Source organism: Schistocerca cancellata, chromosome 8 (assembly GCF_023864275.1).
Source record: "Schistocerca cancellata isolate TAMUIC-IGC-003103 chromosome 8, iqSchCanc2.1, whole genome shotgun sequence".
Classification (NCBI taxonomy): domain Eukaryota; kingdom Metazoa; phylum Arthropoda; class Insecta; order Orthoptera; family Acrididae; genus Schistocerca; species Schistocerca cancellata.
In genome coordinates, this window is record NC_064633.1 from 508,917,759 (window position 1) to 508,989,847 (window position 72,089).

General features: G+C 40.2%; 1 protein-coding gene across 1 annotated transcript; it reads left to right on the top strand.

The window, feature by feature from the left end:
- The first annotated feature begins 8,041 nt into the window (after positions 1 to 8,041).
- LOC126095659 (uncharacterized) lies at positions 8,042 to 54,963 on the top strand. The gene is made up of 4 exons (XM_049910416.1): positions 8,042 to 8,247; positions 36,886 to 37,066; positions 42,636 to 42,840; positions 54,614 to 54,963. Exons 1-4 carry the CDS (start codon positions 8,087 to 8,089, stop codon positions 54,961 to 54,963), a joined length of 897 nt encoding a protein of 298 aa, XP_049766373.1. The 5' UTR covers positions 8,042 to 8,086.
- The last annotated feature ends 17,126 nt before the right edge of the window (positions 54,964 to 72,089 follow it).

Consider the following 72,089-nt stretch of genomic DNA (forward strand, 5'->3'; position numbering starts at 1 on the left):
TGTGGCGTAACTTCGTTTCCCGATCTCCCATCTCACTGGTTCATTCCGCCAGATGCCGGTCTTTCAAATCTATGTTCTTGGTCTTGGTCCCTGTCACGAAAGTATTCGTTCCCATTAACCCTTTCAAATTTATCATTGGCTGTTTTCCTGTTACCATTTCCCTTACCAAAACTGCTGTTTGCATTGCATTGATAACTTTGTGGATGTCTTTCATAGTAGTTACTCAGACTGTAGTTATGATTTTCACTCTGAAAACTATTTGACTGCTTACTTTGAGGTTTAAATTTCAACATCCAAAAATTCATCTATTAAGTTGCTAGGACTGTGCACTAGATCCTACTGCAAATTTTCTCATAATCGCCTTTTCAACGTCGTAATTTCAGTAATCACTCCCAATGGACGTTTCACATGCATTAATCTCGCAAGTTCACGTTTACAAAAGTCTCGCAACGACCCGTTCCTGTATTTAAATGTTGGCCCTTTCAGAAACTCATTTTGGAGCCGTGTTTCCTTCGCTTCACTCCTGAACTTGTTCACGAAACTGCTTTCAAATATTTCATAGGTAGTGAATGTATCACTGTGTATATTTGCCCTCGACTGCGGCTCAACTTCTAAATGTCTTTTCACGAATTTTATCTTCGCCTCGCCAGACATTCCCCTTATGAAACCATCCCTACATGCTGCTAGAAAATTTACTGGGTGATATTTCCCGTCGTCTGCAAAACATTTGACCGTTCCCGAGTTCATACACGAAACAATGATCACTCTAGGGGTTTGATGTGCATCTAAAGAATTCAACTCGCTTTTTATTTAATTGATTTGCTTTTTAACTTCATCATTTTCAATTTTAATGCCAGATTCGACTTGTTCCTTTATTTTATTTACTTCTTTCTTCCCTTTACCTGTTCGAACAAATAAGTTGGTAATAGCCTCTGTCGTCACAGCCATTAGAGTATCTTGCATACTCATACGATTTCTTACGTTGCCTCCCAGATCTGCCTGCAACTTCTCCACCTTATCACTGAAATTTTTCTCCACTTCATCTACCTTTGAGTCAAGTATCCCAATTTCATCAGAAATTTTACCCATTTCATCCCAGATGGTTTTTAATTTTCCATCTATCAATTAACGCTTCCCCTAGCAATTTTACTTACTTCATCTTTCACAACCGAAACTATTTCGGATTGAACCGATACAATATTTAAATTTACTTCACCCATATCGGTTTTAACAGAATCAGTTTTGGATCCCAATCCTCTTATCATTTGCATTAATTGTGACATCACTTCTCCCGCAAACTGCCTGATTTAGGACTATTCACCCTACTCAATTCACCACAGATCTTGCTCTCCTGCTCCGACTTTGGGCTAAGTGGCTCGCTAGTATTTTCGGACCCACACAAACTGGCTGACTGCTTAATATTAGCGTCGTCTATTACTGGCGATTGAACTACAAAATCATACATAATCTCGCTATCAGAGCAGGTACTTAGCTTTGTCGTGCTGGATACTTCTGCCATGGTATTACTGTAGCCTCTGCCATCGTACTGCAGCCGCCACTGCATGATGAATCTCCATTGAAGGTGCTACTGCTGGCTGGAACCACGTGCTTTCGAAGACGACTCTTCTTCTGCATTACTTTTTTATCACTCCTAAACACTGCTAAAACTCGGTGCACACAACTGTTGAAAAATCCGTAGCTCAGAGCCCCCACGCAAACAGCCTAAACTGCCATAGACTTGAAACCGAGATCACAGAATGTCGTTCACTGTGAGAATTACAATTGTAATTTCACAACTATTAAAGAAACCTTATTTTCAGCCCTGAACCGATCTCACATTTAACTTTTGCGAGAGGTTCAGCCTATCGTAGTTCAGACAATACTTTTGGAAAGACTTTGCAGAATTCAAATGCAATTCAAAACTTTCCAGAGTTCATATTCCGCAACTAACACTTTCCAAAATCCAGTCCTGTTCCAACACTTTGCAAGATTCTTGTCCCTCAACTAACAGTTTTGAAGTTCCTATCCCAGATGAGCCCCCAATTGTGAGCAAACATCCCAAAGATGTTCAGGCTCACATGGGCTTCCTCTTTGTCGAAATGTCTTGGTTCACTCATCTGGGGTCGCATTACACGCCCTAAATTAGACACTTGTGACCCTTTGGTTAAATTATCTGGCTGACGGTAAGTTTGCAAAATTATATGAAACATACAGTGTTAATATAACAAATAGCAACAGTAATAATAATATCAGGAGCTAAATTAACAACCCATAAATGATGTAGGCCACACAGTTGCCTTTTGGTTAGAATAATGATTATTCAAAAAGCAAACCAACAGCGAAAGTGGTTGTATTTAGAATTACTATTACACTCGAGCGCATATCCATTTGACACAGTTCAATAATTCACAATCTAATCGAGATTTACAGGCTCGATACACCACCTTGTTAACTATGCGGAAAGATAGAGTTCATACCAGGTGCGTGGCTGCTCACCATTCAGAGACTAAGTCCCGTGATACCACACAATGCGAAATTTTCTACGTCGTTTCACTTCCTACCTACCTAAAGTCTGGCCATCCGCTTTCACGTCTCCACCAGCACTGTACCTCTGCCCGTCCCCAGCCACGTTTCCTGCACCCTGAACATCCTCGCTGAACTGGCTAGGGCAGTTCTCTTTCCTGGAGCCATCCAAGTGCCTACAACTTATTCTACATTATTTTACATTTTAACATGTTTAAACAAACAAAGCTCGACCACTTTCATGTTCTAAATGAAGTGACAATAATATCCATTATATAATAAATGATAAATTCTTTTGCATAACGCCAATACAATTCCCTTCTTACCTTTTAATGTCATGGCCAGTAGCCTTGCACCAATGTGCTTTCTGATAAATAAATAAAGAACGAAAAATAACTTTTATGCACTAAGTTTTACAACAAATATTCTATAACCTAATGATTCAGTAAAGTGTCATGCTGTCATCGTTCACTGTGTTTTGTGTGGAGGAAATGATGATCTGATGCTTAACTGAAAATACTGATAATTTATGTAACTTGAAACAAATAAAGTTACAGAGTTGATATTTACAACTTTTGTCATTTTAATGATACGCTTCTATGTGAAATGTCGATTGTTAAGATCGACCAAAACATTCAGATTTTAGCATTCAGGTCTTTGTTACAAAAGTTGTTAATTTCACTTTAACAGTAAATCCTAAAATATTATAGATATGAGCAATATTCAAGTTTTATTGGGATCACCATGAAAATTTATTAAGGATGACAGATTAAAATTACTGTGGCTACAGAATTAAATAGTTTCCATAAATGTTTCCCTTTAATGCCGATCTTAGGTCCGCCATATTTAACACTGCTACGTCTGACTGACCACAAACAGCTTCCACTGGGTTTCCCTATTATGTAGGTTCTTGTCTGTTTCTTTCACACACTACAGTGCTTAGGTCTCATTCAGCACACTAAGCGCCTATGAATTTTCCCATCTTGTGGCAAAGCTGCGCTCTTTGTGGCACATGGTGCTGGACGACAGGGTTCGTTTTGCAATTCCTGAATGCTTACTCTTTCGGCCACATACTTAAACGAGAGTGAAATGCTCGCTAACCCATGTGGGGACAAGCTAAATATAATAGTAAAAGAAACACATGACAATTCCAAAAAAAAAACAAGAAATGGCAAACAAAAAAAAAATACATTATTCCGCTACAACAACAAAATCAACAGGAATCGGATTTTCCCTTTACCTATATAGGTCAACCACAGCTGGCAATATCAAAACACCAACTCCTACAACTAAAACTACGAACATTCGAATCTGACATTTCCCTTGACCTATATAGCTCAATCACAGGTGATGACACTGAAACACCAACACCCACAACTAAAAGTATGAAACTGGCATCGGTCATTTCTCTTGACATATATTGGTCAACAACAACTATTGATACCAAAAAACCAACACCCACAACTACAAAAAATTAAATGAAAACCACAACACCTCAATAATTCAAAAATCAAACACCCTTGTATAAATCAAAGGACGTTCAGTACAGCATAAATACACAAAAATCTCAACTCAAGAAAAAGAAAACAGTTACTTATTACCAAATAATTCTGGCACTGCGCAAACACCATTTCCACATAAGTGTACACCATAACTATATATATATATATATATATATATATATATATATATATATATATATATATATATGTGTGTGTGTGTGTGTGTGTATAGACACACACACACACACACACACCAGTCCCCAGTCCGAGACATCAGAACTCTGGTCAATCTCATATTCTTGTGACAAATACTACACTTCACAGTTGCAGCACTCAGTAAAAATAACTGGAGGAGTTTAATAACGGAGAACAAGTCCTCCCCCATCTGCGGCCACAACATAGCACTGTTACATTTCATTGTCATATCCATACCTAACAACAGAAGCCCACAATAAATTAAACATCTTACCACAACAGAAACAGCAAACCAATAACACCTAACGAAAACGCCAAACTCATAAACAAAAAAAATTAGTTGATAACTCACTGAAAAAACTTCCAAACCTTAAGTTTGGAACTACAAACACTGCCAGCAACTTCAGATATCCAACACTCAGGCTCAAATGAGCTCGCCCGGCTAGCTGCGTGGTCTAACACACTGCTTCCCGTGCAGGAAGGCATGCTGGTCCCTGGCACGAATCCGCGCTGTGGATTAGTGTCGATGTCGGGCGTGCCAGCCAGCCTGCGGGTGGTTTTAAAGGGGGTTTTCCATCTACCTCGGCGAATGCAGGCTGGTTCCCCTTATTCCACCTCAGTTACACTGTGTTGACGATTCAGCGATTGCTGCGCAAACACCATTTCCACATAAGTGTACACCATAACTATTCTACCACACAAAACTCATCTGGTATGAGATGTTCCTGGAGTTGGGGGTAGGGGGGGGGGGCCTAACCACACAGTAATACTGGGTTCGATGTGGGGCATCAGTGCGGTGGATGGACTGCTGTGGCCTGTTGTGGAGTTGTGAACCACTGAGGGCTATGGTGGGATGAAGCCTCTCTGTCGTTTCTATGTTCCCAGTTTAATACATACATACAAGGCTCAAATGGATCCAGTACAACACATCATATTCAGCACATTCATACACACCACTAGAGGGCACCATCAAACACAACAAGATGTCATCTATGATCACAACCAACTCATAAACGCCCTTACATCACAGTTCAAAGCAGATGAGTGAAATCAGACGCTTCCATTGATCCAAAATGTTACATATTGTGATTTGTATAGTCACGTATTGATCGTGTCCTTTTGGAACAGAGTTTTGTATGGTAAAATTTGCATATCTGATTACACACTTCGCACTCACACATTGTTTTTGGTTCATGATATGATGTGTTGTTGCAAATAAGGTGGTGGAAACCATGGTCTGCCAGTCTGGTGATCACATGCCTCATTTAGAAGTTTTCCAATGCCCATGCCCAGTCAATCATGGAGCCTGTACTGTAAAATTCTGGAGGTATATCTTCCCTTTTTTCCTTCAATGTTTTAAGTAGACTTTCCGAAGCCCTGCTGTTGTGTAAATGAAACACTCGTAAGAAATGGGAATAAACTGATGTAACTATGCTACCATTAGCGTTTTGACGTAATGGTCAATACATACGTCGTATTTAGCTGTAATTTTTTGTATAGCAGACAGAAGATACAAGAAAAGGAACATGTCTCAATGCAAGCATAACTAGAAACATCTTACCTGTTTCTGCTTTTGTACTGTACGTAAGCCTGAATAATTACATCGCAGTTTCCTTTATCTGAAATACCGGTAGTATTTAAGTAGTTCATGCATATTTTAGGGGGTTTAATAATCGGGTATTAACAGATGTAGCTTGCTGATGTGCTTTTAACCAGTTTTGATCAATTTCGGCTTTTCTTCGAATAATATGCTCGTTATGAAATTGCTGCTGTAAGTACATCATGCTATTTGTCGTTGATATTAAGTGTTTTTATTCATTTGAGTGTTCTTACAAAAGCTATAATACGCTTTAAACATGTATATAACTTGATGCTCTTCTCATAACACGAGTCTACATTGTATGTGTTAAACTCAGCTATTACACAAATTTTTGCTCAACTGCAGAAATTCTTTAAACCATCTTGTAAATCTCACAACGCCATTTCGTTTCAGAAAATCGTGTTAGGGCCACACCTGACGTTTTAATTTCACAGACTGGGCATATAATTAGCGAAACCGAACAGTTCAAATTTCTAGGTGTTCAGATAGACAGTAAACTTTTGTGGAAAGCCCACATTCAGAATCTTGTTCAAAGACTTAATGCTGTCATTTTTACTATGGTATTCGAACGGTATCTGAAGTGAGTGATCGTTTGACACGAAAATTAGTCTGCTGCTCTTATTTTCATTCGCTTATGTCGTATGATATTATATTTTTGGGAAACTCTTCCCATTATAAAAGGATATTTTTGGCTCAGAAATGGGCGGTTTGGGCAATAAGTGATGTAAGTTCATGAACCTCTTGTCGACCCCTGTTCACGAGTCCATGTATTTTGACATTGGCCTCTCAATATATATATTCCTTATTGTCATTTCTTGTTAATAATATTAGCCTATTCCCAAGAACAAGCAGCTTTTACTCAGTTAATACTCGGCAGAAATCAAACCTGCCTTTGGGGTGGACTACCTTAACTCTTGTGCAGAAAGGCATGCAGTATACTGCTGCATCCACTTTCAATAAGCTACCACTAGAATTCAAAAAACTTAGCAGTAGTCCACGCGCTTTCAAATATGGACTCAAGAGTTTTCTCATGGGTCACTCCTTCTATTCTGTTGAAGAGTTCCTTGAAAACTTAAACTGATTCTCGTTGTATTGCTGATTGCGTTTCCTTAAACTTATGGCTTGACTTTTTTTCGAGTTCATAAACGTTTTATTTTTATCTGTTATTACCCCTATGTTGTAATTTCATGTACTGACACTTCCACGACCTTGGAGATTTGCTCCTCAATTTGGTCCGATGGAACTTGTCATGTAAATGAAAATAAATGAACACAAACTTCCTGACATCGTCATCTTACCTCATCAAATGTCAGGGTTCAGAAAAAGTCGCTAGTCTAGTAATGTATGTCTGTGTGAAATTGAGGAACTACATTAGATGTAGTTTTAGCTTCATAGATCCAAAAATAAGATGTTCTTCTAACAACAATAAAGTTTATTAATGGCCAAAGCAAGCTCCACGATGTATCTTCATCAGTTTTGTTTGGTAAAGTGCTGTGAACTGAAACAACATTATAAAACATCATCATTTATTTGCTAGCGAAAATGAGGACATAAAAAACATCAAACAACATTTATAAGGGAATGAATAGATTTCTTTATCTTAGTCATTGTTTTTCCCTTGCATAACTGTCATAAACAACTGTATTTTTCTCCTTTATTAGAACTGACTCTTTCACTTAAAATGTTATTTACTGAAAATTACTTAGTCAACTCATTTTCTTTTTTATGTACAGAGTGGGCGTCAGGCCTGTTCTGCTATTACAAAACCTTAATAATTTTTCGATATCTGACCTTGCTAGTGGAAGAACACTCGATGGAAAAATATCCAAGTCGTCGTACAACATTTGGAATTTTCCACGAAAACAAACCATAATTATAGTGAAAAATAAAGTTAAAGAAGACATAATCCACTGCTATTTCATTAGTGAGCGAGGCGAAAATAGGTTAACTTTCTATGTTACCAGACGACAACGCCATCAAAACTTTCTTCCCCAGAAAATTTGATGGGACCTGGCGTGAGGTGACGGTCCATTGACGGCCTGTATGAATGCCGCCAGTTGAAATGCATTGACGTGACGTGACGACCAGACGTGACGTGACTTTAAGATATCTCGTTGTAGTAGAGGTTTCTTTGTTCTTATTTGTGGCTTCTGTTAATTGTACAATCTGAGAAGTCGTAATATGCCTATCAAAACAAGATCCAATTGTAACACGTCATACCTGTTGTGCCACCTGAGTGTACAAAACATTTGAGCGGATCATCTGCATGGCACATTCAATAGCGTTGGAAACGGTGCTGTGCGTCGGAAACAGTGACCTCAATAAGCTCACTGGTCGGAAACAAAGATATGGATTTCGAATGACTGATCGGAAGTCATATGTTTCCAGTCGGCGCGAATTTGTCAATTTGGATATTACAGCTGCTTCGTAAGTTTGACACACAATTGCATAGCGTTGGTTTGTGATTGTTTTTTTTTGTTGGGTTGTACGTGTTTTGTAAGAGAGGCTCGTGATACGTAATTGCAGTCAAGAGGGAATGAGGTAACGCCTTTTAAGTGTACTGTTGGGTAAATAGCTCCGGTTTTTAGTTTGGGAACAAGTGAAGGATTTGGAGTTTTTGGCCATGTATGCCTGTTAACGCGTTCGAACCAAAAACTTCGTATTGGACCGCAGTATCAATATACGGATATTTGCTAGAATGTAAATATAACTGCGGAAAGCGCCCTATATTAAAGACTGTGTCACGACACATTCTTTGCAGTCTCATGTGTAAATTAAACCAGTTTTATTATGATTCCTTGAAAACTTTAGAATTTGTGCATACGGTATATATTTGAATGCAAATAAACGATACTAAACGAGAACCTGCGGTGTTCACGTGTGGAATGGCAGATACTCAAATGAAACATGGTGACAAAAATAAAATTGCAATTTTAAAACCCCACAGAAAGTAAAATGCTTTTAGTAACTCCACTGCATTATTTGAGTATTATAATTATGCAGAACACTGGTAGGTTATTCTAAATTCGTTTTATACTGGTAATGTTTTGGTGATGATATTTGATCTAAAATTTTACATATTCAAGGACTTGGGGGACAATGATATTAATCACATTACAGCTTCAGCCCGTCGTTTCTGATTTCAGTGATCATCAGCTTGAAAACGTCCCACCCGATTTGTTTCAACTGTCAATAAAATTCACTTATTTTATCAAAAATTTTAATTTTGCGTGGAAAAATTTTGTATGTGTAGACTGTAGTGACTTGTTAGGTGTCACTTAATACCTTGGATTCTATTTGCTCTAGTCAGAAATCTCAGCAAAATACGCGAACTGTCTGTTGAAATGCTCCACAGCTAAACGTCAGTTCACTTGCCGTTTTTGTACAGTGCTATGTACGCAATTAACGTGCAATTCTAGCCAGTTTAATTTTGAATTTCTGCCAAACGTACGACCAAAACACGATGTAGAACGAAAACGAGTTGCAAAGTCGAAATGAGTTTATTAAATGCCGAAATTCCGATATCCTTGATATGCAAACTGCCCAAGAACATCTCCCGGTGGCATATACACACAAATAACTCAAAATTCCACAGAAGACGCTTCACAAATAATACGTTAACCACTTGTAGTACAATAAAGTCTTTTATTTAGTTGCTTTAGACGAATCACATCCCAAGAACCTTAAAATGACTTGCTGGTGCCAGAAACATAACTTAGGATCATACAGTAAGTTAAACCCTGTGTGTGAAATTCCTTGGCATTTAGCTAGATAGCAAAATTAGTCAAAACAGATTAAATAACAAAGCTCAGATCGTTGTTTTTGTACCTACCTAATTTCTGACTGTTAACTTGAAGACAGAGTGCTGGCTTATTTTCATAGTTTCAGCCACTTTTACCCTAAACAGTTATCCTTTGGAGCAATGCAGCTACAAAAACAAATTAAGTATTCATTCAGTTATTTACTACATTGTGTAGATCCCATCAAGAACCAACTTTGTGGATGCTGGAGTGAGACATTGTGTACATTAACAGAAGATAAGCAAATAATAGAAAAATCTGTATGACATATTAACAATAAATTAGTGCAAACAGTGGAAAAAATTCAGGTTGAAATGTAACAATATTGTGAAAAGGATAGTTCTTAATCACTATACAGCAGAGGTTCCAAGTCACAGATAGGCACAACAAAAAGAAAACAAGCTTTTGGCCAACAAAGCCTTTGTAAAAAAAAAAAGGACACGTGAACACAACCACAGTCCCTCGCAGCTGAAGTCAGTAGTCTGGCTTCAGCTGTCAGAGACAAAGTCCTTGTTGGCCAGAAGCTCATTTTGGGACAGTCTTTTTGTTGTGCCTATCTGTAGGTCAACATCTTCGTTATATGGTGAGTTGTAACTAAGCTTTTCACAATACTGTTACAATAAATTAGTGCCATTCACACTTAACCACTGAACAGAAAACTGTGCCCAGTAGCTGAAAAAAGCACTGGTCACAACAGTTTACAAGCAGGGTAGCGGAATGATCCACCAAACTACTGTTCAGTAGCCTTGACATCCTTTTGTTGTAGAATCTTCGAACATATTGTGAGCTCAAATGTAATGAGATCTCAAACAGAATGACACACTCCGTGCCAACCAGCATGAACTCCAAAAACATCAAACTTGTGAAACCCATCTCACACTTTCCTTACATGACGTCCTGAAAGTCATAGATCGAGGCAGTCAGGTAGATGCAGTATTTTTTGATTTACAGAAAGTATTTCACTGAATACAACATCTGTGCTTATTATCAGAACTATGATTGTGTGGAATATTGAGAGAAATTTGTGAATGGGTAGTGGATTTCTTTACCTTGGATGGAGAGTCCTTGATGCAGAAGTAATTTCAGATGAGCTCCAGGGAAGTGTGTGGGGATCTTTGCTGTTGATCTTGTGTATTAATGATCTTGCAGACAATATTAATAGCAACCTCAGAATCTTTGCAGATGATGCTGTTACCTATAATGAAGCATTGTCTGAAAATAATTAAATACAAATATTCAGTCATATCTTGATAAGGTTTCAAAGAGATGCAAAGATTAGCAACTTGCTTGAAGTCTTCAGAAAAGTAAAATTGTCCACTTTCACAAAATGAAAGAACCATGGTATCAAACGGTCTCAGTTGGAATCTGTCAACTTGACATTTACTTGGCTGCAGGCCAGCTCTTTGTAGGAATGTGTAATGGATCACTTTGGTTCAGCTGTAGGCAAAGCTGGTGGCAGACTGTGGTTCGCTGATAGAATATTAGGGAGATGTGGTCAGTCTACAAGAGCGATTCCTTACAAATCACTCAACTGACCTATGTGAGAATATTGCTCAAGTGAGTGTGATGCATGCAAAATAGGACTAACAGGGGACATTGAACATATTCAGAAGAGGACAGCATGAATGGTCAGAGGTTTGTTCGACTTCTCAGTGTGTCACAGAGATACCGAAGAAACTGAACTGGCAGACACTTGAAGATATATGTAGACTGTCCCTAGAAAACTTACTTCAAAATTTCAAGAACCAGCTCTAAATGATGGGTCTAGGAATATACAGCATCTCCTGTAGGGATTGTGAGGGTAAGATTAGAGTAATTACAGTCTGCACAGACGCATTTAAACAGAATTTTTTTCTGCATCTCTATATGTAAGTGGAATGGGAAGAAGCCCTAATAAAATGATGGGTGCAGTGGGACATTCCCTACCATGCTGTTCAGTGGTTTAATAATAATAATAATAATAATAATAATAATAATAAATTGATACACTTTCTAAACACAGTAATGAAAAACTGGAAAACCACACTTAATATCCAAACAAATTCAGATAGCATCACATCACAGCCAATACAGATTAAGCGTGGAATATACCAAGGAGACTCATTAAGTCCTTTCTGGTTCTGTCTTGCTCTGAACCCACTATCCAACATGCTAAATAATACAAATTATGGATACAATATTACTGGAACATATCCACACAAAATCACACATTTGCTATACATGGATGATCTAAAACTACTGGCAGCAACAAATCAACAACTCAACCAATTACTAAAGATAACAGAAGTATTCAGCAATGATATAAATATGGCTTTTGGAACAGACAAATGTAAGAAAAATAGCATAGTCAAGGGCAAACACACTAAGCAAGAAGATTACATATTGGATAACCACAGCGACTGCATAGAAGCGATGGAAAAAACAGATGCCTATAAATACCTAGGATACAGACAAAAAATAGGAATAGATAATACAAATATTAAAGAAGAACTAAAAGAAAAATATAGACAAAGACTAACAAAAATACTGAAAACAGAATTGACAGCAAGAAACAAGACAAAAGCTATAAATACTTATGCTATACCAGCATTGACCTACTCATTTGGAGTAGTGAAATGGAGTGACACAGACCTAGAAGCACTCAATACACTTACACGATCACAATGCCACAAATATAGAATACATCACATACATTCAGCAACAGAAAGATTCACATTAAGCAGAAAGGAAGGTGGAAGGGGATTTATAGATATAAAAAACCTACATTATGGACAGGTAGACAATTTAAGAAAATTCTTTCTAGAACGAGCAGAAACTAGCAAAATACACAAAGCAATCACTCATATAAATACATCAGCTACACCATTGCAATTTCATAACCACTTCTACAACCCTTTAGATCACATAATATCAACAGATACAAAGAAAGTAAATTGGAAAAAGAAAACACTACACGGCAAGCACCCGTATCATCTGACACAGCCACACATCGATCAAGATGCATCCAACACATGGCTAAGGAAAGGCAATATATACAGTGAGACGGAAGGATTCATGATCGCAATACAGGATCAAACAATAAACACCAGATATTACAGCAAGCATATTATTAAAGATCCCAACACCACAACAGATAAATGCAGACTTTGCAAACAACAAATAGAAACAGTAGATCACATCACAAGCGGATGTACAATACTAGCAAATACAGAATACCCCAGAAGACATGACAATGTAGCAAAAATAATACATCAACAACTTGCCATAAAACATAAACTAATAAAACAACACGTTCCCACATACAAGTACACACCACAAAATGTACTGGAGAATGATGAATACAAATTATACTGGAACAGAACGATTATAACAGATAAAACAACACCACATAACAAACCTGACATCATACTCACCAATAAAAAGAAGAAATTAACACAACTAATTGAAATATCCATACCCAACACAACAAATATACAGAAGAAAACAGGGGAAAAAATTGAAAAATACATCCAACTGGCTGAGGAAGTCAAGGACATGTGGCATCAGGATAAAGTCGACATTATCCCAATTATACTATCAACTACAGGAGTCATACCTCACAATATTCACCAGTACATCAATGCAATACAGCTACATCCAAACATATATATACAATTACAAAAATCTGTAATTATTGATACTTGTTCAATTACCCGAAAGTTCCTAAATGCAATATAACATATACCATACAGTTACAAGGAAGTCACGCTTGACCGAGGTCCGCGTCACGTTCCATTTTTAACCAGACTTAAGTCTGAGAAAAAAAAGTCAATAATAATAATAATAATAATAATAGTAATAATAATATTTATTCAACATCGAATAATCAAATACAATCCCTAGAAATAATACAGTTTCAGGACATCATACATATTATTCTTCTGAATACGTCAGTTTATAAATTACAAAACTAAAGATTTGTTTGTATTAATAAATTTTACATTTTGATGGATTTTACACTTGGTAGTATACTACAATCACGATATTACAAATATTGTTTTTATCAACATTATATTAGTTGTAGGTTACTTAAAACTATGAGCTTGACATACTTATGAAGCACTTTTCATACGGATATAATACTCGTCTAGGGAATAAAAAGGGTTTTCAATTAGAATTCTTTTTAGCTGATCTTTTAATTTGTTAGTAGGAAGGGCTGTGAGACTTTTTGGTAAGGCATTTGGTAGCTTCAGCCCAGCATGAAGTGCATTTTTTTCATATAAAGCTGTTCTGTGGCTATTTACATGGTATCTGAACTTTTGCCTTGTATCATACTGGTGCAGGTCACAGTTGAAATTTGGATTTATTGTTTTCACAAGCAATATAACTTTCAATATGTATACACCTATAATGGTAAGCACACCTAATTTTGGGAACAGATTCCGACATGATTCTCGAAGTTTGGCACCACAAATAAATCTGATAACTTTTTTCTGTAGTATTAATAATGTACTTAGGTTGGCTTGAGTTGTTGCACCCTGTATTTCTACAGCATAGTTTACGTTTGATGAGGATATGGCATGATGAGCAGTTTTTAGTACACACATGTCCTTACAATATTTGCTAATCATATTTATAGCAAACACATTCTTCGACAGCTTACATGCTAAGGAATCAATATGCATGTCCCATTTGAGGCTGTCCTGGATTGTAATTCCCAAGAACTTTGTCCATTTTTCCTTTTTTACAATGTCATTTCCTATGGATAATTTCATGTCAAATTCTATTTGTTTCCTTGTGTTAAATTCCATCATTGCAGTCTTTGAAGCACTTACATTTAGATGGCTTTCATTAAAATACTTGACTATTTCATTTGTTACACTGTTGCACTGTACATCCAGACTCTTAGTCTTTGTGTTTACACACTCTTAATGTGTCATCTGCATACAATATTTTTGTACAGTTAGGAGAACAATACTGTATATCATTAACATAAATCAAGAATAGAAGGGGTCCCAAGACAGAACCTTGAGGCACTCCATATTTGATATCAGTAATTTTAGATTTGTAAGACCCACTGTTGGTTTTAAGCAAGACAAAGCAAGACAAATTGTTTTCTATTGCTCATATAAGATTTTATTAGCTCATAGCCAGTTCCTCTGATACCCAGGTTCCACAGTGTGTCAAGTAATATGGTGATGTTGACACAATGAAAAGCTTTTTCTAGATCAAGGAACACTCCAGTTACATACTCCTTGTTCTCTATGGCCATTATTATTTTGTCTATTAATTGTGCTGCTGCTAGTGAAGTTGACTTGTTTTTCATAAAGTCATTCTGATTTTCAAATATTAAATTGTGTTGACTCAGCAATGTCATTAGTCTAGTATAAATAACTTTCTCAACTACCTTAGAAAATGCAGGTAAGATTGAGATGGGGCGGTGGTTTTCAATTTTAGATTTATCACCTTTCTTGTGAATCGGGGTCACTTGTGCTGTCTTTAGACTATCTGGGAAACAACCTGATGCAATTACATCATTTACTGCTGTGGCCATGGCATCAGATATGTTGTCTATGCATCTTTTAGATAGACAATCCATCATAGCCTGCTGATTTTGTATTTTTTAATGACATTACTATGTTTTTGACTTCCTTGTTATTGGTTGGGGCCAAGTATATGGTTTGTTTGATTGGAATGCCCCTATATCTATGCTGAAGATTCTTAAAATGGTCATTGACAGATTTTCCAACAGAAGAGAAGTACTTGCAGAGTATGGTTGTAAGTAGCAGCTAAATCGAACCAAGTAAGGAAGAAAGCTACTACTTTGAAAAACTTTTTATTAAACAGCTTTTATACACAACATAATATTTCAACAATGGAAAATCTAGGATGGAAAAATGACAGTATCATGAAAAGGATGGATTGCTACTCACCATATAAAGCTGGTGTTGAGTTGTAGACAGACACAACAATTAGACTGGTTTGTTTTTTAAGAGAAAATGGTTTCCTACATGTGTAAATATTCAGCCATGGTTGCAGTTGTCATGAAGCCTCACAACACACTGCTACTTGCCATATAGCTAACATACCTTTTAAATCTTTGAGTCTAGATATTCAGTTAATTTGTAGAAAGAATGACTAATGAGATAGTTTTTAAGTTTTCTCCTGAACTGGTTGTGATTACCCATTTTTTGCTTTGTCTGATGGGAAGTAGAATACTTTTGCACCAGGTAGAATACATGTGCATGGGGGGGGGGGGGGGGGAGGAGGAGAACAGTTCAGCTTCAATTTATTTTTGTCAGCAACATTGTAAATATATTGGGAAGTGAATGCAAGAATTTAGGTTTTTAAAAAGGCATCTGCAATATGAGCAGTTTTCTACTTAATATGCTATTCTTACTGGTCACTTCTGTTTACTAAACAGTTCATTTCTTTAGGTACACACTCCAGAAGATAATTCCAGAAGGCAATGAGGAGTGAAAACATGTGAAACACACCACCAAAATGAGATATGCTCCTAGCAAAACATGCAGATCTGACCATTCAGATTTATTTATCAGTATGTTGTCTCCAGTTTAACTTGTTTTCCAACAGGACTCCAAGGCATTTCACACAGGGAATTGAATGGAGGAAAAAAGTTCTAAATTTTATAAACTCCCTCTTGATTGTAAAGTCTTAAGGAGTCCAGTTAGAAGCCCAAAGCCACTGAACTTGAAGTGCCTTAGCAAATGATGTTTTGAAACTGACAGATCTAGGCTAGTTAATCTGTTTGGCCCCAACAATACAGGAATATTAAGATGATAGTTGTTCTTACGTGTTAGGGGAATAGATAGGCACCAGGTATTTATTGAATCACGCTGACATGGAGGCTCTTTGTTGATAGATTCCTCTTTCATTGAAGAGGCATTCATCCATGGAAAAGTATACTGTGTAGATGTAGTCATTACCAAATCAGTTGGCATAAAATAATGCATTGTCCTTCTTATGGCTGGCTGTTCCAGAATGAGCAACATAAAAGGAAACCATTTTGGAGGTTCACAATCACATGATCATCTTCCCTTCACGCTTCTCAAAGGATATCTACTATTCTATGTTGATTACATTATAACTATGTCTAGTTGGCTCATTGTCATATTCTCAGGCAAGGGGACCCATCCTATTGCCATTGTGAAGCCCCTTGTTGGTGCCCCACATTATGCTAGTGCCCCCAACTTCACTGCCCTGTGATGAACACTGGTGTTTCACAATTCTGGTCTCTGTAGGTGATGTCCAAGCTGTGGACATGGTTTTTAAACTTTAGATAGAGTTTTTGTATTCATTTAAAGTGTCACCATGGTCTCATCTTATTTTTCCCCATTCTGTGATGCGAGCATTCTGCCACTATTCTGCAATGAATAAAGGGCTGTTATCAGATGAGGAGGTTGACATTCAGCTACAAACTAGGTGCGTGAGAGGAGGAGGGGAGGTGGAGCAATTGTGGCTCTGGCTGCTTCAGATCGCCTACCTCTCCTATTTCATTGCAGTTCCTTAGTTTTTGATGTTTATTTTCCTCCTCCTGCTTTTCACCTGGCTCCCTGTCTCAGGTGACGCCACAAAGATAAAGAGTAAATTGACAGTCTCTACTTTCCTTCTTCCAGAAAGTTTTTGGGCTAGATTATTAAAGAAATTAATGGGAGGTGATGACCTCAATGTTTAGTCCCTTTCAAACTCCTCAAAAATTCAACAATACTATCGGAAGGATAGATTGCTACTCACCATGTAAAAGAGATGTCGAATGGCAGACGTGCAACAAAAAGACTGCTGCACATGTGAACTTGCAGCCAAAAGACCGCCATCTAATCTAGCGAACACACGTGCATTCATGCAAGCGCAACTAACACACAAGTGACCACTGTCTCTGGCCACTGAGTTCAGTCTTAGTCATAGCTTTGCCCTCGTGCCAAGAGTTGTCATGTGCTCAGTCGTTGGCTGTGCAAACCAACTGTGTGCTTGAATGCATTGTCAGGTGCTTATCTACGTGGGTTCAAAAGTTGTGCTTCCTATAGTTCAATTCGCACGAGTAATTTGTTCCACTCACAGGATTCTGTTACCCAGTTGTTACGAAGTCATCATTGGTGTTTGTAGTACCTGTAACGACCGTGTGGAGTAGCGGTGTTGTCACGCCTGCTGCAAATACTAAAACCTTCAAGAGGGATTCTGATTCAACAACATTGCAACCAGAGATGGGTAATAGGTGTGTGGATACAATGTGCCGGCCGAAGTGGCCGTGCGGTTAAAGGCGCTGCAGTCTGGAACCGCAAGACCGCTACGGTCGCAGGTTCGAATCCTGCCTCGGGCATGGATGTTTGTGATGTCCTTAGGTTAGTTAGGTTTAACTAGTTCTAAGTTCTAGGGGACTAATGACCTCAGAAGTTGAGTCTCATAGTGCTCAGAGCCATTTGAACCATTTTTGATACAATGTGAAAACAGCATGGGCAATGTGTTGGAAGCATTCTTCCCAATTACTCAAAACACGTGTGCCATGTGAAATAGAAAATTAAAATGATATTTTGTGTCAGGTCAGTTCTGTTGTGCTAAAAATAAATGGTGACGAGAGAAACACAATGTGCATATAGCGGAAATGTGTCTACCCAGATTATAGTGGAACAAAAAGGACTACAAGATGGTGACCAATTTCTGTGTCTCAACAACCGGAAATACGGAAGCATCCGATCCCACCTGTCGGCTTTGACCCATGACGTCACAAATCTGGCGGAAATGACCATAAATGACAATTCCAATATGGCGCATATAAAGTCGTTACACACACATTATGAAGATGAAAATACATCGAAAAACACACACATGTTCCACAAGAAGCCTAATGACACTAATGGTACAAATGCGGGAAATTGGGGTTTTTTGGGTGGGGTCAAACTAAATATAAACAAATTTAGACACTCACTCCCATACAAAACCACGCAAAATGACGAAAAAAATTGACATCACAAAACTTCCCAAATACCACTAAACACAATATCATCTGGAATCGGATACTTCCCTTGACCTATATAGCTCTACAACAGCTCCCGATCCCATAAATTGGGATCGAACACTTCCCTCGACCTATATAGCTCAACAGCAGCTCCCAATCCCATAAGTTAGGATCGAACACTTCTCTTTACCTTGTTGTTGTTGTGGTCTTCTGTCCTGAGACTGGTTTGATGCAGCTCTCCATGCTACCCTATCCTGTGCAAGCTTCTTCATCTCCCAGTACTTACTGCAACCCACATCCTTGTGAATCTTCTTAGTGTATTCATCTCTTGGTCTCCCTCTACGATTTTACCCTCCACGCTGCCCTCCAATGCTAAATTTGTGATCCCTTGATGCCTCAGAACATGTCCTACTAACCGGTCCCTTCTTTTTGTCAAGTTGTGCCACATACTCCTCTTCTCCCCAATTCTATTCAACACTTCATCAATAGTTATGTGATCTACCCATGTAATCTTCAGCATTCTTCTGTAACACCACATTTCAAAACCTTCTATTCTCTTCTTGTCCAAACTATTTATCGTCCATGTTTCACTTCCATACATGGCTACACTCCATGCAAATACTTTCAGAAACGACTTCCTGACACTTAAATCTATACTCGATGTTAACAAATTTCTCTTCTTCAGAAACACATTCCTTGCCATTGCCAGTCTACATTTTATATCTTCTCTATTTCGACCATCATCAGTTATTTTGCTCCCCAAATAGGAAAACTCCTTTACTACTTTTAATTGTCTCATTTCCTAATCTAATTCCCTCAGCATCACCTGACTTAATTCGACTACATTCCATTATTCTCGTTTCGCTTTTGTTGATGTTCATCTTATATCCTCCTTTCAAGACACTGTGCATTCCGTTCAACTGCTCTTCCAAGTCCTTTGCTGTCTCTGACAGAATTACAATGTCATCGGCGAACCTCAAAGTTTTTATTTCTTCTCCTTGGATTTTAATACCTACTCCGAATTTTTCTTTTGTTTCCTTTAGTGCTTGCTCAATATACAGATCGAATAACATCGGGGAGAGGCTACAACCCTGTCTCACTCCCTTCCCAACCACTGCTTCCCTTTCATGCCCCTTGACACTTATAACTGCCATCTGGTTTCTGTACAAATTGTAAATAGCCTTTCGCTCCCTGTATTTTACCCCTGCCACCTTTAGAATTTGAAAGAGAGTATTCCAGTCAACATTGTCAAAAGCTTTCTCTAAGTCTACAAATGCTAGAAATGGAGGTTTGCCTTTCCTTAATCTTTCTTCTAAGATAAATTGTAAGGTCAGTATTGCCTCACGCATTCCAATATTCAATATTTCTGCGGAATCCAATCTGAACTTCCCCGAGGTCGGCTTCTACCAGTTTTTCCATTCGTCTGTAAAGAATTCGCGTTAGTATTTTGCAGCTGTGACTTATTAAACTGTTCGGTAATTTTCACATCTGTCAACACCTGCTTTCTTTGGGATTGGAAGTATTATATTCTTCTTGAAGTCTGAGGGAATTTCGCCTGTCTCATACATCTTGCTCACCAGATGGTAGAGTTTTGTCAGGACTGGCTCTCCCAAGGCCATCAGTAGTTCTAATGGAATGTTGTCTACTCCCGGGGCCTTGTTTCGACTCAGGTCTTTCAGTGCTCTGTCAAACTCTTCACGCAATATCGTATCTCCCATTTACTCTTCATCTACATCCTCTTCCATTTCCATAACATACACACAAAATTCAAGCTTTCGCAACAAACTGTTGCCTCATCAGGAAAGAGGGAAGGAGAGGGAAAGACGAAAGGATGTGGGTTTTAAGGGAGAGGGTAAGGAGTCATTCCAGTCCCGGGAGCGGAAAGACTTACCTTAGGGGGAAAAAAGGACGGGTACACACTCGCGCGCACACACACACATATCCATCCACACATATACAGACACAAGCAGACATATTCTGCTTGTGTCTGTATATGTGTGGATGGATATGTGTGTGTGTGCGCGAGTGTGTACCCGTCCTTTTTTCCCCTTAAGGTAAGTCTTTCCGCTCCCGGGACTGGAATGACTCCTTACCCTCTCCCTTAAAACCCACATCCTTTAGTCTTTCCCTCTCCTTCCCTCTTTCCTGATGAGGCAACAGTTTGTTGCGAAAGCTTGAATTTTGTGTGTATGTTTGTGTTCGTTTGTGTGTCTGTCGACCTGCCAGCACTTTCATTTGGTAAGTCACATCATCTTTGTTTTCAGTAAGTGATAAGATACTCTTGTATTTAATTTTTGAAAAGCTAGAGAATTCAAATCTCCTCTCTGGTTTTTACTGGCAGCCTGTTACTTTTGCACAAGAATATAAAACTACATTCTGAACCTGTAACATTTTCAATTTTAGTACTGTGGTTTTAAATTTCACTGTTCATCTTAAGTTTGATGTTCATTTCTCATCAGACTAATGTTTTTGTAACAATTGTAAATGATTATTACCTTCATCTCAGACTTGGTCATGCTTAGCCCACAGTATTCTTGTTAGAGCAATGAGAATGCATATATAGAAACAACAGTCTGAAAATTCAGGTGTGCCGTGTTTTAATTATAGGTTATGATTGGCTGTATTGCAAGGTGGGGTAGTGCAATATGTATATAATCCTGCCAAAACAATGAGACTGGAAGTAACCTGCCCAAATAGTTAAGAAACATATCCAGTCTCTCAGTAGTATGAAGAAGAGAGAAGGCTGCCCACCACATGTAGGAGACATTGCATTGAAGTAATAGGAAGAAGATAGAAGGCTGCCCACCACATATAGGAGACATTGAGTCTCTCTCTCACTCACTCTCTCTCTCTCTCACTCACACACACACACACACACACACACACACACACACACACACACACACACACACAAAATGGAAAACTGCTAAACTTTCAGTAAAACTACAATGAAACTTTTGCTAAAAGATAAGCAGTCTTTTCATTGTGCCTGTCTGCAACTCAATGCCTCCTCCTATTTGATGAGTAGCAATCTATCATTTTTCATATTGTTGTTACTCTGTACTGAACTCGCATTATTTCTTCCTGTGTCACCAAAAGACTATTTCCATATGCTTTCCTAATGTCCCGTTATTTCGTGCCCCCTTATTGTCCTGTATGTCTTTACCCTCCCAGCAGGGCCAGTCCTTCACTATTCTCCGCACACACACACACACACACACACACACACACACACACACACACACACACACACACCCCTTCCAAGGCATCCACTTTGTACCAAAAAGCACCAAGATTTCTCAAACTAAAAACAAAAAAAATATTTCTTTTTATTCCACACATTTTCAGCATCAGTACTCGCCCTATGGAAAGTCTGTTTGATTAAGGCAGTGCTTGACATCAACACACAGAAAGAAGCAAATAATGAAATCTTACTTATTGTGCATGTACAATGAGGTGACAAGTCACGCGATAACAATGTGCACATATATAGATGGTGGTAGTATCGTGTACACAAGGTATGAGAGGGCAGTGCATTGGCGGGGCTGTCATTTGTACTCAGGTGAGTCATGTGAAAAAGTTTCCAGTATGGTTGTGGCTGCACAATGGGAATTAACAGTCTCTGAATGTGGAGTGGTAGTTGAAGCTAGACTAATGTGACATTCCATTTAAGAAATCATTAGGGAATTCAATATTCCGTAATCTTCAGTGTCGAAAGTGTGCCGAAAATAGCAAATTTCAGGCATTACCTCTCACCATGAGTGAAGTGGTGGCCAGTGACCTTTACTTGATGACTGAGAGAAGTGGCATTTGTGTAGAGTTGTTAGTGTTAACAGACAAGCAACACTGCATGCAATGACCATAGAATTCGATGTGGAACATATGATGAACATATCCATTAGGACAGTCCAACGAAATTTGTGTTAATGAGCTATGGCAGCAGACAACTGCTGCAAGTGCCTCTGCTAACAGCATAACATCATCTGCAGTAATTCTCCTGGCTTGTGACCATATTGCATGGACACTAGATGACTTGGAAACTATGGCCTGTTCAGATGAGTTTAGATTTCAGATAATGTGGGCTTTGTTTACATGAAATGGACCAGGTTCAGTGGTCCAACCGTACCAATCATTGACAGGAAATGGTTATGTTCAGCAGCTTGGAGACCATTTGCAGCCATTCATGGATTTCAACTTCCCAAACAATTGTGGAAGGTCACAGTTCTTTGCTGTTGGTTTGAAGAACATTCTGGACAATTTGCACGAATTATTGGGCCACCAGATTCCCTGACATAAATCCCATCAAACATTTATATGACATAAATGAGAGGTTACTTTGTGCACAAAATCCTGCACCAGTAACACTATTTGCAGTTATGGATGGCTATAGAGAAACCATGGCTCAATATTTCTGCATGGGACATCCAACGACTTGTTGAGTCCATGCCACATCGAGTTTCTGCACTACGCCAAGCAGAAGAAAGTCCAACATGATAGTAGGAGGTATCCCAAGACTTCTGACAACCAGGCTGAGCATTGGGTTGAACTGAGATTTGACTATAGGTATGGGTAATTCGTTCTATTCTAAAACTTCCTGGCAGATTAAAACCGTGTACCGGATCAAGACATGAAGTGAGGACCTTTGATTTTTCAGTGGCAAGTGCTCTACTGACTGAGCTACACAAATACGCCTCTGTGAAGTTTGGAAGGTAGGAGACCAGATAATTATGGAAGTAAGACTTTGAGGGCTGTTCATGAGTCGTACTTGGCGACCTCAGTCGGTAGAGTATGGGCCCAAAGAAGGCAAAGGTCCACACTTCAACTTTTGGTCCAGCACACACATTTAGTACGTCAGGAAGTTTCATATCAGTGCACACTCCACCACAAAGAGAAAATGTGATTCTGGCATTCTGTTCTGCTTCAGCCTTATGGCAGAGTTCATCAGTCATAGCAGCTGTTGGTTGTTGGCGTGCCAGTCTCTCAGCAAATGGCCAGGTGTTTTTAATTGGTCGAAGTTCTGGAAACATATTGGCAAGAGCAGTAGCAGAACAATCTCTGTATCTAGGTGGGTAGGTCAGGACAGCAATGGTGACATGTGATATTAAGTTGCCTTGTTCACAGATTGTCACAGTGACTTCGGAGATTCATCTCGGCTAAGCCCCTTGCGAGAAATGCAAATTATGCTGTCTCTATTAATATCTATTTGAATAGAATTATTCGTACCTAGATCGGACTAACTGTGCAGTCTTCGTTACTGTAGCCTTTGTTTCCTTCTGCAACTTCTTTGCTGGAAGCTGAACAGATCTCTTACAAATCTCAAATTTCCAATAAATAATGTAGAAACGTTCTTTGTTAATATGAATACATTGATCTATTAATTACAACAGTCAAACATGTCATACATTCCTTTATGACCAAGGAGCAGTATCATTAGATTTGCACAATACAATTACGTATGATAGTAATTGACCTTTATTCTCTCTTGGATGACAGCTAACTGAATGATCTCAAAGACTCTCCAGATATTGGGGACATCATCACGATTGTCACAGACGTCCTCCTCCTGTGGATTGCACCATATCTCCAAGGTAGGAGCAGACAACGCAAAACCAACATGTACTATGAAGCTTAGTAAGATTCCTGTTGTCATCCTGACTACCAGATATGCTGTGTCCATTCAACTTACACACACAGAAAGAAAACAAATTTCCAAACAGCATGCTATACTAACTCATTACTTAAATTTTTGTTGTTGCAATCATTATTCGTTGGTTTGGTAAATGTTGTGCAACACCTCTGCTCGTTAAAGTTATATGTTACCTTAGAACTTGTGAACTTGGTAGTGCCCCCATATCATCACACTGGTGCTGGGCTCATAAGACAATGGTGAATGTAATCTGACAATGTTTATACTCAGAGCTACCCCACATGATTACATCCATCACAGTAGTGTATGCAGAGCTGGGACTCATCTAAACAGAATTTGTCTTGTCAGTATTAAATCCAATGTTTTGGATTCTATAGGGGCCTACTGATCTTTCTGGATATTTGGCCGGGATTAGATATGTAAGCAGTTGTTTGCTTCTCTTCTTCCTTCTCAGACTTAATCTTTTTCTCATTCATTCTTGATTTTGACAATCTGAATACCCATTCCTTTGGAGCATTGCTTGTAATTCTTCAATGATGCTCTCTTTGTCTGAAAGTATCGACCAGATTTCGTAGCAACAAATTTTTGGTAGCTGATGATGACTTGAGGCATGGAGATAGGTCCGTGCATAAAGGTTTGCCTTATGCATTGTGACAAAGGTGTCAACGTGTTCTCATATCATGTCAAGGAAAGGTACCTAGTTCTCTTTTCAAAGTTTCATCATGGGTTTTATGTTACAAAGAGTTTACGTGTTCCAGGAGCTCAAGTTTTTCTGCTCGATGTAACCAAAAGACAAGTGCCGTCCATGTGCCAATAGAAACATGTTTCAGCTTGGAGGATTTTAGTACCTTTGTTTAATTGGGTTCCCTGAATAGGTTTGCCATCAGGGGTTTGGTCGTCATATTTTCCTTTGAATAGGAAATAAGTTGACTTTCAGAAAACACACAAAACTTTCTGTGATACAATCTTCAATGTTTTCCTTGATTAGTTCCAAGGTGTCAAAGTGGAACCTGGTCAAGAGGGCAATACCACTGAAACTGACCACAATATCAGTATTCCGTTTTCGCAGTTGGCTTGGGGGGGGGGGGGGGGAGGGAGGAGGACACAGCACAACACACCATTAATCAATCACACTTGGAAAGTCTGAGAGATCACCTCACTTCACTCAACAGGGAGTAAACATTTCACAATGCCTATCAGTTGGAGAAGCTGTGCCAGGTGAAAGGTAGACTTCTCAGTACACAGATCTATTCGACAAGGTGTCAGGATGAAAAAGCCATACCTACATCTGCAGACATCGAACATCACATTAACACACCAGCCTTGCAAACTTGGCCCTAGTAAGAGAGAGAATTCATGAAATCCGAAGAATGCCAGACATCACTTTAAAAAAATTCTCCATCTTTACATGTCAGCTACACACTCTGGAATTCTTGGGAATGGGGTGACAATATGGCCTTGTCACAAACAGAATCAGTGCAGTTGAAAATTACTTCACACCAGAAAACAAAATTCAATCATTAGCACAAAAAGCCAAGACAAGGTACAGGGAAACATACTGTCATTAATCTCACCGACAATCATGTAGATGAGAATACAGTGAAGATCCTTGCTAAAGGGCTCGATTTCATACACGCTCCAAAAATTATACCAGTAGTAGATTACATCAGCTCCATGGAATATGTTGCAGCTTCTCTACCACCGGAAGCAGAAGAGGTGGTTTGTTGTAAAACCTTTAGAACACTTATCACAGTGCCAATACTAAGATCCAGCATCTTCAAGGAAGAGCAAGCAACACTGAGAAATCTGCAAGGGGACAAGGAAATTATAGTCCTACCTGTCAACAAGGCGATCCTACAATCCTAATGTCACAAGGACTACAATAAGATTTTTCACCTTTTCAATTATGTAGCATACAGACAAATAAATGTCAACCCTACAAGTAAAAGCAAAAGGAAGTCTGACCCTTCTCAATGACTCAAGGCTCGTCATGCAACATGATTAAGGCTCTTAGAATATGCTGAAGCCAGACAGTTGTTTCACAGACGTTTTTATGCACATTGTGACATCAGTTTATCTCCTGTTCTTTGGTAACTATTATGAACAAACTAATGATGTGGTAGTGGGTAGTCCATTATTCAGTACCAGCCTATGCAAAGACCCTAATTTCGCTAATTTGTTTCTGTTGGTATTTGATACATTTATGGGGTGTTACCACTTGGAACAGAAGAGCTGAAGAGTTACTGGAACATTTAAACTCTGTCCATCATAATACAAAATTTGTGATGGAACTGAGAGAGAGATCAAACTACCTTTCGTTGATGTGTTAGTTATGAGAAGAATCACAATGGATCCCTAGGTCACAGTGTATGTAGAAAGTCTACGTATACTGACATTTATCTCCAAGAATAAAGTCATTGCCATCCATCACAAAGGAATTTGATGCTAAAGAATGGTCCATGTGTAGCGGTTCCACCTGCTTTGTTTCTTCATTTGTTGTCCTCGGTGATGACGTACTGCATTGCTACACTGGCTGAAAAATGGGTTGTGGATTCCAACACTGACTGCTGTAAATAATGTAGCCGGCAGGTGCACGGTTGCGCTTCACAGTACTTTAATTTCACTGTTCACAACCCGCTAATAATACACAGTTATTTCCCCAGTGCACAGTCTCTTTAATAGTTTGCAGGCAGAGCTTCAAATACTGCTACAATAGTTTACTGTTGAACATCTACGAGCAGTAAAAACCTAACCACAAAGTTCACAGTTCTTGAAGAATAGCAAGGTACATATGGAGCAGACACTGTCATTGGTTTGACACCTGGCCTAATTGTTTAACACTTATTCCACAGTTAAGTTAAAGTATTGTTCTTGTTCTAACCAACACAGATTTCTCATTTGAAACTCGGACATGAACTGACTGACTGACTCGTGACCAAAAAGTGGGCTGTTGTATATCATCAGAATAGTAGGCCCTGAAACTACACATTGTTCGATGTTTAATCTACAGAAATTACAATTAAAACTTAACTCATTAAATTAACTGAATACATCGAAAAATTGGTTCTTTTTAACAGTTTCTTCTACTACAAGATGTAGGCCGAATTATTTGTTTAAATCGTGTAATTAACAAATATAAGTACACAAACAATACTTTGGACAAAACTGTTAATTACTTTGGAATTGATTAAAGGCTGGCTTTGCTAACATGTTTTTGAATAGAGCCAAATAGATACTTTAAGATTACTAGTATTTTGTCTTTCAAATCTTTACAATTATTACAGAATTTATACTTGTTTATATGTCAACAGTAGAATTTAAGTTAAGAAACAATTACTGATTTCACCCTATAATGAAAGATACTAACTAGTAATAGTCAAAATAAACTAGAAAGTCAATTACATATATAAAACTAAGCACAAAATTAGATCTGGTGTTATATTCTTTAAAACTGTGGGCGAACCTTTCTGTATTATGAAAATACAGATTATACTCATGTATGTTAATGGTAATTAGTTCAAAAATGAAAAAAAAAGAACAAATTTAAGTAGACAGATGGCAAAATATCCCAGCTTGCTTTGTCACACTTGGAGCTCAAACACTTTCAGACAAGAAGACCCTTGCTGAAAAATTTAAAACACTTATGAATAATGTTCTGAAGGAATGGGTACTCATTATCATATAAAATCAAAATCAAGAATATGTGAGATAGAGGTTAAGACTGAGAAGGAAGAACAGGAACTAAGAATTGCTTGTCTGGCTTATGCTGACCAAATATCTGGAAAGATTGGTGGAGTCCAATGAGAACATGATATCTGTTGTATTTCACTCCTTTCAACTAAGATAGAAAGCACTTTTGTAATATTAAAGATGATTTAGGCCTCTGTAAGTCTGTTGTGTACCACAAGGCAGATTATCATAACAATCAAAGAGAGATGTGAGTAACATCAGTGATATACTAGACCAACACAACCAAGCGAATTGATGTTGCCAAGTATAGCAGAACCTCACTATCCTCATCCTACTGGACCAGAAGCATGGTCAGACCACAAAAAGGCTGGATTATCAGAACAACACTTTTATTGACCCACATCATCATAATACAGTACAGCACAACTTCAATGTTCAACTGGAAATACTATTTGAAATATTGTTCCATATTAAAACAGCAACAAAATGAAAACATTCACACAATCAAAAATCTTACAAAAAAGTGTAATGTTTAGTGGTGTGTATATTGTAAAATATGTCTGTATCGTACAGTAATATATTGTCTCTGTGAGTGGCAGCTGAACATCGGTTCATACCTTTTTACAGTACTGCATTAACATGCAGTTGATTTACACTTAACTCTTCAAAATATGAGAAATCTACAATTACATCTACACCTATACCTATACTCTGCAAACCATCATGAAGTGCTTATTAGGATTTCTTCCCATTTCATTCACGTATGGTGCGTGGAAGGAATAATTGTTTGAATGCCTCTTTGCACACTGTAATTTTTTTAATCTCACCCTCACAATCCATATGTGTGTGATACATAGTGAATTGAAGTTTATTCCTAGAGTAATAATTAAAGCTGGTTCTTGAAACATTGTTAGTAGATTTTCTCAGGATAGTTCACATTTATCTTTAGCAGTCTGCTAGTTCAATTTCTTCAGCAACACTGTAGCACTCTCCCACACTGGTGCTCATTCTTGCTGCCTTACTCTGTATGTGTTCAATATCCCCTGTTAGTCCTCTTTAGTACAGGTCCTACACACTTATGCAATACTCCAGAACCGGTCACACGAGTCATTTGTATACAATCTCCTTTATAGACTGATTGCACGTCCTCAGTATTCTGCCAACAAACCGAAGTCTGCTTTACCCTCAACTGAGACCTTGTGAGCATTCCATTTCATATCACCACAAAGTGTTACATCCAGGTATTTGTATGAGTTGGCTGATTCCAACAGTGACTCATTGATACTACAGTCGTAGGATACTATGTGTGTTTTTTCTTCTTGTAAAGTGCACAATTTTTTGTTTCTGTACATTGAGAGCAAGTTGCCAATCTTTGCACCACTTTGAAATCTTATGAAGATTCGACTGAATATCTATGCAGCTTTTTTCAGACATTACTTCAGCACAGATAATTGCATCATCTATAAAAAGTCTTAATATTGTGTGAAAGGTCATTGATAGACATCATGAACAGCAAGAGTCCCAGCAACTTCCCTGGGGCATGCCTGATGTTATTTCTACATCTGATAATGACACTCTGTGCAAGATAGCATGCTGTGTCTTCCCTGCCTAAAAGTTCCAGTCCAGCCACAAATTTCACTTAATACCTCATACGACCGTACTTTTGACAGTAAGTGTAGGTATGGTACTGAGTTAAAGACTTATCAGAAATCAAGAAATAATGCATCTACCTGACAGCCTGATCCAAATCTTTCAGTATGTTATGTGTGAAAAGTGCAAGTCGGGCTTCACATGATTGGCTCTTTGCATTCCATACTGGTTGGCATTTAGGAGGTTATTCTGTTCAAGATACCTCGTTATGTTGGAGCCCAGAATAAGTTCTAAGATTCTACAACAAATTGATGTCAAGGATATTGGATGGTAGTTTTGTGGATCACTACTTCTAGCCTCGTTGTAAATGGGTTCGACCTGTGCTTTTCTCCCTGAACTGGGCAAGGTTTTTTGTTTGAAGGGTCTACAGGAGAGTATAGTTAAAAGAGGGGCTATCTTGGTCACAAATTCAGTATAGAACCTGACAGATTCCATCGCGTCCTACAGTTTAGTTCAATTTTAAGGATTTCTTCCCTTTCTCAACACCACTGACACTAACACTGAACACTGACTTCATTTATCTTTCCAATGGTAAGAGGATTAAAAACAGGGCAATTCTCCTGGGTTTTCCTTCGTAAAGGAACATTTGAAAATAGAGTTAAGCATTTCAGCTTTTGCTTTGCTACTCTGAATTTCAGTTCCTGTTTCATTCACTAGGGTTTGGACACTAACGTTGGGACCACTAACAGCCTTTACATATGACCGTAATTTCTTTGGGTTTTATGAAAGATCGTTTGACACAGTTCAGCTATGGTAGTCATTGAAGACTTAAACCATTGTCCTCTTTACAGCCAAACCTGCTTCATTCAGCAGCTCTGTATCTATAAACCCAATGCTGTTTTTGTGGGGGAATGCTGGGCGATGCCTAACCCTAAACTTTTTCGTCAACAAAGTAATTTTTTTACGATATTGAGAACTTGGAAGAGTACCAAAGATTTATTTCACAGGCGTAAATTTTTTATTTCATTTTTTTGTGTTGTTAATTGCAATAGGAATGATACCAGTGCAGTTTTTGGTGGGAAAAGCGATGTCACTGACTGTTTCAAGCAGAAAACTAACAAACTATTTTACTTGTTCTCCTGCATCTAAAAAACCAAAAACTGTCAATAATTCGTGTGCGAGTGAAAAGCTAGGAAGTTCAACATCAGTGGATGACGAAAGTGAAACTGTAAACCTGAGCATTGAACCTACGTGGAAAATGCAGTGAACGAACTAGTGCATGATAGAAAATTAAATGATCGTCCAGAGTGTTGGACTTTGGAACAAGTCCGATACCATTTTTTTGTAGTTCGGCATGTTGATGACGTCATGGCTAAAAGCAGACGGGTGGTATCCCATGCTTCAGTTATAAGTAATTTTCGCTGCATTATATCCAATGTCGGAGTACCCTTAAACTTTTTTTTTTAGAAAAAAAGCACTGTATAAACCTATGCTTTGTTTTCACAGCTATTATTCAGTTATCTCTGTTTCTTTAGAAGTTTCTTTAGAATGACTGACAAGGGAACCTCCCCATCGCACCCCCCTCAGATTTAGTTATAAGTTGGCACAGTGGATAGGCCTTGAAAAACTGAACACAGATCAATCGAGAAAACAGGAAGAAGTTGTATGGAACTATGAAAAAATAAGCAAAATATACAAACTGAGTAGTCCATTTCCAAGATAGGCAACATCAAGGATAGTGTGAGCTCAGGAGTCCCGTGGTCCTGTGGTTAGCGTGAGCAGCTGCGGATAGAGAGGTCCTTGGTTCAAGTCTTCCCTCGAGTGAAAAGTTTACTTTCTATATTTTCGCAAAGTTATGATCTGTCCGTTCGTTCATTGACGTCTCTGTTCACTGTAATAAGTTTAGTGTCTGTGTTTTGCGACCGCACCGCAAAACCGTGAGATTAGTAGACGAAAGGACATGCCTCTCCAATGGGAACCTGATATATTCTATACGACACTTGTGACAGTATGTGCGTCACATGACAGGAATATGTTGTCAACCCACCTAACTTGTACACTTGGTGAATGGGTAAAAAGATTCTTCTACCTTGCCCGATTTAGGTTTTTTTGTGGATGTGATAATCACTCCCAAAAAAGTGATGAAAACATAAGAGTTTGTCACATAAACTTTTCATTCGATGGAAGACTTGAACCAAGGACCTCTCGTTCCGCAGCTGCTCACGCTAACCACGGGACCAGGGCGCTCCTGAGCTCACACTGTCCTTAATGTTGCCTATCTTGCGCATGGACTACTCAGTTTGTATATTTTGCTTATTTTTTTCATAGTTCCACATAACTTCTTCCTGTTTTCTCGATTGATCTGTGTTCAGTTTTTCAAGGCCTATCCACTGTGCCAACTTATAACTAAATCTGAGGGGGGTGCAATGGGGAGGTTCCCTTGTGAGTACCAAGGAGAGTCTCTCTCATTATGAAATGTTCTACTAGGTACATATCTAACCAGTCCATGGTCAATTATTCTTTTAAACTTGAGCCATAGTTCCCCTACATGCTCATGCCCTGTGCTGGAAGTTTCAAGTTCCTCACTGAGATATGACACTACTGATTTCTTATCTATTTTATTGAACACACATATATCTTTCCTTTTTTAGTAGTCCTTTGTACTTAGGTAATCATTGTTGCCACAACTGTGTCATGGTCACTGACACTGGTTTCTATGTGGGCATCCTCAAAGAGGTCAGGTCTATTTGTTACCAATATTTCTAATATATTTCCAACATGAGTAGAGTTCTGAACTATCTGTTCTAGGCAGGTTTCAGTAATGTTTCACAGGATGTTTTATCACACAAATCACTAACAAAACTGTAATTTTCCCAATTGATTAGCAGATTATTAAGGTCTCCACCAATGATTACATTATGGCCGAGGAACTTACATGCAAATGAACTGAGGTTCTCTCCAAAGTTTTCATTTACATCAGGAGATGAGTCAGGTGGATGATAGAAGGCTCAAATTATCATTTTATGCCCGCAACTGATACTGAGTCTTGCCCAAACAGTGTCAGATGCAGCTTCAATTTCTATCTCAGTGGATTTGAGTTTCTTGTCTGCTGCAACAAAATGCATTTGCCTTTCCTTTTGATATACACTTAGATTTTCCACAAAAATCTCACTACCATCAATTTCAGGTTTTGAGCAGATTTCTGTACGTAGTGTTATGAGAGCTTCACTGCTTTTCATAAGCAATTTGAACTCTGCCACTTTTTAGTGAATGCTTCGGCAGTTAACCATTAGGATTTTAATGCTCTCATCTGTGGGAGGCCTTTCTTTCAACCTTACACTGATGCTTCTGAGTTTTGTACAGCTATTATCTGGATTGGATGGAGAGTCACTCAATCTAAGAAAAACCTTGTGTACACCCCACACAGTCAGCTACCAGAGTAGCAGCATCTGATGTTTAGGCCTAGTGCACACCTTAGACCTGCTGACATGTTTAGGGGGACCCTGCAGTTCTCTAAGGCACAAGTCCAGGGAGTTGCAGCGTAGCTTGCCACAGTATCTTTGAAGTTGCTGGTTCAGTCCTTCCATTCAGCTCAGAACCAAAGTGCCATGATCAGTTTCGGGGACAATGCTGCAAATTTCGAGCTTTATTGAAATTCCTTGCGCAAAGCTGGTCTTCTCAACTTTCTCTCCCAGTCACTTGATTGACCCAAGTATGACCTCGGACACATGATAACAGCTATCATTTGTTTGAATATGTACCACACTCTGCAATTGTTTGCACTCAGTTTCCTCAATGGCTGCCAGAATAGCCTCTTGAACATGTTGAATGATGCCCTTAGATGTACCAGAATGAGTGCATGTGGTGTTCTTTCCTGCCTACTGTTGCCATTTCCCTAAGGGTTACCAAAATTCGTCTTATGTATGGACTGCTGATGATAATATATCTCTACCTTTTTGCATTTGCTTCCTTTTGGCACTGTACAAAACTGGTGAGTTCCACTGGCTCATGCTCAGTTTCACTTTCATTGAAAGACAGCACCTCAGACTTGTTGGCTAGGGGGATCGATACAACACCCTGAGTCCTCCCTCACCATCCACCCTGTACAAGATGCCTAGCTCTACCACTGAAATGCCTCTCGCAGTCAAGTGGATGAGTAATACTTCTTGCAGAGGACACAGGATCCACATAAATGGATATTACTTCAGGTACCTTTGGTACTGGTACCACAGATACACAACTCTCAAGAGATCTTCCAGCACAATGACTCACAGCAGCTGTTAATTGTTTGACTGTAATCATGGACATTACCAGCTGCTAATGAATGTCAACCAATTCATTCTTTGAGAGCAGCACTCAAAGTGGGGCTGCATTTTAGCTGGTGAGATGTGTTACAGGCCAGTGAACAAATAAACACTGTAAAAACAGTTGTTCTGGTCTTAAGAAGGACAAAAAAGTCTGTAATGCCCATTTGCTTAGGAGATGACAGCTTTGATTTTGCTGCTATATTCTACCATTTCCTAATCCGCATAATGCCTATTGTGGTAGACCTAGAACTTTGTTCGGTGTATTAAAGGGCCATATCAAATGCATTTGTAGTAATGATACCCAAGTCATAGGTTCATTGTCTTCCTCATTCTCATTGGTTGTTCAAGTTACAGTGAGACACTGGACTTGCATTTGGAAGGACGACGGTTCAATCCCGCGTCTGGCCATCCTGATTTAGGTTTTCCATGATTTCCCTAAATCACTCCAGGCAAATGCCGGGATGGTTCCTCTGAAAGGGCACGGCTAACTTCCTTCCCCATCCTTCCCTAATCCGATGAGACCGATGACCACGCTGTCTGGTCTCCTTCCCCAAACCAACCAACCAACCAAGTTACAGTGTCAGAGTTGGTAGTCAGTTAATTCTGCTTCTGTTGTGCAGTCAGCATCAGCTATACTGATAGTCACTTACGACACTGGGCTCAATGTCTGCTTGTTACGATAGCAACACATGTTTACATTTAGTTGGTGCCATAATGTAGTTTTACGCACTTTAATATGAAAGAAGTATATTATCACTGATTTATAAAAAAATGTGTGGACAGTAACACTTATTAATGGAGCTAGAAAAAAGTTAATTCATACTAAAAGTGTTGGAACTATAGCACGTAGCAGCTGTCAACTGTCTATAGATCCATATTGCAGACAATGAGCGATCACCAAGTCCAGTACTGACTGTAGCAGTGGCCTGTGTAGGTGAACAAACACTGGAAATGGGATAGTCAGACTAAGTGGGTAGTTGGAACATACAAGATTAGATTAGCGAGGTTCTACTGTACCACCAAGAATATAACCATGAAATGAAATGCTATAAGACTAGTCTTGTGGTGGGTTTCTGAGACTGCATAATTAAAGAGTCTATTGAAATGGCATCAGGAAACCTAATATATAGGGATGGAGGTTTCAGCCTGCTACGTAGTCAACGTGTTAAATAAGGCTTGGGGTCTGACACTCGGTTAAAGATCTTGCTGGCCATCACATCCACCAGAGCTGGGAAACACAGAGAATTTATTTTACAGAATGTAAATGTTGTGTCTGAAAACCAAGGGCATCACACATCATAGTTTATATTGGGAATCGTACTTGGCTATAAATAGCAGCATGAGACCAACAATAGTTCAGTCTGGTTGGGATCCAGGCAGTAAGTATACATGTCAGCAAAATTGCAGGCTTGTTCAGTTGTCAGAAAATTATGCAGAAAATGTTAACAACTTACAGAATAACTGGTAGCACGCCATTAAGTTTGTTTCTCAATGCAATGAATGTGATGTGGTTATAAAATACTGTCCAATGAACAGTATGTGTCCTCTTGGATGTTAGTCATGTGGTACTGTTGGTATGGTGCTCCTTGGTGAATATGGTCCTCAAGAACCCACTGATTGCAATTGTAGGAGTCATGGGATCCCAGGCAGTATGAGTAGCAAAATCTTTGGATGATAAACAATAGTCACGGTAGGCCACAGTCATGTTGCTTTGGTGAATTTTGTTTTATGTGTGTTAGTTGTGATCTATGGCTTACTTGCGTAGTATTTCATCTCCATTGCTGTGAACATCGACAGAGGCTATAAAGAATCGGGTGGCAGCTTAAAACTAGAACAAGATCAGCAAGCCCAACTGTTTATACATATCTGTGCAGTGGTTGGATTGAGACATCAACAGACTGCTGCCTCAGATTGTGAATCCATGTATGTTTTGGAGCGTTTAGTTGGGAAAAGTTGGCACAAGGAACCCTAGTGATTGTCATCTGGGAAATAAGACTACATCAGCAGTTCCAGATTACCCACTGGGGTGAGGCAACCACCAAATTAATTTCTCTAATATTGTGGATTTGTCAAGACCCAGTCATTACTATGTGGGAATTTACAAAGGCCATCAAAATTCTAAATCACAAAAATAACTTGAATAGATAAGGAAGATTGGATTTAGACCAGTTGTACTCTTTACTGCTAAACTCTTCCCCATTACAATTTCCACAACCCAGCTCGGCATGAATTCACAATCTCAGGCAATACTTTTCACAAACTGACAGTTACATGGATAAATATAAACATTTTGGTTTGCAGAACTTATTTAAGTTTGAAACAGCTGTCCAAGCCTTTATTGCTTCTGATATGCCTCCAACTTCAGGAGGTGAAACATTACTCGGATGTATGCAATTACAGCCTAATGTGCGTAAAATAAAATTCACCAAAGACATAAACACCAGCCTTGAAATCCTTCCTTGTATCATCCTGTTGCTTTTAAATTCAGGCACATGCTGGTAAACATTTCTCTTTCTTATAGAGATATAACACCATCTTTCAGGAAACAGTCAACATCCAAATGAGTGAGAAATCCTCAGCATAAAAAAACAGCAATGTAGTTATTGTACCCGTCTAAAAATAAACAATAAAATCCACAATTCCACAATTAATGAGCATAGTTTTCGTGCAGGACTGTATGTGCATGCACAAAGGTATGCACAAACACCTGACATAAGTTTGGAGACTGCATTGACTATCCTTATCAAGAGCTCACTTAAAACAACAATGCAGGATTCTCATGTTGTTTCCAATACTGATTTATGATAGGCTTTGCAATTTGGTAAACCATAATTCACATACTTTTATGTAAGATTCTAATGCTTGCACTTGTAACCTCTGGAACTACTGTTAAAACCGTCTATAATTTGAGACAGTTAGTGTGCTTTTCTGCTTGGCTACTTTCTCTGTGAGGCTGCTGTCATCATTATTGCTAACAATTATAACTTTATTTATTTCATGGCATTATAATAAAACTGTATTTTTTCCTTTGTGTATCTGTATATTAAAACAGTTACCTTGGTTTACATTCTGTTACAGTATGAGTGCTAAGGAGTGTGATTCATTCAAGGTTCTGAAGGAGTGTGCACGGAATATAGACAAAAAAATAGCACACTTAGAGAGAGAGCTGCTTAGCCCTAGCCTCTTTGGAGATCCCCTGAAGGCTACAGCATCAGAGGAATTTGTAGACCAGCGCATTGAGGAGGTTATTGATATCAAGGTATCATTGTAACAGTTACAAATATAGTGTTGCTTATGCCATTCTTTCACAACTGTGTATGCAGTTAAAAATAATGAACAGTAAGCTGATAGAAATCATGGATATTTGTTTTAGGAGGCTGGGATGAAAATAATACATGACAGATACATACATCCCAGGTTTCAATGCTAGTGATGTGTCTGGTAATGAGTCATTTTAGAAGTTGTTTTATTCCTCACATTGTGAATGTGGTTGTTATTCTTGAGTGACCATAAACATGAGCAAGACTTGGATGCACTTAAGAAGTACTGAAGATTTAAGAGAAACAGTCAACTACAGCTGACAATTTTCCAAGACTATGTAGGCAGATCACCACAGTTTTCTATCAGTGCTGGTGGTATACGTAACATGTTGGCTGCCACAAGGCCGCTGGTGACCTCAACAGAGTCTTAGGCCTTTGGGTGCCTGTAGCAAAGCCTCATGCCTGAGGCCATGGCCCTGGCCTGGCTTGGCCTGGTGATGAAACAGCCAACAATATGAATGTGACAGTCAGTATTAACACTTGCCTTGGTATGGCTCATATAAATGAAATGAATTGGTATGCTAGTAATGAGATTTGCAATGATTATATGTCAAGGAAAGGGTTGAAAAAACAATGAATTATTTCCTATATTGTCTGTAGCACCACAGTCTCTGTGATTCGTGAACATGGGAACCCGAATCCATGTGGTAAATCTTTTTTATGTACTTTGGAGTCTAGCACTGGCTATCCTCTCCCTGGGAGCTTACAACTCTTGGGGGAATGTGTGTGGGGAGCACACAGGAAAGGAAGGAAAATGCCCTTCATCTTTGACTTGATACGTAGGATGGCTTCCAAACTGACAACCTGGGTTTTCTCATGGATACTGACTAATGCTACTTACTGAAACTTTCCAACACTTTATCAGCTAATGTGCTAGTAGCCCAAAACCTAGCATGGTAACCATTCCACTGTAAGGAGCCTGTACAGTTTTAGCCCCATAATGATGAAGGGAAAGCATTTTTGGTGCCCAAGCTACAAACTCCTCATGTAAGCCAAGGACTATGTGCCTGCTTGTCTACTTTGGGGTGCAGGGACACCAAGCAATGGTTTCCTTGCAGGGTAGTAGCTGCAGTAGTGAAAAACTGTAATGAAATCCCCATTACAGTCACCTTTCATAAGAACAGCATGATCCAGAATGTCATAAAGACCTCATGTAATGTGTAGTAACCAAGTAGCACACAAAACTGATCCAAGAAATAAGAATACGGCTTTTATTCATAACCCTCTGAACAATAAAGGAAATAAGCCTCGCATGACTTCACATGTAACAAGACAAAAGAATTATACAGAGGTGCAACATGAGTGATATACAGAACAACTGATGCAAACGGTACAAACTAAAAGAACGTAGTGAGAGTGAGTCAGCATTGTTTCGAATGTATATAAATGTGAGTTGCCAGTAGATGGTGTGGCAGAGACCGTGCCGTGTGCACACTTCCTACAGGCAGCCTCTAGTGCCCAGCCTGCACCGATACAGTTGGCAATTTATTTAAGTACACATGTGCAGCGACACTACAGTTGGCGCACTCATGTGATCACATGCAGTAGTAGCAGGATAAGCACATCTCCCCCTCGTGTGAAGTGGGCACCTAGGTGACAGAGGAGATGCCATTGACTTGATGAGAGACACATGCGTCAAATGCAGAGCGGCAGTAGCTGATGGCAGAAGTGGGATGACGTGCCAGGTGGGGCCCGGTGCATAGGGTTGGAATATGCGGAGACGCGAGCATTTTCGAGGATGGTAGGCCTGCGTGGCACGCAACAACAGCACCAGGCTGGAGAGTGCCGTTGCCATCTTTGCATTGTCATAAGGAGGCATGTCCCAGTGCAGAGAAGATGGGGCTGGATTCACCAGTGATTATGGCTGAGGTGGTGATGATGAGGGGGCTGGTGGAGACAGCCCGACTGGAACAGCAGGCTATGACAATGGAACCAAGACCAGAGATTGACCAGGACCCAGTGCTGAGAAGCTGGAATCCCATGGTGCCGCACATGGAGGAGGATAGGGGTACCTGCACAAGAGGTAATGATGGACTCAAGGCAGAGTGGCACAATTAGCTGTGGTGATGAGTGCCCCGCCAGCGAATCAGTAGCATCTGGTGGCGAGCTGAGGCGCAACTGGTCAAAGCAGTGCATCACCAGCATGTTGGTCATGTGGATGTCACAAAGGTAGTATCCCTGGTGGCAGTCAGCTGTGGCTGGTATCAACTTGGGCTGGCGATCACAGCACGAAATGGCCAGACGAACCCGACCTTGGCAGCTGCAGTGCTGGTCGCAGAAGGTGGAGGAGCGTCTGAGGCTGCCAGTCATGAAGCAACTCTGCTGGGTCGTTCCCCCCCTCCCCCTCCCCCCTCCCGCACCACTGGGGTGGGAAGCGATAGATACTAGATGCTCATAAAACAGAGAAGGGCATTGTCTGGCGAAGAATTGACAACAACCATTTTCATTTTGGACTTGAATGTATGCACTAGTCATTCTGCCTCCTCATTTGATTGGGGGTGGTATGGCAGAGCCATAACATGATGAGTACCATGAAGGAAACAAAACAGTTGAAAGGTGTGAGAAATGAATTGGAGCCCATTATGGGAAACTAAGGTACAAGGCAACCCGTCAGTAGAAAAAGGCCTCAAAGGCATATGGGTTGTGACCTCAGCCAATGTCGACACACACCAGAGAATGTAAAGAAACTGGGAAAATGCATCCACAACCAAGAGCCTATAGGAATTGAAGAAGGGATGTGCAAAGTGTACATCAATGCACTCCTGTAGCTGGCACGATGTGGGCCAGGGGGACAGAGATGCCCTGGGGTTGTCTTGTCAGGCACACTGCTCACGAGCCACAACAAAACAGACAATTTTGCTTTCAATCCCCGGCCAAGAAACATGTCTCCTAGCTAACAGATTAGTGCACAAAACTCCCCACTGGCCCTGGTGGAGAAGGGGTAGAACCTCTCATCATAATGCGGCAGAATGACTGCTCTGGGAGAGATGTTTCCCATGGACAACAGCAAAGCACCGCCAAAAACAGAGGCAGTACTGTAAGGAAAAATAGTTGCACAGGGGGTCCAAAGACTGGTAGTTCAGCCCTGTTGAACAAACCGAACCACCTGGCAGAGAATGGGGTTGATGGTAATAGCAATTGATATGCACGAGCTTGTAATTGGGAAACCCTTGACCGCAGCCTATATTTCAATATCAAGATGGAAGCAAAGCAATTACTCAAGATGAAGGTCAGGATCAGAAGCCACAGGAAGGCGGGATAAGGCATTCACATTGGCATGTGTAGACTTGGTCGAAAATGGATTTAGTAATTGAGACAATAACATTGCCCAGAATTATAGGTGGTGTGCTGCCTTGTCAGGCAAGGAAGTGTGATGGTTAAACAAGAAAACCAAGGGGTTATGGTATGCAGTAAGGTGAAACTTGAAGCCATACAAAAAACATAAAATGTCTGGAGAGCATAGACCATGGCAAGAGCCTCTTTTTCCATCTGAGAGTAATGCCGCTGGGCTGGAGTGAGAGATTTGGAGGTGAAAGGAACAGGTTGTTCAGGGCTTGTTGGCATATGGGTGCACTGTGACTGTGCCGAGACCTTACTGTGAGGCATCAGTCACCAAGACCGTGTTTTGGTCCGGCGAGTACCTGCAGTAAAACAAAAATTATTAGAAAGCAAAATAGACTTGGCAGTAATTCCAGGCGGAATGACGTCAATTCTGCAACAACTTGATGTCTATTTGAGAAAACCATTTAAGGACAAACTTAAATGCATGCACATGGACTGGCTTTCGAAAAATGACAGACAAGTGACACCAGCAGGATGTACAAAATATGCAGGTTTTGTTGTAAGTGTGCTGTTGGAGTGGTGATGCATGAAATGTGTTCCAAATCAGACACTTAAAAAATGTTCAATATCAAATGCACTAGGTGGTATGGAGTATTATGCTCTTTACAAAGAACTGAGCAGCAAGCACTCAAGTGAAAGTGATTCAGAATTATCTAATTGATATTTTAAACATCTCATAAAGTTTTTATTATAAATCTAATAAAATTTTATTTTATATTTCCACTTTTAATTTCTAAGTAATTTTCATTCTTATTTTGTAACTTTTACTTCTCATACATTTGAAGTCCTCACGAAAATTGTGCTATGAAAAGCCAATGGTAAGCCCGTGTTCACAGTTTTTGTCAATATGGCCAACGCTATGTCTTGGATGTTTTCCTACCAGTGACAAGAGATGGTTCCTGTGAATCCTGAATCAGTATGCTCTTTGTCGTAGGAATAATATGAATGTAAACAGTGCACCATGCATTCTTTCAAGTTAGCTCTTACCTCATTTAAATCCTGTTCGCCTAACAAACTCGAGTGAGGCAACAGCAAAGAATGTGCATCTCATGTACTGTGTACATTCATATTCTTATGCTGAACAGTAAGACAGACAGAAATGAAGCATAGCTTGTTGCATTGTATCTATAGTTTCCACCCAGCAACTGCAGTGCACTGTTCATTCTGATCATGTTATTATCACACAATACTTTGGGGCATGGCAAACTTTGCTCAGATGTCTGCACCTGACAACTACCTCTCAGTCTTCAGTGTACTTAAGACAGGTAGGGGATAAGAACCTGGCCTTCACTGCTAAAGGTAAAGCAGGAGATAGGCCTCAGCTCCTGGGTAAGGTAATGAAGGAACTTCAGTCAGTCCACAAAAGAGACTGCTTAACAAAACACTTCTGAGTCCTACAGAATATTGCTGGAGTGTGTGGGGTCCATAACAGATAGAACTACCAGGGGATACTGAACATCCATCAAGAAGGGCAGGTTTGTTTTACTCATAGGAAAGTATCACAGAAATAATGAATAATCTGAACTAGCAGATGTTTAAAGATGTACTTTAGTTATCACGCAAAACCATACTTACGAAGTTTCAAGAACCAGTATTACCATAAGTGAACAATCTAGAAATATTCTTCGGCCCCATACACAACAGTTCCTCAAAGGCAAGCTTACACCAATTACAGTGCACACACAGGCATTTAAGCAGTCATTTTTCTGTGTGCCATACACAACTGGAGCAATAAGGAACTCTAACATGTCCCACAATGTTAAGTATCCTCTGCCATACATTTCACAGTGGTGTACAAGAAAACTTGAATCTACTTCTAGGTTTTCTTTTGTGTCTATATGATAATCTATTGTAACCATAATCTTTGAACAGTATACCTCTCAGTGCTAGTCAATTTCATTCTGATGTCTGTGTTAGTATTTGTTCATTACAATGTGAAAGTTCAAGGATGTCCAATTAAGGTAGTTGTCATTCCTTGTTGATATACCATGATATAGTCTTTATTCGGAACTCTGTACTTCTGTTTAAAGCTGTGAGGATAAGTACTGTATAGTTAGTGAAAATTGGAATGGATTTGCTTAATTTCTAATTCTTGGATGTACCTCAAAATTTTCCCAGTTTTCAGTAGCTGATGTTGTAACTAATTTACAAGTCCTTTCTTTTAAGGAAAACCTCAAAAAACTGATTGAAGAAACAAAACATAGCCTAGAAGTTCAGAAAAAATTCAATGAACAGTTGTCTGCAACAAAGAATTCACTGATCCAGCAAGTAGAGGAGATAGAAAGCCACTTACAGAAATATGGCTATAAACCTTTACAAAAGAACTACAGAGATTTGTATCCTTTTGACACTCCAATGATATGTGACTTGAGTATTTATGTGTGTGATCTGAAATATCAACATATAAGTACAACACCAAGTGAATATGGGTAGCTAGTATAAAACTTGTTGTTGGTTAGCATGATTATCTTAATGTTTAGATTATCCTGTAGTTTATTCTTGTGTTATTCATTCTCTTACAGTTATTTTATATATTAACCATTGCATACTGGTCATCTTCTAAAAAAACTTAATGTGAAAATATTGTGACAGCATTTTACTGGCAATGCTAGGAATTGTCCTCAAATGCTACTCAAAAGTGACATAGTATTTCATCTGGATACCATATTAAAGCCAAAATAGTGTAACATCTTACTGATTTAAGTTTTGGTTGTTGTTAAGAATAACTTGGTTTTATTAAAATTCATTGTAAATTTGTCATGATAATTTGTGATTAATTTATATGCGAACATTGCATATTTTAAACCATTTTTCATTACTTAATTGAACAGAATATGGAAATTAACCACCAACAGAATATTTTGTCATGCAGAATACTCCAAAGTGCCTGTAGTTTTTCCATTCCATGCCTGCAAATATCTACTGGTTTGAAGTTACAGATGTTGTAAAGCAAAGTATGAAATGCTTTTTTGTGTGAAAAGGAATTTCCTTGATATCCATTTGAGAAGGGGTGGCAAAGGTAAATATTCGCAAGAATAAGATGAGAAGTTGTGCAGCATGCCCTTAATCTAACATGGCCTGTGCTACATCATTTGAAGAAGAGGAGCGAAAAATATTAAATTTCTGCTCATTTATGTCACAAAAGATACAATATTTCATTTATTCTCCCAACTTGATGATGATAGACGGCACCCATGCCTTAATTCTTTTGCTTAAGCCGGCACCCATGCCTTAATTCTTTTGCTTAAGCCAGCACCCATGCCTTAATTCTTTTGCTTAAGCCAGCGCCCATGCCTTAATTCTTTTGCTTAAGCCAGCACCCATGCATTAATTCTTTTGCTAAATATATTCATTTTCTTTGCATTTCCATGGTCTTACAGTGTGCCTTCAGTGTGGCACTACACACAGAGGTGACAAGTCATGTGACAGCAGTATGCACACATGAAGATGCAGTAGTGTCGTGTACACAAAGGGCATTGCATTGGCAGAGCTGTCATTTGTACTCAGGTGATTCATATGAAAAAAGATTTCTGATGCGATTATGGCCGCATAATGGGAGTTAACGGATTAAACGCAGAATGGTTAGAGACATTGGTCGTGTGTGTGTGTGTGTGTGTGTGTGTGTGTGTGTGTGTGTGTTGGCTGAAAGTTTACTTGTTTAGCAGTCTTTGTTGTGCATGTCTCCAACTCAGCAGCACCTCCACTATATGGTGAGTAGCAGTTTATCCTTTTTATAATATGATTATTATTCTGTCCTGGATTTTCCCTTGTTTGAATGGTAGTTGGAGCTAGATGCAAGGATGGTTCCATTTTGGAAATCATAAGAGAATTCAATATTCCAAGATCCACAGTGTTGAGAGCGTGCTGAAAATTTAAAAATTTCAGGCATTCCCTCTCAACATGGACCATGCCGTGACTGAAAGCCTTCACTTAATGACCGAAAGCAGCGTTAAAAGACAAGTAACACTGAGTGAAATAACCACAGGAAACAATATGGGTGTACAATGAACTTATCCATTAGTATAGTGAAGCAAAATGTAGCATTAATGTGGCAGTAAATGACCAGTGAGAGTTTCATTGCTGTCAGCATGAGGCCACCTGCAATGCCTCTCCTGGGCTTGTGACCATATCAGTTGGACCCTAGACGATCACAAAAACATGGCCTGGTCAGATGAGTCCTGATTTCAAATGGTAAGAGCTGGTGGTGCAGTTTGAGTGTGGCATAAATCCCATGAAGCCATGGACCCAGGTTGTCAACAAGGCACTGTGCAGGCTGACGATGGCTCCTTACTCGTGGGGGCTGTATTTATATAGAATGAACTGGGTCCTCTGGTCCAGTTGAACCAATCATTGACTGTAAATGGCTATGTTTGGCTACTTGGAGACCATTTGCAGCCATTCATGGACTTGGTATTCCCAAACAACAAGGGAATTTTTATGGACAACAATGCACCATGTTTCTGGGTACAATTGTTCATGGATGTTTTGAAGAACATTCTCCATAGTTCAAGCAAATGATTTGGCCACCCACCAAACATTTATGGGACATTATCAAGACATCAGTTCGTGTACAAAATCCTGCACCAGCAACACTTTCACAATTATGGGTGGCTGTAGAGGCAGCATGACTCAGTATTTCTGCAGGGGCTTCCAATGAGTGGTTGAGTCTATGCCAAGTCAAGTTGCTGCACTATGCCAGGCAAAAGATTGTCCAACACAATATTAGAAGGTATGCCATGACTTGTCATCTCAGGGTATACAGTCCCTGCTGGTTACATGCCCGTAGGTACAGCTGCTGCCTCTGTTGCTGCTACAACGGGAGCCAAGGTGCAAGTTAGTAGCCAGAGACATCCAGTGAAGACATCCTGTAAAGAAAATCTGAATACAGAAAAGTGTCAACAGTTGCTCTTATTGTGAGCTAACACCGTTAAGTTTTCTCCAAAATGAGTTTAACTTATGTTGTTGTTGTTGTGGTCTTCAGTCCTGAGACTGGTTTAATGCAGCTCTCCATGCCATTCTATTCTGTGCAAGCTTCTTCATCTCCCAGTACCTACTACAACCTACATCCTTCTGAATCTGTATAGTGTATTCATCTCTTGGTCTCCCTCTATGATTTTTACCCTCCACGCTGCCCTCCAATACTAAATTGGTGATCCCTTGATGATGCCTCAGAACATGTCCTACGAACTGATCCCTTTTTCTAGTCAAGTTGTGCCACAAACTTCTCTTCTCCTCAATCCTATTCAATACCTCCTCATTAGTTATATGATCTACCCATCTAATCTTCATCATTCTTCTGTAGCACCACATTTCGAAAGCTTCTATTCTCTTCTTGTCCATACTAGTTATCATCCATGTTTCACTTCCATAGATGGCTATGCTCCATACAAATACTTTCAGAAACGACTTCCTGTCACTTAAATCTATACTCGAAGTTAACAAATTTCTCTTCTTCAGAAATGCTTTCCTTGCCATTGCCAGTCTACATTTGATATCCTCCCTACTTCGACCATCATCAGGTATTTTGCTCCCCAAATAGCAAAACTCCTTTACTACTTTAAGTGTCTCATTTCCTAATCTAATTCCCTCTCACATCTTGCTCACGAGATGGTAGAGTTTTGTCAGGACTGGCTCTCCCAAGGCCGTCAGTAGTTCTAATGGAATGTTGTCTACTCCCAGGGCCTTGTTTCGACTCTGGTCTTTCAGTGCTCTGTCAAACTCTTCACGCAGTATCGTATCTCCCATTTCATCTTCGTCTATTCCTCTTCCATTTCCATAATATTGTCCTCAAGTACATTGCCCTTGTATAGACCCTCTGTATACTCCTTCCACATTTCTGCTTTCCCTTCTTTGCTTAGAACTGGGTTTCCATCTGAGCTCTTGATATTCATACAAGTGGTTCTCTTTTCTCCAAAGGTCTTTTTAATTTTCCTGTAGGCAGTATCTATCTTACCCCTAGTGAGATAAGCCTCTACATCCTTACATTTGTCCTCTAGCCATCCCTGCTTAGCCATTTGCACTTCCTGTCAATCTCATTTTTGAGACGTTTGTATTCCTTTTTGCCTGCTTCATTTACTGCATTTTTATATTTTCTCCTTTCATCAATTAAATTCAATATTTCTTCTGTTACCCAAGGATTTGTACTAGCCCTCGTCTTTTTACCTACTAGATCCTCTGCTGCCTTCACTACTTCATCCCTCAAAGCTACCCATTCTTCTTCTACTGTATTTATTTCCCCCATTCTTGTCAATTGCTCCCTTATGCTCTTCCTGAAACTCTGTACAACCTCTGGTTTAGTCAGTTTATCCAGGTCCCATCTCCTTAAATTCCCACCTGTTTGAAATTTCTTCAGTTTTAATCTACAGGTCATAACCAATAGATTGTGGTCAGAGTCCACATCTGCCCCTGGAAATGTCTTACAATTTAAAACCTGGTTCCTAAATCTCTGTCTTACCATTATATAATCTATCTGAAGCCTGTCAGTATCTCCAGGCTTCTTCCATGTATACTACATTCTTTTATAATTCATGAATCAAGTGTTAGCTATGATTAAGTTGTGCTCTGTGCAAAATTCCACCAGGCGGCTTCCTCTTTCATTTCTTATCCCCAACCCATATTCACCTACTACATTTCCTTCTCTCCCTTTTCCTGCTACCGAATTCCAGTCACCCATGACTATTAAATTTTCATCTCCCTTCACTATCTGAATAATTTCTTTTATTTCATCATACATTTCTTCAATTTCTTCGTCATCTGCAGAGCTAGTTGGCTTATAAACTAGTACTACTGTAGTAGGCGTGGGCTTTGTGTCTATCTTGGCCACAATAATGCATTCACTATGCTGTTTGTAGTAGCTTACCTGCACTCCTATATTTTTATTCATTATTAAACCTATTCCTGCATTACCCCTATTTGATTTTGTATTTATAACCCTGAATTCGCCTGACCAAAAGTCTTGTTCCTCCTGCCAGTGAATTTCACCAATTCCTACTATATCTAACTTTAACCTATCCATTTCCCTTTTTAAATTTTCTAACCTACCTGCTTGATTAAGGGATCTGACATTCCACATTCCAATCCGTAGAACTTATGTATGAAGTATGAAATGTGCAGGCAGCAGCAACCGGTAGAGGTAGACACAGGAACAGGGAAGTAATAGATTTTGTGAGTGAGTTCCTAAACAGGAACAAATTGTATAATTTAAAGTGTGTGCTTTTATATCAACGATACAATCAATTATCGACAAAATTATTTAATTGGATGTATAAAAATTCCACTCACCAAGCGGTGGCAGAACACACACATATAAGACGGTTGTAATTGGCAAGATTTCGTAGCCAGTGACTCCTCCTTCAGGCAGAATGGTTGAAGGGGAAGGAAGTCTTTCCTTCTCATCCTTTACAGTAAGTCTCTCCTGACTCACGGTTGTGGTTGACTTTCCTGAAATCTACCCCTTTTCCTAAACTACTCCAGTCCTTTTCCTTTACCCCTCTTCCTTCCCCTTCAACCCCTCTGCCTGAAGGAGCCACTGGCTCTGAAGGCTTGCCAGTTACAACCGTCTTTTATGTGTGTGTTCTGACGCCACTTGGTGGGTAGATTGTTTATGTATCAAATTAAATAATATTTGTGTGCTTTCATAGTTTAGTGTTTTGAGTTTCTGCATGCTCTTTTAATATCTAATAGGTACAGTTATTGCATTTTCATTTGCATCGTAAAGTAAACCAATCTTGTGAAATGTTACAGGTCCCATATAAGGAGCGAATTATTTAGTCTCACTTGAGTGCTTCATTAGTTCGTTTTTTTAATCTCTGAATATTAATCTAATTTATTGCACACAGTTCTTGTGTTGTTGTCAGGGTCTACAGTAGAGTTCTGCAGCACATGTCAATAGTCAATTTGTCTGGGTAGTGTAGTTTTCCACAGTCCTTCATATGGATATGTTGTGTGTGGATGTGAGCCGAGTTGGTGACACTTCGCTCTCAGCTTCAGGCTGTAATGGCTTTAGTTACACAGCTTGAAGATGCAGTGGATGGCATCACTGTTGTGGGCCGGCCTTAAGGATCCAATGGATGTTCAGCATATCCGCGTCCTCCAACCGATAGTCTCCAGTGGCCAGCCTTTACTGCTCACACTGAGGTTGACCCCTCACCCATGGTCAAGTGGGAGGTCTCTTTGGGGTGTGACAGGCAGCAAAAGACTTCCAGGGGGCTGCACATAGGCCCTCCCTGGTTAGTCTGACAAGCTGGTTCCATTTGCTGTCTGTGGCTGACACTGTTGCTCAGCCAGAAGGAGTCACCTGTCCTGTTTGAGGAAACCTCTTAGCCTGCTAGATCCGGGCAGTCACAGAGGGTGGGATTATTGGTAGTTGGGAGCTCCAGTGTTAGGCACTTTATGGGGCATGTTAGGGACATGGCTGCCAAGAAGGGGAAGGAAGCCAGTGTGTGCTCCATGTGGATACTGGGTGGAGTCATTCCAGATGTGGAATGGGTCCTTCCAGATGCCCGAAGAGCACATTGTGCAGCCAACTGCAAGTGGTGACTCATGTTGGTACCAATGATGTATTTTGCTTTGGATCGGAAGAGATTCTCTCTGGTTTTGAGTAGCTAACAGAAGTGGTAAAGGCTACCAGTCTTGGTTGCGAGTTGAGGCTACCAGTCTTGGTTGCGAGTTGAAAATAGAGCTCACCATTTGCAGCATAACTGACAGGACTGATAGTGGACCTTTGGTACAGAGCCGAGTGGAGGGTCTGAATCAGAGGCTCAGGCGGTTCTGTGAAAGTGTAGGCTGCAGATTCCTCGACGTGTGCCATAAGGTGGTTGGGTTTCAGGGTCCGCTGAACAGGTCAGGAGTCCACTACATGCAGGAGGCAGCTACATTGGTATCAGGGGCTGTGTTGCATTGAATGGGCGGTTTTTTAGGTTAGAGGGTCTCGGGGAAAACCAAGAAGAGCTTTAGTCACAAAGGGTGCAGGCCGAACACAGGAAGAACGTAGACACAGGAGCCATCGGTATTGTATTGGGAAGGTACCAGAGCTCCAAGTGCTAGTAGAAAGCACTGATGCTCAAATCATTATAGGCACTGAAAGTTGGCTAAAGCCATAGGTAAGTTCAGCCAAAATTTTTGTGAAGAACCCAATGGTGTTCTAAAGGGATAGGCTTAACACAGTTGGCGGTGACATGGTTGTTGCTGTTAGAAGTAACTTAGCTTATCGCAAAATTGAAGTAGATAGTTCCTGTGAGTAAATATGAGCAGAGGTTATTCTTGCAACCGGAATAAAATAATAATTGGATCCTTTTACTGATCTCCCAATTCGGATGATGCAATTGCTGAAAGGTTCAAAGAAAGCTTGAGTTTTATTTCAAACAAGTACGAAACTCGTACAATTATAGTTCACCATGTCTTTAATTTACCCCCACTATATTGGCGAAAATGTGTGTTTAATTCCCTTGGTACACATAAAACATCACCAGAAATTGTGCTAAATTCATTCTCTGGAAATTATTTCAAGCAGTTAGTACATGAGCCCATGCGAATCATAAACGGTTGTGAAATCACACTTGACCTCTTAGCAACGAATAATCCTGATCTAAAACGAGCATCAGAACAGGTACTGGGATTAGTGAACACAGGGTTGTCTTAGCAAGATTGAATATTGTAAGCTGCAATTCCTCCAAAAATAAATGAAAAATATACCTATTCACAAAAGCAGATAAAAATTCACTTGACGCCTTCCTGTGAGACAATCTCCACTCCTTCCAAATTAGCAATGTAAGTGCAGAACAGATGTGGCATGAATTCAAAGAAATAGTATCGGCAGCAGTTGAAAGTTTATATGAAATAAATTAACAAACAACGGAGCTGACTTTCCTTGGTACACAAAACCAGTCAGAACTGTTGTAGAAACAATGGGGAAAAACAAACATGCCAAATTTAAATGGAACTTTGTCTCGAAACCTGGTAGAAAATCCGAAGAGGTTCTGCTTGTATGCGAAGTATGCTAGCTGCAGGACACAATCAATGCCTTCTCTGCGTGATAGTAATGGAAATACTTTTGACGACAGTGCTGCCAAAGCAGAGTTACTAAACACAGCCTTCTGTAATTACTTCACCAAAGAAGATGAAGTAAATATTCCAGAATTCGAATCAAGAACAGCTGCCAACATGAATAACATATAAGTAGGTGCCCTCGGAGTAGTGAAGCAACTTAAATCATTTAAGAAAAGCAAGTCTTCTAGTCCAGATGGTATGCCAGTTAGGTTCCTTTCAGAGTGTGCTGGTACAATAGCTCTATACTTAACAATCATATACAATCGTTCGCTCGACAAAAGATCCGTACCTAAAGGCTGGAAAGTTACACAGGTCACACCAATTTTCAAGAAAGGTGGTAGGATTAATCCACTAAATTGCCAGCCCATATCATTAACATAGATATGCAGCAGGATTTTGGAACGTATATTGTGTTCTAACATTATGAATTACGTCAAAGAAAAGGGTCTATTGACACAGTCAACACTGATTTAGAAAACATCGTTCTTGTGAAATACAACTAGCTCTTTACTCAGATGAAGTGTTGAGTGCCATTGACAATGAATTTCAGATTGATTCCATATTTGTAGATTTACAGAAGGCTTTTGACATTGTACCACACGAGTGGTTTGCAGTGAAATTGTGTGCGTATGGGATATTGTGACTGGATTCATGATTTCCTGTCAGAGAGGTCACAGTTCATATTAATTGACAGAAAGTGGTCAAGTAAAACAGAAATGATTTCTGGCATTCCCCTACGTAGTGTTATAGGCCCTTTGCTGCTCCTCATCTATATAAACAGATCTAGGAGACAATGTGAGCAGCCGTCTCATGTTATTCGCAGATGATACTGTCGTCTATTGACTAGTTAAGTCATCAGAAGATCAAAACGAATTGCAAAATGATTTAAAAAAGATACCTGTATGGTACAAAAATTGCCAATTGACCCTGAATAACAGAAAGTGTGATGTCATCCACATGAGTGCTGAAAGCAATCTTATAAACTTCAGTTACACAATAAATCAGTCATAACTATGGGCTGTAAGTGCAACTAAATACCTAGGAATTACAATTATGAACAACTTTAATTGGATGTAACGCATAGGAAATGTTGTGGAGAAGGCTAACCGAAGATTGTGTTTTATGACAGGACACTTAGCAAATGTAACAGATCTACTAAAGAAACTGCCTACACTACACATGTCCACTCTCTTTTAGAATAGTGCTGTGTGGTGTGAGATCCTTACCAGATAGGACTGACGGAATGCATCTAGGAAGTTCAAAGAAGGGCAGCACGTTTTGTATTATTGCAAAATAGGGGAGAGAGTGTCACAGACATGATACAGAATTCGGGGTGGACATCATTAAAACAAAGGTGAAATCTTCTCACGAAATTTCAGTCACCAACTTTATCCTCTGAATGCTAAAATATTTTGTTGACACCCACCTACATAGGAAGAAATGATCACCAAAATAAAATAATGGAAATCAGAGCTCGCACTGATAGATACAGATGTTCATTTTCTTCTGCACACTGTACGAGATTGGAATAATAGAGAATTATTGTGGAGGTGCTTCAATGAACCCTCTGCCAGGCAGTTAGATGTGATTCGCAGAGTATCGATGTAGACGTTTTATAAGAGTTGGCTTAAAAGTGCAACCAGCAACAATCAAATTGTCTAAGGAAACAGTCAAAACCAATGCCAAAGGTAACTGGCTTCAGACATCTAAACATGATGTAACAATGTGCCATACAATTTCATACAAAAATGTATGCTCCTGAAAACTTTCAGTGCTGTCCAAATTGTCCACCTTTTCTTTTTGGACACACAAGTACGATCAGCTCAACATACGGTATACTTAAAATAACTTTGTGGCTGACATTTCTGCATGTTGAGTGTTAGCATGAAGTGACAGCCAGTTACAGTTCTTTGTCAAGTTCCATTTGCTCAAGCTGTTGCCGTTTCTGTAGATTCATGCAGAGTCTTGTTGTCAGTGTGGCTCTCAGCACATAGCTAACACTGTCCCCTCCCATCCTGTCTTGTCTCAACTCATTGCCTCCGCTCGCCTCCACTGCCCTCCGCTCGCCTCCACTGCCCTCCGCTCGCCTCCACTGCCCTCCGCTCGCCTCCACTGCCCTCCGCTCGCCTCCACTGCCCTCCGCTCGCCTCCACTGCCCTCCGCTCGCCTCCACTGCACTCCGCTCGCCTCCACTGCCCTCCGCTCGCCTCCACTGCCCTCCGCTCGCCTCCACTGCCCTCCGCTCGCCTCCACTCGCTGCCCTCCGCTCGCCTCCACTCGCTGCCCTCCGCTCGCCTCCGCTCGCTGCCCTCCGCTCGCCTCCGCTCGCTGCCCTCCGCTCGCTCGCCTCCGCTCGCTCGCCTCCGCTCGCTCGCCTCCGCTCGCTCGCCTCCGCTCGCTCGCCTCCGCTCGCTCGCCTCCGCTCGCTCGCCTCCGCTCGCTCGCCTCCGCTCGCTCGCCTCCGCTCGCTCGCCTCCGCTCGCTCGCCTCCGCTCGCTCGCCTCCGCTCGCTCGCCTCCGCTCGCTCGCCTCCGCTCGCTCGCCTCCGCTCGCTCGCCTCCGCTCGCTCGCCTCCGCTCGCTCGCCTCCGCTCGCTCGCCTCCGCTCGCTCGCCTCCGCTCGCTCGCCTCCGCTCGCTCGCCTCCGCTCGCTCGCCTCCGCTCGCTCGCCTCCGCTCGCTCGCCTCCGCTCGCTCGCCTCCGCTCGCTCGCCTCCGCTCGCTCGCCTCCGCTCGCTCGCCTCCGCTCGCTCGCCTCCGCTCGCTCGCCTCCGCTCGCTCGCCTCCGCTCGCTCGCCTCCGCTCGCTCGCCTCCGCTCGCTCGCCTCCGCTCGCTCGCCTCCGCTCGCTCGCCTCCGCTCGCTCGCCTCCGCTCGCTCGCCTCCGCTCGCTCGCCTCCGCTCGCTCGCCTCCGCTCGCTCGCCTCCGCTCGCTCGCCTCCGCTCGCTCGCCTCCGCTCGCTCGCCTCCGCTCGCTCGCCTCCGCTCGCTCGCCTCCGCTCGCTCGCCTCCGCTCGCTCGCCTCCGCTCGCTCGCCTCCGCTCGCTCGCCTCCGCTCGCTCGCCTCCGCTCGCTCGCCTCCGCTCGCTCGCCTCCGCTCGCTCGCCTCCGCTCGCTCGCCTCCGCTCGCTCGCCTCCGCTCGCTCGCCTCCGCTCGCTCGCCTCCGCTCGCTCGCCTCCGCTCGCTCGCCTCCGCTCGCTCGCCTCCGCTCGCTCGCCTCCGCTCGCTCGCCTCCGCTCGCTCGCCTCCGCTCGCTCGCCTCCGCTCGCTCGCCTCCGCTCGCTCGCCTCCGCTCGCTCGCCTCCGCTCGCTCGCCTCCGCTCGCTCGCCTCCGCTCGCTCGCCTCCGCTCGCTCGCCTCCGCTCGCTCGCCTCCGCTCGCTCGCCTCCGCTCGCTCGCCTCCGCTCGCTCGCCTCCGCTCGCTCGCCTCCGCTCGCTCGCCTCCGCTCGCTCGCCTCCGCTCGCTCGCCTCCGCTCGCTCGCCTCCGCTCGCTCGCCTCCGCTCGCTCGCCTCCGCTCGCTCGCCCTCCGCTCGCTCGCCCTCCGCTCGCTCGCCCTCCGCTCGCTCGCCCTCCGCTCGCTCGCCCTCCGCTCCCTTGATCACCAATCCGGGTTCGATTCCCGGCGGGGTCAGGGATTTTCACTGCCTCGAGATGACTGGGTGTTTGTGTTGTCTTCATCATTTCATCATCATCCAGGAAAGTGGCGAAATTGGACTGAGCAAAGATTGGGTAATTGTACGGGCGCTGATAACCACGCAGTTGAGCGGCCCACAAACCAAACATCATCATCATCATCATTTTGATCACCAATCTGACAGTCATGAAGCTAACTGTATTCAAACTATATTAAAGCAATATATTTTATGGCCAAAACAAATTGGGTTTCAGAGAAAAAAATTATGATTTAGTACTGTGGTACATGTAGTACAAACTTACTTTCACTGATTCATGGAATCTCTCTTTTTTTTTCTTGTAATTGCATGAAAAGGTAGAGTTTTTATCAGTTTATGTGCAGTTTCTTGTTCAATTAATGTAACGTTTCATTGTTCTTGAAAAGTTAATACCTTAACATTTCTTCATACTACCTTATGAAGAAGGAGAAGAAGAATCCTGTGATGGAAGCAAGAAAACCACTGATGATAGTTGTGTTTCTCATGAGGATGAGGTAACGAAGGATTTTGAAGAACTGAATCTAAGCTACAAGGAATGCCTCACACCATTTGTATCAGTTGCACAATCAAGAAGTAACAATGTAGCATCAAGTAACCAACATTACGTTCCTAGGAAACTGGTTGACAATGAATCTACAGTGTCTGAAAGTGCCCCTGATCAAACAATAAGTGCCAATGATACTAATGAAGCTACTGGATATTCTGAAACATTCTATGCACTGGAGAGAAAGTTTAAAATGTATAAACATCAGAAAGGACGTGAATTGCCATTTTAAAATGTTACAATTTTTTTAGAATTAAAGTGTTTTTCAATTTGATTTTAAACATGGCTGCAGCAGCAACTGTTAAAATTCTTCACATGAAAGGATGACAGCCAAAAACAGTTGCAGGATAAAATTTTTTATTAAAATTCTTGACCAAGGTTTCAGTACATATAAATATACCTTCATCAGAAGTAAAACTTCCTGAACAGAAAGACACATTCATTAGAAAAGCCATATCAACAAAAGTGAGAAACAGAAGCTTAAGTAAACGGTGAAATTAATAAAGTAATGCAGGCACAAAATCGTTAGTACTTACTAAAATTACATCATGCAATGGAGAATAATAAAAACAATTATGCCAAAGGCATCGTCAGTAATTAAAACATCATCTCCATTTGTACAACATGTGTAATAGGCACAGGGTCAAAGCGAACAGTTTAGCACCATTACTTCACTTATGAACTATTGAAACACGAGTGTGAAAGCACTATGGCAGATGGTTTCACCGAGAGAGGGCACTTGCAATGAGCCAGACTCGCGCATATTAAAATCCATAAATACATACATAAGCGCATCAAAAAATTATTAAAGGTTGTGTTAATTCAAACTTTGTCTTCATAAGTAAAACGTATCAGGCCAATTAAAGACATTTATGTAAAATAGAAATATAGAACCAATTTATCTGTATCCTAGTGTCAAACGGATAAATCTTTCGCTTGGAAGATCTGACGAGAGAGGGCACTAGTGTAATGCGCGAGAGTCTCGCGTAATGTAGGCAGTGAAATACATACTAGCGAAACAACTAAAAATGTTATAATAAAACATAGTAGTCATTTAACCATACATACACATTGAAATTCATAACAAACAAACATCACAATACGTAGAATCCCAACAAGACAGGAAAAGTGCATTTCACCGGCATTAACAAGCAAGAAAATAACTACTAGTCAGCCAGACTATGTTACATTAAGGCAATGAGGGGTTTGAAACTGTCTAAAACGACAGTGAAAAGAATCCACTCACCATGCAGTAATACTTCTTGATATTCACAAGAAACAGTTCATAAGGTTTATTGTTCCAGCTACTAGACAAAATTTAGAGTCCAAAATAGAGTGAGAAATTCTTAAGTTCATACACAATACATTTTGGAAGGTAGTGCTCAGACTAATGCAGTGACAGAATCCTTATACCACTGCTACTCTCCTCCGGCCAGTGAGGGGCACAACTTTTCTCTGGCATAGCAGACAGATACCTGTCTTCAACTCACTTATGGTTGTTTTCAACCCAACCAAAATGTGATCCATCCAATTAACAAAATTGGTCATAATGTTTCCCATTTGGGTCTCCACTACAGCAATATAATTTATAATATTTGAGGAAGTCCTGCAAAAAGTATAGCTGTGATCTTCTGGCAGAAGCACAATGATTCATTAAAAATGTGGCGTGGTCATCTGTGGTTGTGGAAAGAACCTGTAAAAAACATTATTTCAGCTGATTTATTAACTTCAGATAGTTCAAAAACTACATATCCCTTTGAGTTCCTGTAATGAAGAATATATCAAAATATCTATACCGAGAGCTTCAGGGTACTTAATCTGAAAAGGTTTTACCATATTTAGAAGAATGATTAGTTTCCTTAATTGCCATAAACACATTTTAAAAAAGCACCGATATCTCCAAAAGTGAATGTTAAATTTTGAAGAAACTTTGCAAAATGTGTTTCTTTGGTCTGTCCCATGCATTGACCATATTCTATTTACTGTATGAGCTTTCCTGAACAATCGAACAAACACTGGCCACCATGTCAACCTCAGCCCTTTGGTGTCACCAGATTGAGGATACGGAGGGTCACATGGTCAGCACAGCACTCTCCCAGCTGTGGTCAGTTTTCATGACTGGGACCACTGCGTTAATCAAATAAATCCTCAACTGGCCCTACAAGGGCTGAGTGCACCCAGCTTGCCAACAGCGCTTGGTAGACCTGGACAGTGACTCATCTAAATGCTAGCCAAACCCAACAACACTTCACTTTGGTGATCTCACAGGAACCGGTGTTACCACTGCGGCAAGGCTGTTGGCACAAGCTTTCTTGAGCAGCTCCCAAATGATAAAATGGATGTTCAACGGGCTGTGATGTTATCACTACACTTTCAGTGTGGTCAGCTGACAGAGCTGCTAGCTGTGTGTCTAAAACCTAGTGGTGGCTGGGAGAAAGCCTATCACTAGCTTCCCCATAGTACATTATAGTGGCTATACATATGGTGAAAATTTGTATGTTAAACCAAAAATATTGTCTCTATTTTTGTGATGTCAGGCTGTTACCCATGTGAGTTGTTGATTTGTTCCTATATATGTAAATCTAAGATTAAGAAATCTTTGCTTATCTAATCAAATAGTTTGCTTGTAGCTTCCTATTTAAGTTGTTGTTATGAAGTTTGTTGCTGTAGACATGTTGTGTTACTAGCTTGATCCTAGCTTAGCTTTCATTGCTTGGTAGATACTTACTTGGCTCTTACTAGTTTATAATCCCAGTTTGGTATGTTCACCTTTGTACAGAAATACTTTTTGTGAGACAGATTGTGACAAATACTTATATTTCCAGTTTGGTATGTTCACCTTTGTACACCAATTCTTTTTGTTAACTGATTGGGATAAATACTTTAAAGATATGAAATTGCACAGAATCATAAAGGGATGCGTGGAAAAATTTGAAATTTTCTGTTCAGATGATACTTACTAAATTATTTTATTTGTAGTTACTTTGTGTCTCAGTTACTAATGTTTGCTTTATGTACTACATGCACAATATAGCCTGACCCCTTTCATGCAGATCTTACTGTAAGCACACAGTTGTCACCCAGCACTTGGGCTGCTGTGGGTGGAGAGGTGTGTGAGTGGGATTGTGAAGTCATGCTTCTTCCATGCAGGGCAAGAAGCACACTGGAATCAACATTGTATTGACAATGTCTATTGCAGTTTTACAGTGTGTTGCATTGGCAAAAGATAGAAACAATCCATATGACCTGAAGTCATTCAGCTTCCACAGATTCCTCCAATCTCAAAAAATTGCCAAGTTATATTGGTCATGTAGTAGAAAGTGTGTGTGTGTGTGTGTGTGTGTGTGTGTGTCGTATCCATCAATCATCTGCTGGTGAACAGTAGCCATTTTAAACTTTTTGGTTTGTTTCAATTCTAGTATCTTTTCTTGTACTGTAAAACACCTACAGTTGATAGTCACATACCACAAATTTTAAAAATCTTGTTTTCTTCAGTTTCACTGTTTTTGTCAGTATTAAACCTGCTTTCTTTGAGTTTTGTTGTTGTTGTTGTTGTTGTGCTTTCTTTCTGTCTGGATTATAATTTGGAAGATCATGCCTGTTGTAAGACAAGATGAAAACTACTTTATCTGATAATAGAAGACTTTTTGAGAGTGTGTCGATTTGTGTTTCATAACTCAACTGCCTTAATCATACATCTTTATCACTTAAGATGCTGATCTTGTAGGCAGTTGCCAGTACCTGTGGAGTAGCTAAAATCTGTTCCTAAAAATGAAACTCCAGGTAGCAATATCAACAGTATATGGTACGTACCATAAAGATAACACTCTGAGTTGCAAACAGGCACAATTAAGAGGATTAAAACATAAGCTTTTAGCCACAGCCTTTGTTGAAAAAAGAGAAACACACACCATTGTTTCACACAAGCAAGCACACCTCACACTCACGTGACCGCCAACTCCAGCAGCTCGGGCTAAGCTGCTGGAGTTGGCACTCATGTGTCCATCAGGTGTGCTTGCTTGCATAAATCAACTGTATGTGTTTCTCTTTTTCTGCCATATGCAGCGGCTGAAAGGTTATGGGTAAGTGTCTTTCAATTGTGCCTGTCTGCAACTTAGCGTGTTACCTTTATTGTAAGTAGCAATCTGTCTTCTCTACATTGTTAAAATCTGTTTCTCTTTGTGTGTGGGTGTATGCGTGCACATGCATGCATATGTACAGTCTTGGGCAAAATGAGTGAGACCCCTCGTCTTTTCGTTATGCTGATCCGCACAGCTTTAAAGTCTGCTACACAGTATAACAGGCAAGGCGACAAAATGCTACCAACATACTATGCACAGGCATGAAATTGAAAAACTATCCGAAATTGGCCAGACTGTTTTCAATCATCTGTAAGACTATACTAATGCTGATTAGTGTGTTAAACAAAACATGTAAATATAAGATATAAATGAAAGATGAAAAGCTAATTAGTATGAACTGTATTAATAAAAATGAATGTCAGCTTATCGAGATAACATAACTGTTTTAGTAAGACAAAGTACCCCAGATCGTTATGAATTAGCAAAATATTATGTGCATTCGGCTGCGAAACGGTTTGTGTCATCGTTCAGACCAGTCATACTGGATCCTATCGTAGAAGCTCACTTTTTTACACCACCAAGGAACTGTATACCGCAGGAAGTGTGATACATTTACACTTATTATGTCTACTCGAGGTAAACGGGTTTTAAGAGTTGGGTAGCCAGACAGACGGTCAAGAAAGTGAGACTAGTAGGGTTCCATTTTTACCAATTTAGGTAACGAAATCCTAACAAGAAAATAGCTACGACAGTTACTGAAGATGAGGGACGCATAAATAATTCCCCCTACTCTTTATTCGAAATGTTCTAGTTGCAGTCGATACATCAGCATATTAATCATAGCTACGCTTTCAAACCAAAACCCGTTTACAGGAATGCAAATAAAGTCCATTTGCCTATACACGTGATAATTCGGATCCCAGTATTAAGTGCCAATGCGTTTTAGAAGTGCGAGCATTCCCATTGTTAGCTAGCTTAAGAAACACTTCGGTTAATGAACGTTTTCTCGCTGTGGCGAATCTAATGGAGAATTCAAAACATTGTAGAATACATTTGGCAGCTATGTCACCGTTTATTTCCTGGGGTGGTGCAGTCTTATCCTACTAAATTTACTCGCTAGTAACGGTATTTTGTTATTTCGATAAACATTCCGAATGATTGTCACATGAGCAGTGACATAAGGGTAGAAAATTCATGTTTTTTAGTCCAGAAAGCTCTATGGAGCAGAAACTGCAAATCATTTTGCCATTTTCATTGCAAAATTGTTGGCTTATTCATGTCTGGAGTAATAATAGAGAGCTGTTTGCCTGGGTTGTCTGCTAGTGTAGTGAAAGGTGTTTGCTACTGCAAGGGAGGTCTGGTTTGTTTTCTGTTCTAATCTCGATGGAGGCAGATAAACTATCAGTAAAGCAATTTTAAGAAATTCTCGCACCCCCAATACGTTTTATTGCTACCTTTATTCTGTACCGGCTTCCTGTTGATGTCAATATGAAACTCTTCTGGAATTTCATACTTGTTACTGCCTACTTTTTCCACTTCTGTCAATAATTGAATTGACTTAAGTGTGGCACAGAGATATTTTTAACTGAATTTCGTTATGAATCTTTACGTATTCCTAAATTTGCACACTTTCATGGTAGGTCAGCAACGGTAATCCAGTATGAGTGGTCTGAACGTTGACACAGACCGTTCTGCGGCCGAATGCGCATAATATTTTGCTGATTCATAATGATCTGGGGTACTTTGTCTTACTAAAACAGTCAGGTTATCTCGATAAGCTGAAATTCATTTTTATTAATACAGTTCATACTAATTAGCATTTCTTCTTTCACTTGTATCTGATATTTACGTGTTGTGCTTGACACACTAATCAGCATTGCCGGCCACTGTGGCCGAGCGGTTCTAAGCACTTCAGTCCGGAACCGAGCAACTGTTACAGTCGCAGGTTCGAATCCTGCCTCGGCATGGATGTGTGTGACGTCCTTAGGTTAGTTAGGTTTAAGTAGTTCTAAGTTCTAGGGGACTGATGACCTCAGATGTTAAGTCTCATAGTGCTCAGAGCCATTTGAACTAATCAGCACTAATGTAGTCTTACACATGATTGAAAAGAGTCTGACAAAGTTTGGATAGTTTTTCAATTTCACGCCTGTGCGTAGTATGTTGGTAGCACTTCGTCGCCTTGCCTGTTATGCTGTGTAGCAGCCTTTAAAGCTGTGCGGATCAGCATAACTAAAAGACAAGGGGTCTCGCTCGTTTTGTCCACGACTGTACATGTTGCTAGTGTTAAAACTGAATGCACAGATGTAACTTCATTTTAGTTGTAATTACTGCAGAAAAAATTGAAAAAAGTTCTAGTATTAAAATACATAACCAATCATCTGATCTTTCTCTTTAGCTTTCTTTTATAGCAAATTTAAATCATGAGCACTTGAACAAATCATAAGATTGAGATTTTCACTCTGCAGCGGAGTGTGCGCTGATATGAAACTTCCTGGCAGATTAAAACTGTGTGCCGGACCGAGACTCAAACTCGGGACCTTTGCCTTTCGCGGGCGAGTGCTCTACCAACTGAGCTACCCAAGCACGACTCACGCCCCGTCCTCACAGCTTTGCTTCTGCCAGTATCTCGTCTCCTACCTTCCAAACTTTACAGAAGTTCTCCTGCAAACCTTGCAGAACTAGCACTCCTGAAAGAAAGGATATTGCAGAGACATGGCTAAGCCAGTTTTAATCTGCCAGGAAGTTTCATATTAGCGCACACTCCGCTGCAGAGTGAAAATCTCATTCTGGAAACATCCCCCAGGCTGTGGCTAAGCCATGTCTCCGCAATATCCTTTCTCTCAAGAGTGCAAGGTTCGCAGGAGAGCTTCTGTAAAGTTTGGAAGGTAGGAGACGAGATACTGGCAGAAGTAAAGCTGTGAGGATGGGGCATGAGTCGTGCTTGGGTAGCTCAGTTGGTAGAGCACTTGCCTGCGAAAGGCAAAGGTCCCGAGTTCGAGTCTCGGTCCGGCACACAGTTTTAATCTGCCAGGAAGTTTCAAATCGTAAGATGAAAGTAAAATTTAGTGTCCTCAGAGGAGTACAGTATGATACAACTTGAAACATGTAGAGACATTATGATCACTGTGCTTGTCGGTGGTATAACTCAGGTAAATACATGCACAAATAAGAACTTAAAACTTCTTTATTATAACATTTTATAAGACATGAATTGAATGTTGCTTAGGCAACGATAGGTTTTACAACTCTCAAAAACAATACAATTTTCTTTTGTCTCTTGTGATATCACAGAACATATAGCTCTGAAGCCAACCTTATCGATGTCGAAACACTCACTAACACACCAAAATGCTATATGGAAGAGCAACCTGCTCCCTCATCACCCCCTTCTCAGTAAGACAGTCACAATTCACTGTACCACATCCACTAGTGCTGCGGGAAATCGAATTATACGACCCGATCTTGATGTTTGTGGTTTTTTATCTTCAGGCTATTTGTCCTGGGGTGTTGGTGAAACTGGAGTATCTTCCGGCAATCTGACGTCTTCGTTCAGCAAATAGTCAGGTTTCAATCAGTCAATGGAAATGTTTTTTACTTGGTCATTAATTTTGAGTCCAAAAAATTTTGGTGTTCTTTCCACAATTTCGTATGGGTCTTCGTATGGAGGTTCTAATGACTTTTTAACTCTGTCAACTCTTACAAATACGGATGTTGAAGCACTGAAGTCCTTGTATACAAATGGTGTCTCCTTTACTTTGTGAGCTATTTGCACAGGTTTCATATTTTGTTGTAGTTGTGAAACAAATTGGGGTAAGTCTGAATCGCTTTTTGTTCCGACTTCTTGAAAAAAATCACCAGGTATCCTGATGGGTGAACCATAAACCATTTCTGCTATCGTAGCATTCGTGTTTTCTCTGATTGAGCAACATAGACCAAGAAGGATTACAGGTATTGTTTGAGTCCATTTTGTAGTTGAATGTGAATGGATTGCTACTTGAAGCGTGCGATGAAATCTTTCTATTTTTCCATTGGATTGAGGATGATATGCAGTAGTTTGAGTTTGATGACAAACACATATTTTTGATAGTGCTTGAAATAGCTCAGAATTAAATTGTCTTCCCCGATCGGTTACTATTTGATAAGGTGTGCCAAATCTAGAAATCCAACAATTGAAGAAAGCCTGAGCTACAGCTTCTGCTTGTATATCCTGAAGTGGTATTACCTCTGTCCAATTCGTAACTATTGATGCATGTTAAGCAATACGTATATTCACCAGAAGGAGGCATTGTTCATCAGTGTCAGGAAAGTGAGCTATTGGTGAATGCACTTGTCATGATACCTTGTTTTTTTTGACAAGCATTACATGCTCGTGACCAATTTGAAATGTCCTTGTTCATATTCATCCAGACATCTTGATGTAATCATTTTTACAGTTGTCTTGATAACTGGATGAGCCAAATTATGATAATGTTGAAAAATGGCATAACGGAATTGTTCAGGGATATAAGGTCAAATACTTTGTTTCAAGACATCACACCACAATTGCTTTCCTGTCTGAGGCAAATAGTATTTTAATTCAAGCAAAGCATTATTGCCAGACTGCAGTTGATGAAGCTCTTCGTCCTTTTCTTGTGCTTGGGCTATCTCTTCATAGTTAATAGGAACCAATTCTTCAAGCCTTGAGAAGCTATCAGCCACAACATTTAATTTACTAGAAATGTGTCGCAAATCTGTTGTAAACTGTGAAATATATTGGAGATAACGTAATTGGATTGACGTTGCGTTCTCATTCTTCTGATTGAATGCATGTGTTAGAGAGGCATGATCAGTATAAATAACAAAATCTCTACCTTCTAACATATATTTGAAATACTTGACAGCCATATGTATGCTAAGTAGTTCTCTGTCATATGTGGAATACTTTTTCTGTGCATTTGTGAACTTTTCTGAAAAGAATCCAATAGATTTCCATTGTTCATCTTGCCACTGTTGCAACACTGCACCAGCTGCAAAATCGGATGCATCCACAAATAATGCGAGTTGGCTGTACAAACCCAGAAATGTTAAAAGTATTGCATTTGCGAGATCTTCTTTATATTTTTTGGAACTGAGCAATTGCCTCCTCTGTCCAGTCAGTATGTCTTCAGTCATGTGCTAAATATCTATGATAAAAATGGATGATTCCTAAAAATTTTCAAAGTTCACGAACAGTTTCAGGTTGCTTGTAGTTCATTAGCGCAGACACTTTTTCTGCATCCGACGTAGTTCCTGAGGTGTGATAAGTTGTCCCAAGAATGTGAGTTCTTGCGCTCAAAATTCGGATTTTGCAACATTTACTACTAAACCATACTGATTCAGTTGTTCAAAGAGTAAATTTATATGCACAATATGTTGTTCGGGGGATTCTGATGATATTAAAATATCATCTAGATATGGAACGCAGAAATCCAGCTCTCTCACAACTTCGTGTATAAACCTCTGATGTGTACTAGGTGCATTATGCATAATTAATTTCATACAGACCGAAAGGAGTAATAACTGCTGACTTTGATTTGTCTTCTTCGGCTAAAGGAATTTGATAATATGCTTTTAGTAGGTCAATCTTGCAGAATATTTTCTTATTCTGAAACATCAAATTTTTGTCATCTACTTGAGGGACTGGATACCGGTCTAGGAGAGTCCTGTCATTAAGATGATGGTAATCTCCACAAACTCGCCACTGACCATTGGACTTCATAACAAGGTAACGTGGACTAGACCATTGTAATTGTGATGGACGTATAATACTGTTGTTCAGCAGAAACTGAAATTCTTTCTTAGCTATTTGCAATTTATGTGGGTCCAACCTACGAGCTTTACTATACTCCAGTGGACCACTAGAAGTAGTGATATAATGCTGTACTTTATGCTTTAACACCTTTGGTATTATAGATGGTTTTGTTAGCTCAGGAAATTTCTCTAACAGCTCTAAATACTGACATTTTGCGTAGAGTGGGCTTACTGAATCATCAGCATCCACAGCGGTTACCTCTGCAGAAATTTTTAACGTAGTAATGTTATCTATAAGTTTTTTATTTTTCAGATCTTTGAGTAAATCAAAATGATGATGAAAATTGGCTCCCAATATTACTTTTGATACGTCTGTTACTGTAAATGGCCATTCAAATTTATGTTTAAGACCTAAATCAATGGTTGACAGCTTTGACCCATAAGTTTTTATTTCAGAACCATTTGCAGCATAGAGACTAAAGTCAGAGATTTCAAGCTTCTTAGTTTTTGCCACTGGTATAACCAGACAAATCTGCACCTCTATCTACCAGATAAGATCGTACACAAGTTATGTCTTTAACAAATAATCGATAGTGGCGGCTTACTGTAGGAACTAGGGTAGAACATTCAGCCGCTTTTGACTCTACCCTTTCTTGTTTTCCCTATTTTTCCATTGGCAAGTTTTTACACACTTTTCAGGTTTACACCATGAGCTAAATCTTAAGAGATAATAACAATATTTACCATTTTTTTTAAACTGTGTTCTGTTTCTAATTCTGCTGCGCATCCTGGATCTATTTGATTCTTGGAGCATCTTAACTTCATTTTCTAAGTCTTTAATTTTTACAAGAAGATCTTGGACTGATAAGGATGTGGAAGGAACTGATTGGGATGAGGTAATTTGAAGCTCCTCAGCATATTGCATCTCCACTATACGATCGGCCATCAGTGCGATCTTGTCCGTCGTTTCTTCCGATATCAGTAATATACTTCAACTATTACTAGGAAGTTTATCGAGCCAATGTTTTTAAAGCGTTCTTCGATAAGTTGGTACCAGCATAGTTTTGCATTTTTTGTAATAACTGGCTAGGTTTCATATCACCAAGTTCCAAGCCACTCTACAGTTTCTTTATTTTACACTCTTCACTTTCCTTGAAAATTGTTTAGAGTCATTCTTTTGCCAGCGAATATTTATTATTTTCATCACTGGTTACCAGATCCCAGATGTTTTTGACATATTTCAGTTCAAGCCGAGCCAGCAGATAATTGAACCTAGTTGCTTCCGTTGCTATGGCAGTGATTGTAAACTGAGCTTCGGCTTGGCAAAACCAAATAACGGGATTTTCTACCCGAAAGGGAGGAAGCTTTACGCTTAGCTTATTGATTTCCGGAGTACTCACAGGATTGTCCCCATCAAGTCCACTTCCTGATTGCATTTTTAGTATTTTATTGAACACCGTGTGCTCCGAATTCCACCAGATTCTATGTTGGACAATTTGCCAATAATTACGTTGCAGGGCTTCTTTTGTTGTCTTGCCGATCACGTCGGGGTCACCAATTTGTCGGTGGTGTCTAACACACACACACACACACACACACACACACACACACACACAAATAAGTTTTTTATTATAACATTTTATCGGCCGTGAATCGGCGTGTAGCCTAGGCAATGATACATTTTACAGCTCTCAAAAATAATACAATTTTCTTTTGTCTCTTGTGATATCACAGAGCATATAGCTCTGAAGCCAACCTTACCTTAGTTTGTGTCGTGAGTAGATTTGTAAAAGATTTTGCAAATCATTTGCTCGAAATGTTTTCTCTCCTCTGCACATTTTGAAAACAAAAGTACATAAAGTGCATGAAACAGAGAACCCAAATGTCAGCTAACACTTACCAAGGAAGTGAAAATGATGAATTTTTCTGAGCAAGGCAAAATACAGTCTGCAGACCTTAGACATTTGTGGAAGTCATAAATATTCATTCAGTACTGTGGAAAATTGACATGCCTGTCGCACATACCAGTTTCTGTGAATCACCATAATATTACACCGGTTGCATATTAAGTGTTAAATCAGTATATTCTGAGTAGTCTGCTGGCATGAACACTGTCTGTTAGTCTGAGACAGGTCAGTGTGCCAGAGAGAGAGAGAGAGAGAGAGAGAGAGAGAGAGAGAGAGAGAGAGAGTGGGGGAGGGGGGGGGGGGGGAGGTATGCTGTAGAATATGCCTACTACTGTTTTACAGCTAACAGTTCAAATCTTAATCTTGCAAAGGATCGTAATGTTTATAGTCTATAGTTGCAATATTTTTATTTTGCCTCTCGGCTACTGGTTTCAGTACACAGTGCCATCCTCAGGCCATCCTATGATAAAAAAAAATTCCAGTACATAGTCAGAACAGCAGCGCAAGAGAAATCTACAAAATGTTTTCCCTATATCAGCAATGCATGCTATATAGTGTGTGCGGATCGAGATGTTACATACGGTAATCTTGAACCCAACATTAAGTATTCGCTCGTTTATAATGAATTAACTTTATTTTGATCATTTCAGTACAAACACATCCACTCGAATACAGAGTTCGGAACACACTGAGATCAACAGTTTTCAAAGAAGTTCGTTCTCAAAGATGAGGCTATCAACTCTTGCAGTCGATAACCGCCACAAGTGCAACCTTAAAATGTATAGGTAGCCCCCTTACCCCTGGCATGCAGTCTTAAGAAATTACATAAGAACATACTTCTCAATATTATAAAATATTTAAAGCAAAATAGCAAATCTATTTAGCCAAATATACATTGACCATTTGCATATGGTTTGTACCACTATAAAACACTGATATGAAATGATTCTTCAAATCAAGCAAGTGCTATCATAATTAGACAACACACACACACACACACACACACACACACACACACACACACACGTATTCACGCACACGAGACCACTTTGTCTGGTGTACAAGTTACACGAAGCTTTATTGGAAGGGAATCTAGTGTCCAGAGGGAATAGCGGCACAGGGTGGCTATGTATTACAATGTGGCCATCAGCGGACAAATTTAGGCCGCACTTCCTGGTTCATGTTTATCCAGCAGTGTCCATGTGTACGCTGGAGCTCTGTGGTGCTGCTTCACGCTTTCTCTATACATTGCTGCAGCTCATCAACCAGCTATGGCTGCAATGACCCTGCCTCATGGGTATTTGCAGTTGTGAAAGGCTGCAGCAATGGTCTTTGATATTAGGCAACCACGTGCTAGAACATTGTCTTATTGCGGCCCTTTAATCCAGTTATTACGTTCTAAACCTGGTGGTGCTAAGATCATTTTAAGTCCGTAGCTACCTTGCGAATCTGTACATGGCTGGTCAATGACCTGCCTCACTGCATGGAGAAGGCATGACACAACAGCAAGGAGAACCCCAGTGTACATACAGACACTGCTTGGATAAACATGAAAATGGAGATGTGGCCAAAGGTCATCAGTTGACAGCCACTTAATACATAGCCACACTGCACCGCTATTCTCTCTGGATGCTCGATTTCTTTCCAATAAAACTAGTTTTGTGTTTCAAACAATGGAAAATCAGGGATGAAATAATGACGGTGTTATGAAAATGGTATATTGATACTCACTATACAGTGGAGTTGAACAAAAAGACTGCTAATCAAGTAAGCCTTCAACCAAAACGTATTCTTCTGAATTAGTCCACACACACACACACACACACACACACACACCACACACACACACACACACTAATGTAACTTGTACACCAGACACAGTCGTCTCGTGTGCGTGAATATGTGTATATATATATCTAAAAAGAAAGATGATGAGACTTACCAAACAGAAGCGCTGGCAGGTCGATAGACACAAACACAAACATACACACAAAATTCTAGCTTTCACAACCAACGGTTGCCTCGTCAGGAAAGAGGGAAGGAGAGGGAAAGACAAAAGGATTTGGGTTTTAAGGGAGAGGGTAAGGAGTCATTCCAATCCCGGGAGCGGAAAGACTTACCTTAGGGGGAAAAAGGACAGATATACACTCGCGCGCACACACACACACACACACACACACACACACACACACACACACACACACACACACACACACATATCCATCCGCATATACACAGACACAAGCAGACATTTGTAAAGGAAAAGAGTTTGGTCAGGACATCTCTGCCCAGACTCTTTGTCTTTACAAATGTCTGCTTGTGTCTGTGTATATGCGGATGGATATGTGTGTGTGTGCGTGAGTGTATACCTGTCCTTTTTTCCCCCTAAGGTAAGTCTTTCCGCTCCCGGGATTGGAATGACTCCTTAACCTCTCCCTTAAAACCCATATCCTTTTGTCTTTCCTTCTCCTTCCCTCTTTCCTGACGAGGCAACCGTTGGTTGCGAAAGCTAGAATTTTGTGTGTATATATATATATATATATATATATATGGTTATAAGAGAAGGAAACATTCCATGCAGGAAAAATATACCTAAAAACAAAGATGATGTGACTTACCAAATGAAAGTGCTGGCAGGTCGACAGACACACAAACGAACACAAACATACACACAAAATTCAAGCTTTCGCAACAAACTGTTGCCTCATCAGGAAAGAGTGAAGGAGAGGGAAAGACGAAAGGATGTGGGTTTTAAGGGAGAGGGTAAGGAGTCATTCCAGTCCCGGGAGCGGAAAGACTTACCTTATGGGGAAAAAAGGACGGGTATACACTCGCGCGCGCACACACACACACACACACACACACACACACACACATATCCATCCACATGTGTGGATGGATATGTGTGTGTGTGCGAGTGTATACCCGTCCTTTTTTCCCCATAAGGTAAGTGTGGATGGATATGTGTGTGTGTGCGAGTATATACCCGTCCTTTTTTCCCCATAAGGTAAGTCTTTCCGCTCCCGGGACTGGAATGACTCCTTACCCTCTCCCTTAAAACCCACATCCTTTCGTCTTTCCCTCTCCTTCACTCTTTCCTGATGAGGCAACAGTTTGTTGCGAAAGCTTGAATTTTGTGTGTATGTTTGTGTTCGTTTGTGTGTCTGTCGACCTGCCAGCACTTTCATTTGGTAAGTCACATCTTTGTTTTTAGGTATATATGTGTGTGTGTGTGTGTGTGTGTGTGTGTGTGTGTGTGTGTTGTCTAATTCAGAAGGAGGTTTTTTGGCTGAAATCTTACTTGTTTAGCTGTCTTTTTGTTGAGTGAGTCTGTGATTCAACATTCTACAATATAGTGAGTAGCAACCTATCCTTTTCATAATATTGTAATTTTGTGTTTCTATTGTATAATGCTATTATTATGATGAACCATGCATGATTTAAAGAATTGTGGTCAGGTCAGTATTTTAATATTTTATTATGTGGGGACACTTTTCTTATTCTTAATTTCAAATTTTATGCTATTTTTGCCATCTTTTACATTGTAACTCTTTCTTAAGTGTAAAAAATACGCACACTACATAGGGGGCACTCTTCTCACTGCTGGCCACAATTTACATTTATTTAAAGCTCAAACATGACTTTTAGTGTTTGACTCACCTACTTGGGAAACCCGCCCATGAACCATAGACCTTGCCGTTGGTGGTGCGGCTTGCGTGCCTCAGCGACACAGATAGCCGTACCGTAGGTGCAACCACAACGGAAGGGTATCTGTTGAGAGGCCAGACAAACGTATGGTTCCTGAAGAGGGGCAGCAGCCTTTTCAGTAGTTGCAGGGGCAAGTCTGGATGAGTGAGTGACCCTGGCCTTGCAACATTAACCAAACGGCCTTGCTGTGCTGGTACTGCGAACGGCTGAAAGCAAGGGGAAACTATGGCCGTAATTTTTCCCGAGGGCATGCAGCTTTACTGTATGGATAAATGATGATGGCGTCCTCTTTGGTAATATTCCAGAGATAAAATAGTCCCCCATTCGGATCTCCGGGTGGGGACTACTCAAGAGGACGTCGTTATCAGGAAAAAGAAAACTGGTGTTCTACGGATCGGAGCATGGAATGTCAGATCCCTTAACCGGGCAGGTAGATTAGAAAATTTAAAAAGGGAAATGGATAGGTTAAAGTTAGATATAGTGGGAATTAGCGAAGTTCGGTGTCAGGAGGAACAAGACTTTTGGTCAGGTGAATACAGGGTTATAAACACAAAATCAAATAGGGGTAATGCAGGAGTAGGTTTAATAATGAATAAAAAAATAGGAGTGCGGGTAAGCTACTACAAACAGCATAGTGAACGCATTATTGTGGCCAACATAGACATGAAGCCCACACCTACTACAATAGTACAAATTTATATGCCAACTAGCTCTGCAGATAATGAAGAAATTGAAGAAATGTATGATGAGATAAAAGAAATTATTCAGGTAGTGAACGGAGATGAAAATTTAATAGTGATGGGTGACTGGAATTCGAGAGTAGGAAAAGGGAGAGAAGGAAACATAGTAGGTGAATATGGACTGGGGCTAAGAAATGAAAGAGGAAGGCGCCTGGTAGAGTTTTGCGCAGAGCATAACTTATCATAGCTAACACTTGGTTCAAGAATGATGAAAGAAGGTTGTATACATGGAAGAATCCTGGAGATACTAGAAGGTATCAAATAGATTATATAATGGTAAGACAGAGATATAGGAACCAGGTTTTAAATTGTAAGACATTTCCAGGGGCAGATGTGGACTCTGACCACAATCTATTGGTTATGACCTGTAGATTCAAACTGAAGAAACTGCAAAAAGGTGGGAATTTAAGGAGATGGGACCTGGATAAACTGACTAAACCAGAGGTTGTACAGAGTTTCAGGGAGAGCATAAGGGAACAATTGACAGGAATGGGGGAAAGAAGTACAGTAGAAGAAGAATGGGTAGCTCTGAGGGATGAAGTAGTGAAGGCAGCAGAGGATCAAGTAGGTAAAAAGACGAGGGCTAGTAGAACTCCTTGGGTAACAGAAGAAATATTGAATTTAATTGACGAAAGGAAAAAATATAAAAATGCAGTAAATGAAGCAGGCAAAAAGGAATACAGACGTCTCAAAAATGAGATCGACAGGAAGTGCAAAATGGCTAAGCAGGGATGGCTAGAGGACAAATGTAAGGATGTAGAGGCTTATCTCACTAGGGGTAAGATAGATACTGCCTACAGGAAAATTAAAGAGACCTTTGGAGAAAAGAGAACCACTTGTATGAATATCAAGAGCTCAGATAGAAATCCAGTTCTAAGCAAAGAAGGGAAAGCAGAAAGGTGGAAGGAGTATATAGAGGGTCTATACAAGGGCGATGTACTTGAGGACAATATTATGGAAATGGAAGAGGATGTAGATGAAGATGAAATGGGAGATATGATACTGCGTGAAGAGTTTGACAGAGCACTGAAAGACCTGAGTCGAAACAAGGACCCAGGAGTAGACAACATTCCATTAGAACTACTGACAGCCTTGGGAGAGCCAGTCCTGACAAAACTCCACCATCTGGTGAGTAAGATGTATGAGACAGGC

Coding starts and splice junctions, on each gene's coding strand:
- LOC126095659 (XM_049910416.1), top strand. CDS start 8,087: ATGGCACATTCAATAGCGTTGGAAACGGTGCTGTGCGTCGGAAACAGT. Junction 37,067..42,635: donor AGGAGGTTATTGATATCAAG/GTATCATTGTAA, acceptor CTTTCTTTTAAG/GAAAACCTCAAAAAACTGAT. Junction 42,841..54,613: donor TCCAATGATATGTGACTTGA/GTATTTATGTGT, acceptor CTTATGAAGAAG/GAGAAGAAGAATCCTGTGAT.